Here is a 69635-nt window from a genome sequence, read left to right as displayed (position 1 = left end):
GCGTTTTGTCTTTAAAAAAAAGGATGCAAAATAATGGGGAGTCAATTGATTGCTTCGTGAGTGACCTTAAGCTCAAAGCTCAAACCAAGCAGAATGAAATGTTCATCAAAATGTTCACAAGTGGCCGTAAACATTGAGGACTCTCAGGAATTAACTTGCAGATTTTATCCCCATCTTATCCTGCACCACACAAAGCGTTCTCATTCATTGAGATCAGAAATACAGATAATAGGCGAGATTGAACTACTGTGTCGTGCTTGAGTGGGAGCCTGACCCGGCGGTTAGTTCGCAGGAGAGGCCAAAATCGGGAAAGGCGGAGGGCTGCGATCGATTTGCGATTTAACCGGCCCGTCCCCATTGGTGAGAACTGAATCCCGCCGTGTCGAGAAACCAATGATCACCAATTACAACCAACCCCCATACAATTAACGGGAATGAGCCCCTATCTAAAGGCCTCCAGTGATCTATCCACCTCTCCAGAAAGTGGTCATTCGGGCGCCGATTAATACAACTTTTTGAAAACTGGTGGAATGGCAGATCCGAGGAGTTGAGTAGTCATATTCACTCCCAGGCAGTTAACCCGGGGGGCACTGGGGTTGCTGCCCCCAGGGGGATGGCAGGTGGTGTGATTGGGGTTGGGGGGGATGGGGGAGGGGAGCAATGGGGGACTGGAAGGTGCCGGGGTGGAAGACAGCGCTGATTGTCTGTCTCTCACCCTCTCCGATTCCTTACAGATATTACACAAGATGGATGATATCCTGGACTCCACGGAAGTTGCCCTTGTGGTGCTGCTGGCAGCTCAGGCGGCCAGACGCCAGAGAAGGCAGCGGCAGCGGCCCATGTGCAGGGCCCCACACCACATTCTGAGGACAGGGCCACCCATCAGGCCAGGGAGGGACCCAGAGGGGAGGCTGGCGACTGCCCAAAGTGTACAGGCATCGCCGATTCTTCGAATAGATGACAGGCAGCATGTGCTGCAGGAGGCTCCACCTCAACAGGGGCACAGTGGGGCATCTGTGCCATGTCCTCGTGGAGAAGGAGGATACCTGCTCCCGGTGGCCGTCAAGATCACCACAGCCCTGAACTTTTATGCCTCAGGATAATTCCAAGGTTGCTTCCCATGGAGTGGCCTGCTTTGTGGTGGTCTGCTGTGCCCTCCACAACCTGGCACAGTAGTGGAGCAACGTGCTGGAGGAGGAGGGGTAGGAACATGCGGCCGCTTCTGAGGAGGAGGTCGAGAAGGCACCAGATCAGGAGGCGCTGGAGGACGAGAGCAGGGTGGACCAACAGGACCAGCCGGAGGATGGAGGACAGGCAGCAGTGGCGAGGGTCCGGCAAGCCCAGAGAGCCACGGAGGCCACCAACCTCGCCAGCTTCTCATAGGATGCGGCTTTGTCTGTAATCTCCCCACCCATTCTGCCCCTCCCCTTCCGCAACCACCCTGTTCCATCCTCTCAAGGTCTGAGCAACAACACTCCAGGGTGATGGGACTGTGTCACCGCTGTCAGCAGGTCACTGTCGAAGGTAGGGTGGGATGATGTTGACCTGCTGAAAGCTGAGAGCGCTTGTTCCTCAATCTATGCCATAGTCTGACTCCTGCATGTCTGCTGAGTGCTCGCTCACACCCATCATCTGCATGTGGTGTGCCTGGGGTTGGGGGGAGACATCCAGGATGACCATGTTCAGGGTTGGGGCAGGGGATTGGAGTTCGGCCCGCATTGCAAAATAACTTGCCAGTGGCATAATACTTCTCGGGTGCAAGTGTTTTAATGCTGTACATATATGTCCCCGACAGCCCCAAGCCCCGAATCCCCCTGTTTGTTCAACTGGGACCAGACTTTATTCCTTTTGGTTTTTGGCCCCACGATATCCTGTTACCATTTTGAGGGCAATGCTCGTGCTGGTAGTTCAATGATCTGTTTTGTTCTTGGCTCTGGGGCTGAGGGCTGGGCTTATGGAAGCTCAGTTTCTTGTTCTTGGCTCTTGCTCTTGTTCTCATTTTCTTCTTCTATGGGAGACCTTCTGCTGATAACATGGATTTGGTTGTGCCCAGTCTTCTCTATGGCTTTGTCCTTGTCTTTTTGCCATCTCTAAGGTATAGGATGGCTGCCTGTTCTGGTCTGGACCTGGAGAAGAGTTTAAATTGCATTGTAAGAGTTAGTCAATTTTCACTTAGCACTGGGGTTCTCAGGGTATTATTTTCTTTTACTGTCATTTTGTTTTGTCACTTTGGCAGTGATGTTGGGCTGTAATGTTGTCTGTGTCCTGTTTGGAGGGAACACGTTGGGAACTTTGTCCCTGATTCATCCTAACTCTATATTGACTGTTGTTCAGTGCTGTACATTGACACTTGTAGCTATCTTTTTGCTTTTACGTTTCATGCGAATGTCTGTAAAAAACTGAGAATCCCAATAAATAGATATTTATATTAAAGGTTGAAAAGTACCTGATCTAAAGATGAGGTGATTGTTCCTTGAGCTCACGTTGAGCTTCATTGGAACCATGAAGGTAACCGAGGACAGAAAGGTCACAGTGTGAGTGGGATAAACAATTAAAATGACAGTGACCGGCAGCTCGTGAGCTGAATGAAATGTTTTGCAAAGCTATGTAGCGCACAAAGACTCCATGAGACGAATATAGTGAAGTCGATGAGGCTTTATTAAGCGTGTCTGTTCCCCAGCAGCTCGATAGTAAACTGGCCTGCGGGGGAGGACACCGGCTTCTTATACTCCGCCTTCAGTGCGGAGCTTGAGGTCAACGGCCAACCAGGACCCGGGATCTGTCAGCCAATGACATTAGGGCTTCCAGTCCCACATGCCCCCCAATATATACTACCACAAGCTATCACTCAGTTTGCTTTTGGTTTGTGCAAGTTAGTGGAGGCCGAAAGATGAACAGTGAATAGAGTCAGCAGAATTGTAAAAGGTGCTGGTGAATCACTCTTTCACCTGGAAGAAATAGAATATACAGTGCAGAAGGAGACCATTCGGCTCATCGAGTCTGCACCGACCCACTTAAACCCTCACATCCACCTTATCCCCGTAACCCAATAACCCCTCCTAACCTTTTTGGTCACTAAGGGCAATTTAGCATGGCCACTGCACCGAACCTGCACGTCTTTGGACTGTGGGAGGAAACCGGAGCACCCGGGGGAAACCCACGCAGACACTGGGAGAACGTGCAGACTGCGCACAGACAGTGACCCAGCGGGGAATCGAACCTGGGACCCTGGCGCTGTGAAGCCACAGTGCTATCCACTTGTGTTACCGTGCTGCCCTGACAAATATTTGTAGCCCTTTTTGATGCATCCTCTATCACTCAATACATCACTGCAGGAGTCCCTCAGCGTAGTGTCCTTGGCCCAACCATCTTCAGTTGCTTCATCGATGACTTTCCTTCTATCATAAAGTCAGATGTGGGGATGTTTGCTGATATCAGCACAATATTCAGCATTCAGCACCATTCATAACTCCTCAGAGACTGAAGCAGTCCTATCGAAAAGCAACAAGACCTGGACAATATTTAGGCTTGGGGCTGACAATTCACAAGTAAAATTCGTGCCACACAAGTGCCAAGCAATGAACATCTCCAACAAATGAGGATTTTATCCTTGTCCTTTGACATTCAATGGTAGTACCATTTCTGAATCTCCCACTATTAACATTCTGGGGGTTAACATTGAACAGGAACTGAACCGGACGAGCCTTATAAATACTATGGCTGCAATACCAGGGCAGAGGCTAGAAATACAGTAGTGATTAACTCACCTGATGGCTCCCCATCGCCCAGTGTTCTTCAAACTTTTTTTCCGGGGACCCATTTTTACCAACCGGCCAACCTTTGGGACCCAACCCGGCCGACCTTCGCGACCCACGCCGGCCAACCTTCGCGGCCCATGCCGGCTGACCTGCGCGACCCACCATTTTCTCTTACCTTGTTTGCTGCTGACAAAAATGGAGGAAATGGTTTTGGTTCCCTTTGGCCCTCGTACACGCTCCTCCAATGGAACCTGTTGGATGAAGGTGAAGCCTTCCAGTGTCGGAAAGTATGGAGTCTCTATCTGTCCAAAGTTCTGCATTTTTTTCCAGTAAAAATTTATCAAATAAAACCCTCCCCAAACATAAAAAAAAATAAAAATTGAGTAAAATAAGTGAAAAAAATGAATAAAACCCCTCCGAACTTGTAAAAAAGAAAACGAATAAAATAAATGCAAACAATAAAAATTGAATGAATAAAATAAATGAATAAAAACCACTACAGAACTTGTAAAACAAAAAGCTGCAACCGTTTAAAAAAAATAGCGGCCCCACTGCGCATGCATGCCCGATCATCGTGCGCGCATGCGCAATGCGGCCAAATTTCTTTTTTATTATGTTCGCGGCCACATGCAGCCGGCGTTATGAAAAGCCGACTGCTGCGCAGCGATTGCCGCGCCGCGACCCTCCCGACACCCACCCACGACCCACCCGCGGGTCACGCCCTCGACTTTGAAGAACACTGCCATAGCCTGTCCACCATCCAAAAGTCATAAGTCAGCAGTGTGAAGGAATACTCTCCACTTGCCTGGATGAGTGCAGCTCCAGCAACACTTAAGAAGCTCAGGTCGGTGCTGGGTCCTCGCCAATTCTTTAATCGTAGAACTAGACACTTCCTCTGGCCAAAGCCTCAAAATCGGAGAATCCGGCCCCAGATTTATGGTGCAACATGCTGTCAGGATTCTTGTTTTTCCGGATGGTCAATGGAGCTTTCCATTGTGGGCAGCCCCACGCTGTTGGGAAACCCCCTGGACTGCCGGCAAAACGGTGAATCCCAAAGGCGGAGAATTCAGCCGCATGTTTCTGTTTTTTTTTTCAGAAATGCCACGTGTTGAAGGATGCATCATAGTCTATGCTACAGGATGTTTTTCTTGAGAATACAGCTAGGGATTAATTTTTAATCCCTACTTCAGAGTAGAATCACTCTTTTTAATCTTATAACTCATTATTTATAGTGGGATTTTCTTATAACTGTGTATTTATAATTGCATTCCTTCACAGCTATAACCACACTGAAGAGGATATTTTCCCACACAAGGCATTTTGGATACTGTCATCTCTGACAATGGAAATGTGTGTTTCCAATCCTTTGCAACATATTGATTTGTCCACATCACAAGTTCACCCTGTCTAATGGTGAAGCTGAGAGGGGGGTTCTTTGGTAGGTATCCTTTTGGCTTCTCTTTTGTAGGGTCTTGGAGCTGAGTCAGTTCCTGATTAGCTGCCCGAGTTATCACAATAACCGTGACAGGCCCGCCCAAAGAATTGGCACACTTGTCCCCTGGCTGTCTGTGAGACTGTTGTCCTTCGAGTGGACTGAAACAGTGGTATGCCCTGGTACATAAATTACCTGACAATTATCTTTCACTGCCGCAGACAGGGAATGTCTTCCCAAAGTGACTTACGTTCAATAGGTTTCACCTTGTGATTAATAAAACCGCTTTGTTCCCAGAACACCAAGTCCTGGTTGTAGTCTTGGTGCAATAGTCACTCACAATGCAAATTAACATGGAATTAATATGTTCTCCCTGACCTAAAGCATATCATACTGCTGCTGCTTCAGTGTACTGTACTGTCCCCTGACCAAGAGCTATGGCCAATAATCCCTCCAAAGGTCCTGCAGGGTACCTATGTAAGTTTTCTATGGATATGATCTCAGATTTATGGGCTTCACTTGTTTGCAATCGCCACTCAAATCATAATTCACATAAAGTTCGAGAGACTTAACCATACAGTAAGAAAAAACACTTTAAGTGATGAATTCAGAAGCTTTATTAATTGTTAAAATGGTAACAAGCCAGAAAGTAAAAAAGTAATTAACTGCAACTACCATTGGAGAAAGCTTAACTTTCACGATTGAAGAGACTTCTCATCACCGTTCTCAGACCAAGACGTAAAGTGACAACGTCGAAACAGCTCTCAGCGCATCATTCTCTTCCCACCTCTCTCCTTCTCTGCCTCTGCCTCTTTCCCACCCTCCCCCTCGCTACCCACATCTTTCTGTTTACATCTGACTCTTTGCCTTTCTCTGTCTGTCTGTTTGTTTGTTTGCCTTTGCCTCTGTCCTCTCATTCTCTCTGTCTCTCCTGACCCAAAATGGCTTCTCGAGACCTCGATGATGTGCCTTACAAATTGAAAGCCCACCTTAGCCAATTGTTAGAAAGTAGCCAATTGGCCTTTAATTTGTCAATAATGAAATGAGAATTAGCTCACTGTTTTTTGCCTAATTACACCCATTATCTCAGCTTTAACAAAATGTTTCTTCTCAAACTACCTTGACATAGGCTTGAGTGTTGACTAATAATTGGTCCACATAGCTGTGTCATTTGGAGTTAATATCCCTCAGACAAGCTCCTATTCAGTTCTCCTGGTCAACATTCATGTTATCTCTTTATTCTGTGGTCTGAGAAGCACACAATAATCTTATTCTCACAGCACTTTCAAAGTCTGTATTAACAATCAACTGTTAAGTGCTTATAATTACAAAAGTCATAAACATTTGTGTTCCAAATAACATTTCCTGTCTTTCGAACATATCAATTAATTACTTACTTATTCTTTAATTGTCTCACAAGAGTTGTCTGCTTAACGAATAAGGTTGGTTTCCAGTAACAATGGGTTTAGTTTTTAATAACATGGCTTCCATCAATTAGAACAGAAAATGCTTAAGAACATATTAATTCAAGCTACACAGTGCCAGTAAAACTAAAACTGATGATTTTCAAACTAACAACAGTCCCCAGGTTGAGCGTGAAATTTATATTGCCAATATATACTAATCCCTCACTATCTCATGGAATTATCTTGGGCATCAGAATTGACTTTCAGCCCAAACCAACTGTATGAATTTGTAGCCTCCTGGTGAGGACTTTCAAGGAAGAAAGGGTGAACAGAACAACAGCTGTGGTGATCATTTGTATGAACACAAAGATGGTGGAAATAATTCTGAACCAGGGATGTTTGTTTGCATTCACAATGGTTTTTACAATATACAGTCATGTCACATTAGATTTTCAAACTACCAACATGATGCACTATCAATTATGACGAGACGAGAGTAGAGAGTAATCGAGGCTTTATTAAGCAAAGATATGTTTTCTACTGCAGCTGCTGCCAAAATGGCTGCAGCTCGGTGAGCTCACGCATTTATACTCTGCCTACTGGGCGGAGCCAGCAGGCAGGGATCTACCCCCGTACCTGTAGTACAGGAGCCTTACCGTATTACCTCGCATATACGTATTATACAAACAGTGGTGACTACCACACAACACCAATCTCTATCCCCATCTTAGCTGAGACCTGTTGGGATATCCCTTGCTGCGTCATCATTGATGATCCAGTGCAGCAAATAATCTGTTGGTATTCTGTAAGTGGTCTCAAAGGCATTTGTTAAATTTCCTCCACCGTATCATCATCTTCCATAACAGGTAGATGTTCTGACTCCATGTCTGAGCATAAAAATGTAAAAAATGAATGTTGGGCCTTTCAGGAATGAGTCCCGCCCAACATGTCTGATATGAGTGGCTCTTTTTTCATCAGATGCAAAACTGGTCACAAATCTGCAATTTCAGTAGAAAGGGTATTGGACTATTTTCCTTGAAGGGGACAGGCTTGACAAGGCACCGTAACATCACAGTCATGACTTTTACTGTATCGCCTTTCAAGATTCGAGAAATTATAAGAATAAAACTGAACTGGAACTATGTTCATTGTAAAAACGGCAACAGCTACCTGAGGTGAAGTCTGGACATGGATATTGAGTGGAACCTGAAAATCTCTCTGTTCCAAGTCGATGGATGTCTATTAATCACCACACAATTTCTGCAATCTGGAAAAATCATCTGGGGAAGAAATAAATGGGCTTTTTGTCGCCTTGCACACCCTAGCATATAGAGGAGCTGAGAGCTGGTCCACGGTTGGTGTAAAAGGCCTAGCAAAGTTTAGAAGTCCTCAGCTGGCTTGCAAATTCTTCACTGTCTGAGGATACTGAATCATATCTATCTTTTACCTATGGGCACGGCTTAACCTGTGGCCATTTCCATTAATATGAAAGCCTAAAAAAATCAACATCCTCTCTGACAAACTGATTCCTTTTACTGTTGATTAAATACCCAGCAGCAGTGTGCCGGGACAGAAACAACATCAACAGCAGTGAAATAATCATAGAGCCCTTACAGTGCAGAAGGAGGCCATTCGACCCATCGAGTCTGCACCGACCCTTCGAATGAGCACTCTACCCATTTACACTCCCCCGTCCACCCCGCCCTATACCTGTCACCCCACCTAACCTGCACATCCCGAGACACTAAGGGGCAATTTAGCATGGTCAATCCACCGAACCGTTTCATCTTTGGACTGTGGGAGGAAACCGGAGGAAACCCACACAGACACGGGGAGAATGTGCAGACTCCACACAGTCAGCAAGGCCGGAATTGAACCTGGATCCCTGCCGCTGTGGGGTAGCAGTGCTAACCGCTGTGCCCCACATGCCACCCCTGTAGATCACTGTGAGAAAGGTAGAAATCATCGATGTAAGAGTTCACATGAGGCAGATATTTTAAAAGGTTAACAACACGAGCAGCGAAAAGTACTGAGCTGCATGAAAACCTGCGGTGGAGAGTCCAGGCAGATAGCAATCCATCAGGGGCTGTCATAGCCGTTTTCGGCCAATCAGCTTCAACCAGTCAGTGGGAACAAAAGGCATTTGCAAGAGCAATACATGACTCATACTTCCTTCTGATACCAGAAAAAGGTGCAGCAGAATTCTGCTATTGAGTTATATGAGGCTCTATATTTACTTTCCACATTGATAAGATGTCCTCATAAATAAGGACAGTATTTGCTAACAAGTTGTTGAAGGAGACTTTGTCTCCCCTACGCAGCCCCCCCCCCCCACCGCTCTACACAAGTGCGATCCAATTGTTCCTAAAGATACACCATCCTGGTCCATGGAAGCTTCCACAGGTCTGAGGAAATTCTTAGGAAATGTTTAAAATCAGGTTGGCCCATAATAAGAGGACAAACTAAAACCAAGTACCAGCCTCACCTCAAGGCTGGCTGTAATTCCAGTCAACAGGTTGTAGTTTAGACCCTGTAAATCCTCCCAAAGATAACTGATCAATTGGGCTCTTCAAATGTTGCCACCTAGGCTCTAAAAATGTCTGACCTAAAACAATGTAATCAGCTCTGCTATCAAACAGAACTGTAACATGTACAGCAGTGGGTAGAGTGGCCAAGGCATTGGGGATTGCAAAGAACCCTGGTTGGGTCTCAGGGGCGAGATTCTCCGACCCCCCGCCGGGCCGGAGAATCGCCAGGGGCTGGCGTGAATTCTGCCCCCGCCAGTTGCCGAATTCTCCGGCACCGGATATTCGGCGGGGGCAGGAATCGTGCCGCGCCGGTTGGCGGGCCCCCTCCCCCGCGATTCTCCGGCCCGGATGGGCCGAAGTCCCGCCGCTAAAATGCCTGTCCCGCCGGTGTAGATTAAACCACCTACCTTACCGGCGGGACAAGGCGGCGCGGGCGGGCTCCGGGGTCCTGGGGGGTGCGCGGGGCGATCTGGCCCCAGGGGGTGCCCCCACGATGGCCTGGCCCGCGATCGGGGCCCACCGATCCGCGGGCGGGCCTGTGCCGTGGGGGCACTCTTTCCCTTCTGCCTTGGCCACGGTCTCCACCGTGGCGGAGGCGGAAGCGACTCCCTCCACTGCGCATGCGCGGGAATGCCGTCAGCGGCCGCTAACGCTCCCGCGCATGCGCCACCTGGAGATGTCATTTCCACGCCAGTTGGCGGGGCACCAAAGGCCTTTTCCGACTGCTGGCGGGGTGGAAATTCGTCCGGCGCGGGCCTAGTCCCTTAAGGTTGGGGCTTGGCCCCCCAAGATGCGGAGCATTCCGCACCTTTGGGGCAGCGTGATGCCCGACTGATTTGGGCCATTTGGGCGCCTGTCGGCGGACATCGCGCCGATACCAGAGAATTTTGCCTCAGATCTTCAATCCTCTTTTCTCATAATTTTATTATTGTCACAAAGTAGGCTTACATTAACACTGCAATGAAGTTACTGTGCAAATCCCCAAGTTGCCACACTCCGGCGCCTTTTCAGGTGTACTGAGGGAGAATTCAGAATATCCAATTCACCTGACAAGCACATCTTTCGGGACTTGTGGGAGGAAACCGGAGCACCTGGAGGAAACTCACGCAGACACGGAGAGAACGTGCAGACTCCGTACAGATAGTGACCCAAGCCGGCAATCGAACCTGGGACCCTGGCGCTCTGAAGCAACAGTGCTAACCACTGTGCTACAGTGCCGCCCCTGAGAGCTGTACGCATCAGAAAGCTGACTGTCAGTCTTTCCCTGAGCTGTAATCACTCTAACAGAGGGACTCGGTTCTTCCGTAGGGACATCTACTTTCCCTGAGCTTTTAACACTCACCATCTATATTCAGACATTAGTTTTCTGTGCATCCAGTAATTTATTTAACAAATACAAAGTCCCTAAGCCAAGCAGTTTTTTCCACTCCTGCAATGTTGAGGCCACTGTTGAATCTGTGAATTGGATATTCTTCTACGATGTGGTGCATAGTTTGCTCTCTCCCACAAGCACATAGGGGGCTGGCGCTAATGCACCATCTGTGGAGGGTTGCCAAGCATGCGCCGTGGTCGGTGCTGAACCTGCTGAGGGTTAACCACTCTTGGATTGGGTTTGAGACCAGGTACTTGTTTGCCATGTCCAATGATTCTCATTCATTTGTGCAGGTGGCATTTGAATTGAAGTCCCGTGTGGGATGGTTTTTCCAGATCGGCCTTCTTGATGGGAGTCAGACCTTGGGTGGGCTGAGTTGATCAGCATTAAGTTGCAGATAGGGAGCATTGCAAACTTTTTCTATCATTTTGTGGGTTGTTGCAAGTCAGCGGATATGTGGAGGAGTGATGTTTGTCAGAACAGGGAGCCAAGTGAGTGGTATTGAGCAGTCTTCCAGTAATGATATGCATTGTAGCTTTCAGCCGGGTGACAAATCTGTGTGTGAATGATGCTCTTGACCAAACAGGGGCATGGTATTCAGTTACTGAGTATGAGAGAGTGAGTGCTGAGGTTCGGAGGGTGGTGGTAACAGCACCCCATGTTGAGCCGGTTAGTTTGCCAATCGAGCTGTTTCTGGACTTGACCTTGGCTGTAGTTGTTTTTAGATGTTTCTGAAAGATCAATGTCCTATCCACTCCTAGATATGTTGGAATTGGGGAGTGCTTTAACTTGTAGCCATTCATTTGGATGTTGAGCTCTTTATTGGTTTTGGCATTGTAAAGATCAATATGCTGGATATGGTTTTTGCAGGGATTGGCTTGAGTCACCATTTGTTGCAGTACTGTTCAAGTCGGCTGCTTGAGTTGCAAGGCAGATGTCGTTGGCATATACAAATTTTTGGCAGGTAGCTTTTGGAACATCATTTGTGTACACAATAAAGAGGCTTGGAGCCAGGATTGAGCCTTGGGGGAGTCCATTGTTTTGTCTTTTCCAGGTACTTTTTGCCTCTCTGAGGTGAACTCTGAACCTTTGTTTGTTCAACAGTGTTCCGGTGCTTTCAACCGGGGGAGGACCCATGACAGCTTCAAGTGGAGGCCACTGTGTCAAATGGTGTCGTAGGCGGCATGAGGTCGAGCAACACAGCACCTGTCTTCAAAATGTTCTGAAAGCCGTTTACATCTATCCAGTTATTTAGGTTATATTAGAATTTGATGGAGGACCCGGGTTTGAATCCCGGCCCTGGGTCACTGTCTGTGTGGAGTTTGCACATTCTCCCCGTATCTGCGCGGGTTTCACCCCCACAACCCAAAGATGTGCTGGTTCGGTGGATTGGCCACGCTAAATTTCCTCTTAATTGGAAAAAAAATAATAATTGGGTACTCTAAATTTAAAAACAAAAATCATTGGGCAATGACTGTGCTGCCAACTCTGTCCTGAACACAGAGCCAGAATCTGCAGAAACCAGTGAGTTTCCAAATCCCCCCAGCACTCACACAAACCCCATCTGGAGTTACAATCAGACCCATGTTAAGTTTATAATTCTTTTAAACAAATTTGTATGATTCACAAATATTTATTGTGGCTCTGTCCAAATCTGTCGTAATTTTGCTCTTTTTCACACTCAGTAAACACTCTAAGGATATGGAAATAAATGCTATTTATTTAGTTTACCAGTATGGTTAATATACCTGAATGAAGCACGGGGATTTAGAATTACAATAAGATTATTATTTTAAAATTAAACACACATGAATAAAATACTCATTTGAAAAAAAGTGAAAATAGTATAACTAAAATGTAGCCGACTAAGCCTATTTTTCGGTCAGGGAGCATCAATACACTTTTCAAAATGTGTTTAGCTTTAGTTGGGAATGTCATTGTCGGTCTTGATGGAAAGGCGTAATTCACAAAGAGCACTTAGATATTCTTCATTGCCAGGATCGAACTCCAAGGCCTTTTCAAAGTATTGAATAGCTTCACATCTCTCACCATCCAGCTGGTGCAGGAATCCAAAAACACCAAGGGCTTTGCTTTCTCTAGGATTCCTGCGAAGTCGTCGTGCTGCTATCATCTCCAAGTTTTCGCGACATCTTTTCTGTTCTATTGAATCATAATTGACTTTGATTCCTTCCAGAAAATGGTTGATGGCATTTGATTCTGAGTTCTTGTGATTCAGTTCAAATAACCCAGCCTGTAAACAGATTGCCTGTTTATTTTCTGGGCGTATACCTTCCAATGTCAGGAGATGGTTGTAGATCTCCTTCGCTTTGCGGTATTCTTCATTTAACACGCAGATTCCTGCAAAATCCAGATGTGGCTTAATAGATGTCAGCGGTCGCTTTTCAAAAGCCTTTTGAAAATGATACTTGCAGAGTTTGAACAATTGAGCTTTTTGTTGGAGAGCAGCATTGCGAGGACCTTTGCTGTCTGGAAAATTAATCAGGTGATACAATTTGGTTCTGTAACACTGACCTATTTGATGGTGTAAGAAGGTAGAGTGTGGGGTAATTTCTAATCCTTTCTTCAACAGCTCCACAGCTTTTTCCACATCTCCTTCTGTTCTGTAAAATTTTGCTGCATAACGAAGCACATATGGAAGATCAGGGGACTTCTGCAACGCTTCCTTAATTAATTCAAGCGCTTCCTCACTTTGATTGAATTGCTGTAATTTAAGAGCCAACAGCACCATGGCTACAGTGTGATCTGGATCAAGCTCCAGCACACGTCTAAACTGCTTCATTGATTCACTGGGCCCGTGACTCTCGGGGGTCCCAGAAAACCATTCCAAACGAAACAGAACAGTTGCATATCCATTATTCCAGTCTGTGTTATCCGGATCTTCCTCCAGAGCTTTCATAAAACATTCCATTGCATCTTCATAATATTGAGCAGTACAACTCAGCAGTGCCCAACCCTTCTCCCCGTACACTTCAGGTATCATTGCTGTGTACCGAGAGGCTTCAGGAAATTGTTTACAGATCCTCTCCAGCTTGTCGAGGTAGGACTGAGCCTCTGTCAGTTGTCCCATGTGATAATATACCCAGGCATAGTTTCCATAGGTGACGATGATTCTTTTATCAAATTCATCTTCATGATTCTCCCTCAGAATCTTTTCAGCTTCCTTTAAGTTTTGAATCGCCTCCTCACAGTTTCCTTGCAAACAGTTCACAAAAGCGAGTTGGTTGTAAGACCTGGCTTGATATTTCACACCAAGATCTATTGAATCTTGTAATCTTTGTTTCATATCATCCAGGTCAATGTTTTCTCTCTGTGGAGCCCACGTGAATTGACATTGAAGCCAATCAAGCTTCACTTTCAACAAATCATCCTGTGCGTTACTGTAAGAGAAAAAACATCATCAACATCCATCTCAGATCCACTAAAACACATTCCCCCCATTTGGTTTCTCAGGAGTGCTCCTGAGAGACTGTCTCAGTGAAAACTCTGATAACAAAGAGATGGGGCGGGATCCTCTGTCGGCCAACCGCAGAATCGGGAAAGGCGATTGGGTGGAGAATCGTTCGTTAGGCCATGCTCCGGTGCCTTGACTGCAGCGACAATGACTTCTATTCCGCATGTACAGGGCCTGACCCGTTATTATCTGGGGACTATGCAATGCCCCGCCTCCTCCGAGAGGAATTATAGATGGCGTGTTTCACCTATGGTCTGAAAAATCAGGAAACAGGAGCCGGAGCCGATAAAAGAAAGAGAGGATGTAGGACATGCAGAGGCATGACCACGGGCTGCCAGTCCTGCCACTGGCCGAGGAGGAGGTGGAAGGAGGCACTGCATCAGGCCACCTGTCTGCCGGCAGCACCTGTCATTGGAGGACCTGCCGGAACGGGATGCTGCCGAAGACTTCAGTGGAGCAGGGGGACAATGCGACATATCTACATATCTGCCAGATCATGACGCACCTGGAACCTCAGGGGTATGGGGGAGGAATCCACTCTCAGTGGCCCTCAAAGAGACGGTCACCCTGAACCCTTACACAATGGGTCCTTCCAGGCGCTGAGTGGGGAATATCAGAGCTCGGTGCACAGGTGCATCTGCGCCGTCACGGAGGTCCTATTTGTGCAGTCAGCACAATACATCAAATTCAGTGTGGGGTGGGACGGGGTGTTCATTACTCTGGCAAGGCCCTTCAGTCGGTGAGCCTGGAGGCAATTACAGAGTCTCTTGCGCGGCGGCCCAAGTGCACACATTGTGTGGCGTCCTGTGCCTGCCCGGGCCCCATGATGGCCAGGCAGTGGGGTTCGCTGCCATTGCCAAGATCTCCAGGTCTAGAGGGTGATTGACTGGATGCGTGTTGCCCTACAAACACCGGCCCATAACAAACCAAAAAGGGTTCCACTCGATGAACGTGCATCTGGTGTGTGACCATCAGCTGCATATTATGCACGTCTGCACGCGATACCCGGGCAGTTTGCACAATGCCTTCACCCTGCCACACTCAACGGTTCCTTTTCTTAAATAAATTTAGAGTACCCAATTCATTTATTCCAATTAAGGGGCAATTTAGTGTGACCAATCCACCTACCCTGCACACCTTTGGGTTGTGGGACGAAACCCATACAAACACGGGGAGAATGTGCAAACTCCACACGGACAGTGATCCAGAGCTGGGATTGAACCTGGGACATACATATCAAGGACACGTAGCACCTGTTCCTTGAACAAGTTCCACATTTCACTTGTGTCCTTCCCTGACAGCCTATGTTCCCAACGTATGCACTTCAATTCTTGTCTGACAACATGGTATTTACGCTTCCCCCAATTGTAAACATTGCCCTGTTGCACGTACCTATCCCTCTCCATTACTCTCCTATTTCCTATTTCCTATTTCCTATTGTGGGGCGAAACCCATACAAACATGGGGAGAATGTGCAAACTCCACACGGACAGTGATCCAGAGCTGGGATTGAACCTGGGACCTCAGTGCCATGAGGCAGCAGTGCTAACCACTGTGCCACCGTGCTGCCCTGACTCGATGGTTCCTGACCCCTTCGAGGTGCACCCCTGGCTGAGGGATTGGCTCCTGGGCGACAGGGGTCACCCGCTACGGTCATGGCTGATGACGCCTAACCCAAGGTTTCAGATCAATGCGGAGACCTGCTACAACAACGCCCATGCAGCGACCAGGAGCATAATCGAGCAGTGCTTCGGCATCTTGAAGATGCGGTTCAGGTGCCTGGACCATTTTGGAGGGGCCCTCCAGTATAGAGCTCGGAGGGTATCCCAAATCGTAGTGGCCTGCTGCTCCACAACATCGCGCAACAGAGTGAAAGCGTGCTGGAGGACGAGGATAAACATCAGGCCTTGCCCGATGTGGAGGATGCTGAGGAGGGCCAGGATGGGCAGGGCCTGGGGCCCAGGCAGGCACAGGAGGCCGCACAAAGTGTGCACCTGGGCCGCCGCGCAAGGGACGCTCTAATTGCCTCCAGGTTCACTGACTAGCGGGTCTGTCCAGGGGCATGGACACCCCATACCACCCACCACCCCCCTCCCCCCCCCCCCCAGCTTACCACCCTCTCCCATGAACCCTCTTCCTGCAACCCCGCTTCCCCCCTCCATTACCCTTGCTACGCCCTCCGTGGTTCCTATCTGCCTCACTGGGTGGCTGTAACAGCGGGTCTGGTCCATGGGATGGAAGATGATGACAACCCGCTCTGCGATGAGCCCTGGTACTCCACACCATTTGCCAACATCTGACTCCTGCCCAAGGTCGCACTTTCCACCGTCCACCAGGGTGGTCCCTGCATGTGAGCTGACCATTCCATTACACAGTCCCACCGAACCCTTATGGTGCTGGAGGTGGTGACGGTGGGGGGATGGTGTGGGCTGGAGAGGAATGGGAGTGGGGCACCAGAGCGGTGAACACTGGTTGAACTAGGATCCCTGGGCCAAGCCCACCCCCACCGTCTGCCCATCTCCTCACCGCCCACAGCATCCCCTCTGCAGCTAGAACAGCGTGTCCCTCACATTCTTATGACCGAGCAGCGAGGCAGGTTGACGCATCGTGAACAGATGTTTATTGTGAAACAGTGAACATATATGTCCAGGTTTGTGCCCGAGTCCCTAACGCTGTACTCCCATGCCAACCTAAGTGGTGTCCACCTTTCTGGCCTTACAAGCCCTAACGAGTGGATCACCTCCCTCTGGGACTGTGCCACATCAGCCAGTGACTGCCCCACCTCACTCTGGGTCAGTGCCACATCAGCCAGTGACTGCCCCACCTCCCTCTGGGTCAGTGCCACATCAGCCAGTGACTGCGCCACCTCCCTCTGGGTCAGTGCCACATCAGCCAGTGACTATGCCACCTCCCTCTGGGTCAGTGCCACATCAGCCAGTGACTATGCCACCTCCCTCTGTGCCTGGCGCAGGTGAGCCAGCGCCCGGGCAATGCCGCCAATGCCCTCAGCCATGACCTGCTGTGACTGGGCCACGCTCTGGTGCGGCACTGCAATGTCCAGGTGATCTGGTACATGGCAGCCCTGTCCTGGGCCTGGGCCAACGCCTGCATAGAGTGCCCCAGGCTTTGGACATCTTGACCCATGTCCGATGCCTTCGCCCCCAAAGCCTTCATTGTGTATACCACCTGTGTTGTGTTGGCCTGGGTGGCATGCATGGTCAACCCCACCTCCTGCCCCTGCGGGCGCTTGGACTCCTCCAGCTGCACCTGCAGACGGTGGATGTTTGCTGACACCCCCTCATGCTTTACTTGGCTCGGTGACTCCATGTCCATGATCAATGAGACTTGCCCTTTACGGAATGTTGAAACATGTTTGGACGGCTGCTGGACCTGGGGTCACGCCGTTCTCCAACCGTCCACCCTCTTGGGGTTCCTACCGCCACACGATGTACTGCAGCATGCGTTTAGTCCGCAACAGATAGTGCCCCAAGAGCCTCTTCACTAACATGCTCAAACAAGGTGAGTATCTCTGGGATAGTGGTGGGTGTTGAATATAGCTGTATTGAGAAGGCATGATTGGATCGCAGGTTGGGGTGCTGGTGGTGGTGGAGAGAGAGAGAGTGTGGGGGTGGTGTGTGGGTAGGGGTGTTGTATTCTTTGTTTTTGTTCTTTCAGGATGGTGAAGGTTGTAGTGTTAACAAAGAATGGCAAGCAGTGTTTAACAAACAAAGCTAATTTATTCTACTAAACTGAATTAGATACACACATATTACTAAGGAATTAGATAAGTGAAGATTACACTGCTCTTCCACAATACTAAATTGTTCCATCAGTTAAATGTTCTATCACATCTATTCTGTTTGGCTCCCTTCCACTCAATCCCAGAAATCAAGGAGGCACGTGGGCCAGGATTCTCCGAGCCCGCCCCGGCTCAGAGAATTCGAGTTGACACCGAGATGGCCTGCGATGCCGGTCCAACGGCGGGACGCGATTCTCCGGCGATCGGAAAATCGGCGGTAATCGCGCACGCTGGTCGAGGCCGTTGAAAGAGGCCCCCGCGGTGATTCTCCGTGGTCGACCGGCCGAGTTCCCACTGGGGTCGTTCACGTATGGTTCCACCCGAAAGGAGCTCGGCGTCGCGGCTGCGGTGGCCGTCCTGGTGGGGGACAGGGGGATCAGTCTCTGGGGCGGAGCCTCCACGACGGCCAGGCCTGAGATCGGAGGCCACCAATCGGCGGGCGCGTGCGATCTGGGGGGGGGGGGGGGGGCCTTCCTTCTTCCACGCCGACCCGCTGTGTGGCTCTGCCATGTTGTGCGGCGCCAGCGCGCAACTGCCGCCGATCCTCCGGTCGCCGGAGAATCGCGTCCCGGCATCGGAATGGCGTTGCAGGCCGTCTCTGCGTCAACTCCGATTCTCCAAGCCAGCGCGGGCTCGGAAAATCTCGGCCTACATGCTTCCTTGACTTCAGCGATTGAGTGGAAGGGAGCATGCGCGGACCCATGGCGAGCAGTGCTGGGCCGCCTACGACAGCTGGAGCAGCGCGGAGCACTCCAGCGCCATGCTAGTCCCCTGTGGGCAACAGAATCATTGGTCCAAGAGGCCTGTTGACGCCAATGTGAAACACTCCGGTGTTTGCGCCGGTGTCACCACTTAGCCGGGTTTTCAGAGAATCCCGACCGTGTTATTTATAAGGTTACTCTACAGCACGATCTAGTTACTAAAGTAGTAACATTATATTGACCCTTTGTGTGCTTTACAATGTCCACATATTGTGACATGTGGTTGTGGGGTGTGTGGTGGGGTTGGAGGGGTGGGGTTATCGGAGTATTGGGGTTATGGGGTGTGTGGGGGGGTTGGGGGTTGGGGGTGTGTGGGTATCAGGGTTATGGGGTGTGGGGGTTGGGGGTGTGTGGGTATTGGGGTTATGGGGTGTGTAGTGGGTTGGGGGGGTATTAGGGTATCGGGGTTATGGGGTGTGTTGGAGGGTTGGGGGTTGGGGTTTGGGTATGGGGGTTATGGTGTGTGTGGGGGGTTGGAGGGGTGTGGGTATCGGGGTTATGGGGTGTGGGGGGGGGGTTGGGGGTGTGTGGGTATTGGGGTTATGGGGTGTGTAGGGGGTTGGGGGGTATTAGGGTATCGGGGTTATGGGGTGTGTTGGAGGGTTGGGGGTTGGGGGGTGGGTATGGGGGTTATGGTGTGTGTGGGGGGTTGGAGGGGTGTGGGTATCGGGGTATCGGGGTGGAGTGGATATGTGGGGGGTATAAGGGTATCGGGGTGGAGTGGGTGTGTGGGGGGGGTTGAGGGTGTGGGTATTGGGGAGGAGTTGGTGTGTGGGGTGTATCGGGGTGGAGTGGGTGTGTGGGGTGGTTGGGGGGTATCGGGGTGAAGTGGATGTGTGGGGGGATTGGGGGTTATCGGGGTATCGGGGTGGTGTGGCTGTGTGGGGGGGTTGGTGGCATATCGGGGTGGAGTGGGTGTGTGTGGGGTATAGGGGTGGAGTGGGTGTGTGGGGGGGTTGGGGGGTGGTGTGGATATCGGGGTGGAGTGCATGTGTGGGGGGGTTGAGGGCGTGTGTGGGGGGGTTGAGGGCGTGTGTGGGTGGGTTGAGGGTGTGTGTGGGGGGGGTTGAGGGGGTGTGTGGGAGGTTGGGTGTGTGTAGGGGGTTGGGGAGTGTGTGGGGGGGTTGGGGGGTACCGGGGTGCAGTGGGTGGTTAGTTTTGGGGAGGGTGGTGGAGTTGGCTTAGTTTTGGGGAGGGTGGTGGAGGACTGCCATGGAGAACCACAACTCAATGTCGTCCCACTTGCCCGATGCCAATCTCCGCCTCAATTGCACAAAGACTAAAGTTGGGTACAACTGTGGCTTTATTACAGTCAGATGCGTGGCCTCCTGTTGCAGCTGGCGAAATGGTAGGGCACTGGAGGTCATGCATATTTATACAGTTCTCCGTGGGCGGAGCCAGCCGGCAGGAACTACCGGCGAACCTGTAGTGCAGGTCCTACCTTACATCCCCTAATACAGTGGTTCACCACATTCACCCCCTGTTAAAAATGAGTCCGGCGGGGGTGACGTGAAACTATATACAATTAGTGCAATTATGTACAGCGGTAGAGAAAGAAAAGTCCATGTTAACGGTGCGGAGACCGTCAGAGGTTCAGCCGGTCCGGTGCTTTGGTACTTCCTTGGGAGCGGCGTAATGGTGGCGGCGAAGTCGGTGGTGGAGGTGGCAGTAATTGCGGTGGTGGCGGTGCTGATGCTGGCCAGTCATCGGGGAACTCTGGGAGAATGACGAAGTCCTCTTCGTCCTCTTGTGCGGGAAAGGGGGGAGAGGTGTTCTGGTGGGGTCAATATTGGCGGCGTGATGGGAGGGGGGGGGGCGCATGGGTGGGGGTGTGTGTTGGCGTGGAACCTGATGGTGCCAGGTCCCTGAGTGAGACAGTATTTTGGCGGCCGTCTGGGAACTCAACGTAGGCACATTGAGGGTTGGCATGGAGCAGGTGAACCCTGTCCACCAAGGGGTCCGTCTTGTGGAGTCGGACGTGCCTACGGAAAAGGACTGGTCCTGGAGCAGCGAGCCAAGTCGGGAACGACACCCCGGATGTGGACTTCCTGGGGAAGGTAAAAACATGTTCATGGGGTGTGTTATTAGTGGCGGTGCACAATAGTGACCGGATGGAGTGTAGAGCGTCAGGGAGGACCTCCTGCCAGCGAGAGGCTGGGAGGTTCCTGGACTGTAGGGCCGGCTGGACGGCCCTCCAAACCGTCCCATTCTCACGTTCTACTTGCCCGTTTCCCCAAGTTTGTAGCTGGTTGTCCTGCTGGAGGCTGTACCCCTGCTGAGCAGGAACTGACGCAGCTCATCGCTCATGAATGAGGATCCCCTGTCACTGTGGATGTAGGCGGGGAAACCGAACAGAGCGAGGATGGTGCTGAGGGTCTTGATGACGGTGGCAGACGTCATATTGGGGTATGGGATGGCGAAGGGGAATCTGGAGTACTCATCAACCACACTGAGAATATATGTCTTATGGTCGGTGGAGGGGAGGGGCCCTTTGAAATCCACGCTGAGGCATTCAAAGGGGCGGGAAGCCTTCACCAGACGCGCACGGTCTGGCCGGTAGAAGTGCGGCTTGCACTCCGCACAGACCTGGCAGTCCTGATGACTGTCCTTACTTCCTCGACGGAGTAGGGCAGATTGCGAGCTTTGACCAGATGGTACAATCAAGTGACCCCCCGGGTGACAAAGGCTGACGTGTGGAGTTGGTCCACTTGTGCGCTGGCACATGTACCTCGGGAGAGGGCGTCTGGGGTCTTGTTAAGTTTACCGGGGCGATACAAGATCTCGTAATTATAGGTAGCGAGCTCGATTCTCCACCGCAAGATTTTATCATTTTTAATCTTGCCCCGCTGTGTATTATTGAACATGAAGGCTATCGACCGTTGGTCCGTAAGGAGAGTGAACCTCTTACCGGCCAGGTAATGCCTCCAATGCCGCACAGCTTCAACGATAGCTTGGGCCTCCTTTTCGACGGATGAGTGTCGAATTTCAGAGGCATGAAGGGTGCGGGAAAAGAATGCCACGGGTCTGCCTGCCTGGTTTAGAGTGGCGGCAAGGGCGACGTCTGAAGTGTCGCTTTCTACTTGGAAAGGCAGTGACTCGTCCACTGCGCGCATCCCGGCCTTGGCGATGTCTGCTCTGATGCGGGCGAAAGCGTGTTGTGCCTCGGCCGCGAGGGGGAATTGAGTGGACTGGATGAGTGGGTGGGCCTAGTCCGCATAGTTTGGGACCCACTGAGCGTAGTAGGAAAAGAATCCCAAGCAACGTTTGAGGGCCTTGGGGCAGTGGGGGAGGGGAAGTTCCATGAGGGGGCACATGCAGTCGGGGTCGGGCCTGAGAATTCCGTTTTGGACTATATTACCGAGAATGGCTAACCGGGTCGTGCTGAACACACACTTCTCTTTGTTGTAGGTCAGGTTGAGAAGAGTGGCAGTGCGGAGGAATTTATCGATGTTGGCATCGTGGTCCTGCTGGTCATGGCCGCAGATGGTGACATTATCTAAGTACGGAAAGGTGGCCTGCAAACCGTACTGGTTGACCATTCGGCCCATCTCTCTTTGGAAGTCCGAGACCCCATTTGTGACACCGAAAGGGACCCGAAGGAAGTGGTAGAGGCGACCGTCTGTCTCAAAGGCAGTGCATGTCCGGACCGACTTCCGGATGGGGAGCTGATGGTTGGTCGATTTCAGGTCAATTGTTGAGAAGATCCGATACTGCACAATCTGATTGACCATATCAGATATGCGTGGGAGGGGGTACGCGTCGAGCTGCGTGTACCGATTGATGGTCTGGCTGTAGTACATGACCATCCTGTGTTTCTCCCCAGTTTTAACCATTACAACTTGGGCTCTCCAGGCGCTGTTGCTGGCCTCCTTAAGCAGCCGCTGGACTTCAGACCTGATGAAGGTCTTGTCCTGGGTGTTGTACCGACTGCTCCTAGTGGCAACGGGCTTGCAATCTGCAGTTCGATTGGCAAAAAGGGAGGGGGGATCGACCTTGAGGGTCGCGAGGCCGCAAACGGTAAGGGGGGTAAGGGCCCGCCGAATTTGAGGGTGAGGCTCTGGAGGTTGCACTAGAAGTCCAGGCCCAACAGGAGTGCAGCGCAGAGATTAGGAAGGACATAGAGGTGGAAGTTACTAAATTCTACGCCCTGGGCCGTGAGGGTGTCTGTACAAAAGCCTCGGATCGGGACGGAGTGGGATCCGGAGGCTAGGGAGATCCTTTGGTTGGCAGGGAGGACCGCGAGGGAGCAGCGCCTTACCGTATCGAGGTGAACAAAGCTTTTGGTGCTCCCGGAGTCCAGCGGCACGAGGTCGCGTGGCCGTTGATTTTAACCGTCGTCGATGCGGTGGCCAGGTTGTGCGGGCGAGATTGGTCCAGCGTCATCGAAGCGAGCTGCGGGTAGCCATCGGATACTTCGGGTGGCGAGCGTGTACGGTTCCCATGGTGGGATGTCCGAAGACCCTGTGGGGGACAAGATGGTGGCACCATGGTGCGCACATTGCGGGGTCGGGACAAGATGGCGGCACCCATGGGGCGCACATTGCGGGGTCGGGACAAGATGGCGGCACCCATGGGGCGCACGTGGCCAAACGGGGACAAGATGGTGGCGCCCATTGGTCGCACATTGACCCGGGAGGATAAGATGGCGGCTCCCATTGTGCGTCTGGCGTGGGGGAGCGGGCGATAGCGGGCGCAATCGCAGCGACTGCGCGGGCCTGGCACACAGCCGCGAAGTGGGCCTTTTTACTGCAGGCTTTACTGACTTCAGAGCGGGCCGGGCAGTGTTGGCGGGGGTGTTTCTGCTGACCACAGAAGTAGCAACGGGGACCCACGTGGTGCGCGGATAGGCGTGCGGCGCAGGCGTATTGGGAAGGCAGGGCCCTGGCTGAGGAGGTCGTTGGCGGGGTCCAGGAGGGGTAGGAAGGAGAAGAAGGGTGGGCAGCGCGGCGGGAGAGGTCTGATTGTACGTTACGGGATTTGACCGTCATGGAGTGCGCCAAGGTTTTCGTCTCCACCAGTTCGAGCATGGCCCCTTCCAGTAATTGTTCTCGGATCCGGTCCGACACAATCCCCATCACGAAGGCATCGCGCATGAGGAGATTCGCGTGTTCGGCGGCCGTAACGGCCTGGCAGTCACAGTCCCGGACGAGTGGAATTAGGGCCCGCCAGAAGTCTTCGATGGACTCACCAGATAGTTGCGAGCGGGTGGCGAGTAAATGCCTGGCGAAGAGCGTGTTCGCCTTCAGCGCGTAGTGTTCCTTAAGGACTTTCATTGCTTTTGTGTAATTCGTGGCGTCTTGGACCAACGGAAACACTCTGGAGCTCAGTCTGGCGTACAGGACATTTATCTTTTGAGCCTCCATTGGCGCGGGGTCCGCCGCGTTGATGTTGGCCTCAAAACATGCTAGCCAGTGAGTAAAGTCTTTCCTGGCGTCGGGCGAGTGTGGGTCCAGCTGCAGGCGATCGGGCTTAAAATTCGGATATCCATTCTGTGGAAAATCTGACTGTAATAAATTGATGCACGATCAATTGCACAAAGACTAAGGTTGGGTACAACTGTGGCTTTATTACAGTCAGATGTGTGGCCTCCTGGTGCAGCTGGCGGAATGGCAGGGCACTGGAGGTCATGCATATTTATACAGTTCTCCGTGGGCGGAGCCAGCCGGCAGGAGATACCGGCGAATCTGTAGTGCAGGTCCTACCTTACATCTCCTATTACAGTGGTTCACCACAGGTTAGTTTTGTGGAGGGTTGGGGGATATCGGGGTATGGGGGTGAAATGGGTGTGTGGGGGCGTTGGAGGTGTGTGGGGGGGGGTTTGGGGGTGTGTGGGGGGGTGTTGGGTGTGTGTGGGGGGGTTGGGGGATATGGGGGTGGAGTGGGTGTGTGGTGGGTCTGGGGGGCGTGTGTGGGGGTTTGGGGCTCTGTGTGGGGAGTTGGGGGGTATCGGGGTGCAATGGATGGAGTGGGTGTGTGGGGGAGTTGGAGGTGTGTGTGGGGGAGTTGGAGGTGTGTGTGGAGGCTTGTGTGAAGTGGGTGTGTGGGGGGGGTTGGAGGGGAGGGGTGGTGTGGGTATTGGGGTGCAGTGGGTCATGTTGGGTTAGTTTTGGGGAGGGTTGGGCGGTATCGGGGTATGGGGGCGGAGTGGGTGTTGTGGGGGGTTGCGGTGTGTATGTCGGGTTGGGAGGGTGTGAGGGGTTGGGTGTGTGTGTGGGGGGGTTGGGGGGTATCGGGGTGCAGTGGGTGGTGTTGGGTTAGTTTTGGGGAGCGTTGGGGGGTATCGGGGTATGGGGTGGAGTGGGTGTGTGGGGGAGTTGGAGGTGTGTGTGGGGGGGTTGGGGGTTTGAGGGTGTGTGTGGGGGGTTGGGGGTGTGTGTGGAGGGTGGGGGTGTGTGTGGGGGGTTGGGGTGTGTATGGGGGGTTGGGGGGTGTGTGGGGGGTTGGGTGGGTTTGGAATGAGTTGGGGGATGTGTGGGGGGTTGGGGGGGGTGGGGGGGGTTGGGGGTGTGTGGGGGGTTTGGGGGTGTGTGGGGGTTTGGGGGGGTGTGGAGGGTTGGGGTGTGTGTGGGGGGTTGGGGTGTGTATGGAGGGTTGGGGGGGTGTGGGGGGTTGGGGGGGTTTGGTATGGGTTGGGGAATGTGTGGGGGGTTGGGGGTGTGTGTGGAGGGTTGGGGTGTGTGTGGGGGGTTGGGGTGTGTATGTGGGGTTGGGGGGTGTGTGGGGGGTTGGGGGGGTTTGGTATGGGTTGGGGGATGTGTGGTGGGTTGGGGGTGTGTGGGGGGGGTTGGGGGTGTGTGAGGGGGTTGGGGGTGTGTGGGGGTTTTGGGGGGGTGTGGAGGGTTGGGGTGTGTGTGGGGGGTTGGGGTGTGTATGGAGGGTTGGGGGGTGTGTGGGGGGTTGGGGGGGGTTTGGTATGGGTTGGGGTGTGTGGGGGGGGTTGGGGGTTTGTGGGGGCTGTGTGTGGAGGGTGGGGGTGTGTGTGGGGGGTTGGGGTGTGTATGGGGGGTTGAGGGGTGTGTGGGGGGTTGGGGGGGGTTTGGTATGGGTTGGGGGATGTGTGGGGGGTTGGGGGTGTGTGTGGTGGGTTGGGGTGTGTGTGGGGGGTTGGAGAGTATCGGGTGCAGTGGGTGGAGTGGGTGTGTGGGGGAGTTGGAGGTGTGTGGGGGGGTTGGGGGGTATCGGGTTATGGGGGTGGAGTGGGTGTGTGGGGGATTGTGGGTGTGTGGGGGTGTGTGGGGGTGTGTGGGGGTGGTTGGGGGATATCGGGGTGCAGGGGGTGGTGTTGGGTTAGTTTTGGGGAGGGTGGTGGAGGAGTGCCATGGAGAACCACAACTCAATGCCGTCCCACTTGCCTGATGCCAAACTCCGCCTCGACTCCTGCTTTCTCTCCGAGCCCAAAAACCAGGACCAGTGCCCACTGCTCCACTGCGGTGAGGGGCCGCATGTCCGGTTGTCCCCCTCCAGTATTTTCCCTCTCCCAGTGGTTTGGGCGGCCTACTCCGGGAGGGAACAACGTCCAGTATTAGACAGTCGGATGCATGCTGGACAAGTGGTGGGTGGTTGGTGGCCTTCGTCGCCTGAGCACCCAGCCATGACGGCTGGGATCCTGCTGGCATGTGGTGTAGGGTAGTGTTTGGTCGTGCTCCGGGTGGGGGGGGGAGAAGAGGGTTACAGGTGTGTGGGACAGGGGTTTATGCCAGGGTTTCAGTGCTGCCTACTCATGCTGGCTACCCTAAGGAGGTCATGCAGTTTTTTGCAGCAATGCTGTCTGGTCCTGGCGGTAGGGTCCACGGTGCTCACCCTGGTGTAAGACGGTGGGTGGCAACATCCTTCCCAGCCCAGGGTACTGGGTAGCCCACTACTCCTCCACTGTGTCTAGCAGGTGTCATGTGAGAGTACCTTTAAGAAATGGGTGTTTATTGAATAGTGGATGCACATTTAGGAAATGGGTGTTTATCAGTGATGTCAGAGAGTGGGTGGAGCTGGGCTGTCTGTCAGCTTTTAGTTTCGCTTGAGGAAAAGCTTGGGTGTGTCTGTGTTTTTGGTTTCGTTTTAGTGTTGGAGCTGAAGCCAGCCAAAGAAGGTGTAATTTTGATCTCTCTGCAATCTAAAGACCATCTCTAGATTATTTGGTGAATTCAGAGTGATAACTTCTCTCAGTAGAGAATTAAAACCTGATGTGCTTCTGTTAAAAGGTTTTGTTGTCTTATGGATGTTTATGGAAAGTTTAAGTATTACTTAGAATGTTGTATTCTTTGGGGGTTGTATTTGAATTGATGGTTGCGAAGATGTTCACTGTATGTTATAAAAAGGTTAACTGAGTTCATAAAATAAACATTGTTTTGCTTTAACAAATACTGTTAGATTTCTGCTGCACCATACCTGTAGAGTGGGCCGTGTGCTCCCCATACAACAATCTATTTAAAGTTGTGGGTGAGGTGAACTCCATGACACACTTTGGAGTTCTCTAAACACTGGCCCATAATACAGGGTCTCCAACTCTGCATCCACAAACTAGCGTACCGCTCTCCTTGCTGCCATCTTGTTGGCTGGAATGAGTGTGTATGGGAACCAGAGCGCTAATGTGCGGCTGCAGCTTGTTCGAGTCTTGATGTCAATCCTGACTCCGGCGTATCTGATATGGTTCCTCATTGGAATCAATCGCATTCCCTGTGGCGCTGGTGCTAGCCCATTTGTGGTCATTGAATTGCTCTGCGAGTGGCGCCAATTTTGCTGTCGTAGAAGTTGACCAATTCAGACCAGGCGTCGACACTTAGGGCTCGATTCTCCAATTTTGAGGCTATATCTGGAGCATTCGTCTAGTCTTTGGACCAAAAGGTGCACCTGCACATAAGTATGGAGAATTGCCGGGTCTGTGGCCATGCATGCGCACGACGGTGACCTGCGGCGGCTGTGCCGTACAACATGGCTGCATGTGGAACTGGCCTGCCAGATAGTGCCCCCTTGTAACACCTCTCGCCATCCCTGGACCATCCTCCCATCATTCCCCCCAGCCCCTGTCGAAGCCCCCCCACCCGGTCAGTAGAACGGCTCCACCCTACGACTGTGGCGGCACTGGGCACAGTCCGCAGCCGCCACGCGAGGTCCCCGAAAACTGTGAGCACACGCGCCCCACGCCGTCGGGAAGTTGGCCCATCAGGGGTGGAGCATCGGGGAAGGGCCTCAGGTGACAACCTGAGACCGTCTGAACGGCGTGCGGTGTACTTAGCGATGACGCTGTTTTTGAGGGGGCAGAGCATCGGAAAACGCCGCAACCCCTGATTTGGGAATAAAAACGGATTCTCCGGCCAATCGCCAAATGTGATTTCAGTGTTAGCAATCTGCGAATCCCTCCCTTAGTCTCTGAAATGAAGCATTCTGCCCATGAACTCTGAACAGAACCCTGGAAAGGAAATGTTATGACTACGCTGCTTACTCATGTGTCCTTGATGCTGGCTGTTGTTAACCACTGCACCACAACACCACAACCACCTCCACTCACAATGATACGAACAGGAGCAACATTGGGCTCTGATTGGTTGACTCCCCTTTAGAGTGGGAAAACAGTTTGTCAGACATTGAGTTGGTGGAGATTTTAGAGCTTCTGAATTGGGATGTGTGATGATAAGTAGATTGTCATCGGTATTATCATCTGTATGTAAATAATACATGGTAGCACAGTGATTCGCACAGTTGGTTCAGAGCTCCAGGGTCCCAGGTTTGATTCCCGACTTGGGTCACTGTCTGTGCGGAGTCTGCAAGTTCTCCCCGTGTCTGCGTGGGTTTCCTCCGGGTGCTCCAGTTTCCTCCCACAAGTCCCGAAAGACATGCTGTTGGGTAAATTGGACATATCCCGGTCTTTTTCCGGGATTTCCCCTTTTTAAAAAAAATCACATTTCATCGGCCTTTGGGGCCTGAGGGTCGGGCGCCGGGTGGGCCGGTTTGGAGTCGGTGAGGAGCCCCGCGGGTGTGTCTGGTGGCCGAAGTGAGCGGTGGGGGCATCACGCCCGAAGTGAGCGGCGGGGGCAGAGCTCGACACGAGGTAAGGGCCGAATGTAGAGAGGGAGCAGAGCACATTGGGTGGCTCCCGCTGAAAATGGATGTTTGAGGAGTTTGAAGCCCAGTCCTGGAGGAAGAGATTTTTTTTGGATTTTTGATTTTTGAAAATAAAATGATATATTTTTTATTTATTTATTTATTTTAGGACTGAAGAAAGAAGAGAAAGAATAATAAGTCATGAAAAGATGGCAAAAACAGCTGTGAAGAAGGGAGGAAACACGGGTTTGCCATCAAATGAGAGGACCAGTAAAAGCGCTCACAAGATGGCGGATGCCGGACCGTACAGTGGGGCTGCACTTCTTACGGTGGAAAAGGTGACCGAGGTGATGGCTGTGAAGCTGGAGAAGCAGTTTGCGATGCACATGGAGGCGTTGAGGAAGGAGATGACGGTTGCACTGAGATCATTGGTGGAGGAGGCAACCGCCCCGGTGAGGGTGGATGTGGCAAAGGCACCGGCCGAGGTGAGAGAACAAGGTGAAAAAATGAAGGAAGTGGAGGAGGCCGTGTCGCAGCACAGCGACCGGCTCATCTCGATGAGGGATGAGCTGCGGAGGGTGGTGGAGGTCAACAGAGGGCTCCGAGTAAAGCTCGAGGACTTGGAGAGCCACTCGAGGCAGCACAATCTGAGGATTGTGGGCTTGCCCGAAGGGGCAGAGGGCTCGAGGCCAACAGAGTACTTCGCGAAGATGTTGCGGAGTTGATGGGGGAGGGTGAAGACACCTCCCGGTATAAACTGAACTGGACCTAGCTCATCGGTCTTTAAGGCTGAAACACAAAGTAAATGAGCCGCCAAGGACAGTAATTATCTGTTTCCATAAATGCCACGTGAAGGAGAAGGTGTTAAGCTGGGCGAAGCAGAAGTGGGATGTGCAGTGGGCTGCTGCTAGAATCGGACTTACCAGGACTTGACGGTGGAGGTGGCGAAGAGACAAGCGACGTTCGGCCGAGTGAAGGCGACACTGTACAACAAGGGACTGCGATTTGGTATGGTATACCCGGCAAAGCTGAGGGTGACGCACAACATCAAAGATTTTTATTTTGAAACGGTGGAGGCAGCTGAGGCGTTCATGAAGGCAGAAGGCTTGGGACAGAAGTGAGGAGTGGAGCTGGAAGAGAGATCATGGGCTCTGATTGGGGAGCTGGGAAATGTATAAATGTTATAACTTTTGTTTCATTGACCTGTATTGTAACTTACTTGACTTCACATTGTTTTAGAGTTTAAGTTTTTGTTTGGTTTGATTGGCACTTTTGTTCCTTTTTTTGTTGTTTCAACAGTTAAATGTTATTTTATTGAATTGTATGGGTTAGATTGTTTTTCTTTTTCTTCTGGTACTGGGTGGGAGGGGACGTTATGCCTTGGCGGTGGTGGGGTGGGGGGTGGGGGGGGGGTGCAGGCACCCGCGCTAGCTAACTAAAATCAACTAGTGAATGGAGGTGAGGTGAAAGGGGGGCTGCGGACATTGGAGCCTGGTTAGCAGGTTTTGATGGGCCTACGGGGCGAGCAAGGGAGGGAGAGGATCGCTACTGGGTGAGATTTTTTCGAGGGGAAGTGCGGGGGTATTCTGTGAGTGGGGGAGGGGGTTCAATATTAATAATGGACAGGGGCGGGTCAGGCTCATGGGACAGGGCCCGGTGGTATGATGATGATGGATAAGGGGGGATGAGAGACCAGTTAGGATAGTCACGTGGAACGTGAGGGGGTTGGGAGGTCCAGTCAAGAGGGAGGATGTGTTGACTGACCACTGCACCGTGGTACAGTAAGCCATTCAAGAGGGGGGAGCAAAAAGACAAGTGGTAGTTGTAGGGGATTCTATAATTAGGGGGATTGATGGCATCCTTTGTAAGCCAGATCGTGAGTCCCGCATGGTATGTTGCCTGCCTGGTGCCAGGGTGAGGGACATCTCTGATCGGCTTGAAATGATTTTTGAGAGGGAGGGGGAGGATCCAGTTGTTGTGGTCCACGCTGGGACTAACAACATAGGTAAGACTAGGAAAGAGGACCTGTTTGGGGATTATCAAACACTAGGGACTAAATTAAAGAACAGGTCCTCCAGGGTTATAATCTCTGGATTACTACCCGAGCCACGTGCCAATTGGCATAGGGTTGAGAAAATTAGGGAAGTTAACACGTGGCTAAAGGAGTGGTGCGGGAAAGAGGGATTCCATTTCATGGGGCATTGGCATCAGTACTGGGGCAGGGGGGACCTGTACCGTTGGGACAGTCTTACCCTGAACCATTCTGGTACCAGTATTCTAGCGAATAGGATAAATAGGTTGGTCACAAGGACTTTAAACTAGCAAGTTGGGGGGAAGGGAAGTGTAAAGCTATGGACAGTATAATGGTTAATAGAGATCAAGGCAGCAGGTTACATGACAGGTTATTATGTAGAGATATGGGTTCAAAGACAAGGAAAATTAGGAGAAAGGGTAAGAGGAAAAATAATTTGCGAAAAGTTACTGATCGAGGTGTTAGGATTCATAACAAAGACATAAAAAACAGCAGAAGTGTACTTTACCTGAACGCTCGTAGTATACGGAATAAGGTAAATGAGTTGATGGCGCAATGACTATGATTTAGTGGCCATTACTGAAATATGGTTAAAAGATGGTCACAACTGGGAGTTAAATATCCAAGGGTATCAGACTATACGAAAGGATAGAATGGATGGTAAGGGCGGTGGTGTAGCTTTGTTGTTTAAGGATGGCATCCGGGCAATAGTAAGGGATGATATTGGTGCTATGGAGGACAAGGTTGAATCAATTTGGGTGGAAATCAGGAATAGTAAGGCATAAAAGTCACTGATAGGAGTAGTCTATAGGCCACCAAATAGTAACAGGATGGTAGAGCAGGCAATAAGCAAAGAAATAACGGATGCATGTAGAAATGGTACAGCGGTTATCATGGGAGATTTTAATCTGCATGTCGATTGGTTGAACCAGGTTGGTAAAGGCAGCCTTGAGGAGGAGTTTATAGAATGTGCCCGGGATAATTTCCTGGAACAGTATGTAATGGAACCTACAAGGGAACAAGCGGTCCTAGATCTGGTCCTGTGTAATGAGGCAGGATTGATTAATGGTCTCATAGTTCGGGATCCTCTTGGAAGGAGCGACCACAATATGGTGGAATTTAAAATACAGTTGGAGGATAACAAGGTAAAATCAAACACTAGTGTTTTGTGCTTAAACAAAGGCGATTACAATGGGATGAGAGAAGAACTAGCTAAGGTAGACTGGGAGGAAAGACTTCATGGTGAAGCAGTTGAGGAACAGTGGAGAACCTTCTGAGCGATCTTTCACAGTGTTCAGAAAAGGTTCATACCGACAAAAAAGAAAGACGGTAGAAAGGGGAAAAATCGACCGTGGATATCTAAGGAGGTGAGGAAGAGTATCAAATTGAAGGAAAAAACATACAAAGTGGCAAAAATTAGTGGGAGACTAGAGGACTGGGAAATCTTTAGGGGACAACAGAAAGCTACTAAAAAAGCCACAAAGAAGAGTAAGGTAGACCATGAAAGTAAACTGGCTCAGAACATAAAAGCAGATAGTAAAAACTTCTACAAATATATAAGACAAAAAAGAGTGGCTCAGGTAAATATTGGTCCTTTGGAAGATGAGAAGGGAGATTTAATAACAGGAGACGGGGAAATGGCTGAGGAGCTGAACAGGTTTTTGGGGTCAGTCTTCACAGTGGAGGACACAAATAACATGCCAGTGACTGATGGAAATAAAGATATGATAGGTGAGGACCTTGAGATGATTGTAATCACTAAGGAGCAGTATTGGGCAAGCTAATGGGGCTAAAGGTAGACAAGTCTCCTGGCCCTGATGGGATGCATCCCAGAGTGTTAAATGAGATGACTAGGGAAATTGTAAACGCACTAGTGATAATTTATCAAATTTCTCTAGACTCTGGGGTGGTCCCAGAGGATTGGAAAGTAGCAAATGTGACACCACTGTTTAAAAAAGGAGGTCGGCAGAAAGCGGGTAATTATAGGCCGGTTGTAGGGAAAATGCTGGAATCTATCATTAAGGAGGAAATAGCGGGGCACCTGGAGGGGAATTGTCCCATTGGGCAGACGCAGCATGGGTTCACAAAGGGTAGGTCGTGTCTGACTAATTTGGTAGAATTGTTTGAGGACATTAGCAGTGCAGTAGATAACGGGGAGCCAATGGATGTGGTATATCTGGATTTCCAGAAAGCTTTTGACAAGGTGCCACACAAAAGGTTGCTGCATAAACTAAAGATGCATGGCATTGATGGTAAAGTGGTAGCATGGGTAGAGGATTGGTTAACTAACAGAAAGCAGAGAGTGGGGATAAATGGGTGTTTCTCTGGTTGGCAACCTGTAACTCGCGGGGTCCCTCAAGGATCAGTGTTGGGCCCGCAGTTGTTCACAATTTACATAGACTATTTGGAGTTGGGGACCAAGTGCAATGTGTCAAAGTTTGCAGACGACACTAAGATGAGTGGTAAAGCAAAAAGTGCAGAGGATACTGGAAGTCTGCAGAAGGAATTGGATAGGTTAGGTGAATGGGCTAGGGTCTGGCAGATGGAATTCAATGTTGCCAAGTGTGAGGCTATCCATTTTGGGAGGAATAACAGCAGAATGGATTATTATTTAAACGGTAAGATGTTAAAACATGCTGCTGTGCAGAGGGACCTGGGTGTGCTGGTGCACGAGTCGCAAAAGGTTGGTGTGCAGGTGCAACAGGTGATTAAGAAGGCTAATCGAGTTTTGTCTTTCTTGCCAGAGGGATGGAGTTCAAGACTAGTGAGGTTATGCTGCAATTGTATAGAGTGTTGGTGAGGCCGCATCTGGAGTATTGTGTTCAGTTTTGGTCTCCTTACCTGAGAAAGGACATATTGGCACTGGAGGGAGTGCAGAGGAGATTCACTAGGTTGATCCCAGAGTTGAGGGGATTAGATTATGACGAGAGGTTGAGTAGACTGGGACTGTACTCATTGGAGTTTAGAAGGATGCGGGGGGATCTTATTGAGACATATAAAATTATGAAGGGAATAGATAGGATAGATGCGGGCAGGTTGTTTCCACTGGTCGGGGAAAGCAGAACTAGGGGGCATAGCCTCAAAATAAGGGGAGGTAGATTTAGGACGGAGTGTAGGACTTCTTCACCCAAAGGGTTGTGAATCTCTGGAATTCCTTGCCCAGTGAAGCAGTTGAGGCTCCTTCTTTAAACGTTTTTAAGAAAAAGGTAGATGCCTTTCTAAAGAATAAAGGGATCCGGGGCTATGGTGTATGGGCCGGAGAGTGGAGCTGAGTCCACAAAGATCAGCCATGATCTCATTAAATGGCGGAGCAGGCTCGAGGGGCCAGATGGCCTACTCCTGTTCCTAGTTCTTATGTTTCTTATGTTAAGCAGGGTTAACACATCCTCATCATGTGCCAGGCTCAGTCTGATACAGTTCAAGGTATTCCACCGGGCACACATGACGGTGGCCCGGATGAGTAAGGTTTTTTTGGGAGTGGACGGGTGTGCGAGGTGCGCAGGAAGCCCAGCAAATCACGTCCACATGTTTTGGGCATGCCCGAAGAGGGTTTTGGCAGGGTTTCGCCAAGGCAATGTCCATGGTACTCAAAACACAGGTGGTGCCGAGTCCGGAGGTGTCGATCTTTGGAGTGTTGGAAGAGCCGGGAGTTCAGGGGGCGAAAGAGGCCGACGTCTTGGCCTTTGCCTCCCGAGTAGCCCGGAGACGGATCTTATTAATGTGGAGGGACACGAAGCCCCCGAGTGGTGAGATCTGGGTTAGTGACATGGCTGGGTTTCTCAGTCTCGAGAAAATAAAGTTCGCCTTAAGAGGGTGAATGGTAGGGTTCCCCCGGAGGTGGCAGCCGTTCGACGACTTTCTCGGGGAAAATTAAAATGTCAACAGAAGCAGAATTCCAAAAGTGGGGGAGGGCTAGATTGTTGTTTTATTGTTGGGGGGTGTGAAGATTGGGATGGGGGAGGGTGGAAATGCTTATTGTACCATGTTTTTGTCGCTGTTATTGTTATTATTATAAAAACCAAATACCCTAATAAAAATATTTTTTTAAGAAGACAGGTGTTGGGGAGGGGAGGGTCTCGGAGATATATAAGGAGATGTTGGAGTGGGAGGGCACCCCAATCAGGGCGGTGAAGAGGAATTGGGAAGAGGAGCTGGGAGGAGAGCTGGATATCAGAATGTGGGGAAAGTCTTTGAAGAGAGTTAATTCATCCTTGTCGTGTGCCAGGCTTAGTTTGACACAGTTTAAGATGGTCCATAGGGCCCACATGGCAGTAGCTTGGATGAGCAGATTTTTTGAGGAAGTGGAGGATAGGTGCGGACCCTGTGGGGGCAGTCCGGCGAACCATGTGCATATGTTCTGGGCATGTCCCGAGTTGAGGGGATTCTGGCAGGGATTCGCTGACGATACGCCAGAGGACCTGGAGGGGAGGGTAACTCCGAGTCCAGAGTAGGCAATATTCAGAGTTTCGGAGGATCCGGGGGCCAAGGTGGGGAGGGAGGCCGATGTTCTGGCCTTCGCCTCCCCGGTGGTCCGAAGACGGATCTAGCTGGGATGGAGAGATGTGGAGCCCCCAAAGTCAGGTGTGTGGGTCAGTGATATGGCAGCGTTTCTCAGGCTGGAAAAGATCAGGGGCGGGATTCTCCGACCCCCCCCCCGCCGGCTGCCGAATTCTCCGGCGCCCGGGGTGGGAATCGCGGCGCGCCGGTCGGCAGCTGCTGGCAGCGGCTGCCCCGGCGATTCTCCAGCCCGCGATGGGCCGAGTGGCCGCCCGTTTACGGCCGGTCTCGCCGGCGTAAATCACAACAGGTCCTTACCGGCGGGACCTGGCTCCATGGGTGGCCTGCAGAGTACTCGGAGGGGCGCGGGGGATCTGGCCCTGGGGGGTGCCCCCGCAGTGGCCTGGCCTGCAATCGGGGCCCACTGATCCCCGGGCGGGCCTGTGCCCGTGGGGGCACTCTTTCCCTCCGCACCGGCCGCTGTCAACCTCCACCATGGCTGGTGTGGAGAATAACCCCCTGCGCTTGCGCTGGGATGAGGCCAGCACACGCTGGTGCTCCCGCACATGCGCCAACTCGCGCCGGCCGGCGGAGGCCTTTCGGCGCCGGTTGGCGTGGTGCCAAGCCCTTCTGCGCCGACTGGCGCGGCGCCAAACACTCCGCTGCCGGCCTGTCCCCTGAAGGTGCGAAGGATTCCGCACCTTTGGGGCGGCCCGACGCTGGAGTTGTTCACGCCACTCCTGGTGCTGGAGTCGCCCGCCCCGCCGGTTCGCGGAGAATCCCGCCCCAAGTTCACCTTGAGCCGGTCAATTCAGGGATACGGCCAGAGGAGGCAGCCGTTCATCGATTTTTTTTCAAGGAATATTGAACGTCAGCAGTAAGGGGGGAGGGGAAAAGGGGGGGGAGAAAATGGGAGACATGGTAGTGTAAGACAAGGGCAGGGAATACAGTACATGGATAATTAGAAAAAGTAGCGGGAGCAGTCGGGGAAGTTATTTTTTTGTATTATTTTGCGTGTGTCGGCCCACACGGGTATTTTAGGAATGTTAAACTATAAATTGTGAAAATTACAAATGCTTCAATAAAATATTTTCTCAACAAAATAGGTGTTGTTGGAGTGTGGGCAAGCGGAGGAGGGGAGGGGTTGGGTGAGGGGGAAGGAGTTTGGAGCAGGCTGGCCTTGCCAAATATAATGAATTTTTTCTGGGCAGCTAATCTGGTTAGGAAGTGGGTAGTGGGGGAGGGGCTGGCGGGGGGCGGATGGAGACGGCCTCTTATAGGGGAATGAGCTTAGGGGCACTGTTGATGGTGCCTCTGCCGGTCTCGCTGGCCAAGTACTCAACGAGCCCAGTGGTGGGGGCAGTGGCGGCAGTATCTGAGGTTGGAAGGTGCCTCGGTGTGGGCACCAGTTTGTGCCAATCACAGATTTACACCGGGAGGGCTGGGCTCAAGGTTTCAGGGGTGGCGGCAGGCAGGAATTGAGCAGTTCAGGACCTGTTTGTCGGGGGCAGCTTTGCGAGTTTAGAGGACCTGAAGGAGGAATATGAACTGCCCAGTGGGAATGGGCTTGCGTACTTACAGGTTCAGGACTTTGTGAGGAAACAGATGCCGTCCTTTCCGGTTTGCCATCCTTTGGATTACAGATTAGGGTGCTATCGAGGGAGGGAGTGGATGAGGGTAGGGTGTCTCAGATTTATAAGGAGCTAATGGACTGGGAGGGAGCCCTGATAGGAGAAGTCAAACAGAAATGGGAGGAGCAATTTGGGCGGCGGGTGGGAGGAGTCTGAGGTGTGGGAGGAAGCCCTGAGGAGGGTAAATGCTTCCTCGTCGTGTGCGAGACTCAGCCTTATCCAGTTCAAAGTACTTCACAGGACGCGCTTGACGGTGGCCAGAATGAATAGGCTTTTTGAGTGGGTAGAGGATAAGTGTGGGCGATGCACGGGAAGACCCGGAAACCATATTCACATGTTCTGGGCATGTCCGAAACTGAAGGCGTTCTGGCATGCGTTCCCCAACGCAAGGTCTGAGTGTTGAGGGTGAAGATGGTCCCGAGCCCAGAGGTCGTGATATCTGGGGGGCTCTGAAGATCCGGGAGTCTAGGGGGTGAGAGAGGCCAATGTCCTGGCCTTAGCCTCCCTGATAGCCCGGAGGCTGATTTTGCTTGGGTGGAGGGACCCGGAGTCACCAAAATTGAGGGCGTGGGAGAGCGACCTGGAGGAGTTCCTCAGGTTTGAAAAGATTAAGTTTGTCTTGAGAGGGTCTGTCGATGGGTTTGCCCAGAGGTGAAGCCGTTCTTCGACTTCAAGGGGGATTGAGGTGTCAGCAGAGGGGGCGGGGGATAAAAGGGTTAAATTGGGGATGGCAGGATGGGAGGGGGTAAAGGCAGGGGGGATTGGGTATTGATCAGTTATTTATTATGATGTTCATGTTTGTTCTTGCCCTTGTTTGTTGTTTATATAATTGCCTTAATAAAAATATTATTTAAATAAAACATCACTGCAGGGTGATGGGGCTCTGTCGGCACTGTCAGCGGCTTTACTGTCGAGGGCAGGGTGGGTGATGATAACCTGTTGAGTGCTGAGTGCTCCTCAATCTATGCCATAGTCTGACTCCTGCCTGTCTGCTGAGTGCTCGCTCACACCCATCACCTGCTTCGCCTTCCGTGCTCTACCGCTGCACCTCGGTGTGTCCCCAGGATGCACATCAGAGCTGGAGGTAGCCTGCTGCCTACCACATCCCATGGCTATCATGGCCGCAACCTATCAATGCATCAGCTCCTGGGAAAGCTGTTCCAGAGGTGCAGCATCTGACTGAGACCCAGCTGGGTCCTGAGATCCAGCAGACCTCTGACCGCTGTGTCGCCTGGGTTTTCTGGCCTCTATCTGAGGTACATCAGCAACTGTGAGGTGCTCACCAGAATGTGCCCCAGAAGCCTGTCCATTACTGTCCTCCACTGAGGTGTGCGTCTCTGCACTGGTGGACGGTGGGGATGACAGCTGTGCCGTAAATACGGTCGTCTCCTTGGAGTTCCCCTCCAAGGTATTCGCATGGGAGGCAGGAGGGTGGACCAACCCAGATAGGCCGGCACTGTCGGATGGAGATCCTGCGGGAGAAAGGTCAGCGGGAGGGATGGGTCATTCTGTATAGTCACGTGTGACTGGTCATCAAGGTGGGGCCCGGTGGAACGTCACCCCTGTGCCGTACGCCATCCTCTACGTCAGTGACAGATCTGTCCTTGGCCACCCCTGAGACCTGCAAGGCCTGTTCCTCACAGAGCATGAGGACTCTGATGTCCAGCACCCTGCCGTCTGTCTGGGCCCTCTCCTGTCCATTGTGGGCAAACTTCTCCTGCGGGGACAGAGAGATGGCACGTCTCAATCATAACGGGAGTGGATGGTTTTGGGGGGGGGGGATGGGGGGAATGGGGCAGTTAAGGATGGGGGGAATGGGAGTATGGGGAGTGGGGAGCAAGGGAGGGGTGTGACTGGCGTGGACGGCAGTGCTGGGCATATCTGGGCCAGGGCATGGTACAGTGCTGGGCGGGGGCAGGAGGGGATAGCGACAGGGGACCGGTGTCAACTCACCCGTGCGGCCCAATGGAGGTAGTTGATCTTCTGACAGCACTGGGTGCTGGTCCTCCTGATGACACCTCCCCCGAGCTGACGGCCGCTGCCACTTCCTCCCAGGCAGCACTGGCTGCCCTGTGGCTGACCCTCCAACTCTCGGGGGAACAGGGCATCCCATCTGATCTCGAATGCGTCCAACAATCTGGCCAGGTCAGCAGCCCCGAATCAGGGGGCTGGTTTCCTTGGTGGAGTGGCTGCGAGTTCAGTGGGATTTGCTCTGCCAGATTGGTTTAAGTGTTGCTCCCCTTTGTTAGCGGGGAGCTGGCAGGCACGGTTTTTGGCAAATCAGCTGGTGGGACCGTCATTCGCAGTATGAAGCCTGTGGGGCCTCGTTAAGTGGTCCAATTAACGTTTGGCACCGGCGATGGCCTCGCCAGGCAGAGTATCGGGTAGCTCGTTCCCGCTCCCTACCACACTTTGAAACTCTTCCATTAAATCGTGCCCTCAATCTCAATTTCAGAAAGTACTTTTCCTTCTCTTATGCACTTTAATCTGGAACTCCTCTGCTACATTCCACATTACATTCACTCCTGTCTATCCCAGTTGAGGCTGTGCTCTCACTTTGCGTTGTAGTTCTGATTACTTTAGTTTACTCTTGTGCAAATGCTGAAAATCACCATTTTACATCAGTAAACCCCTTGTAGAACTTCCCTGCTTGAAAGTCTACATGTAACTTGAGAGGTTTGCTGGATGCGATTATTAAAATTTCTATGTTTAACCAAGCCCGATTGGAAGTTAATTTTAAATATTACCCAATAAAAATTTGAAAACATCAACATATTACCTCATGTTTTGCGACATGGCTAGGGAAATTGTAAACGCACTAGTGATAATTTATCAAAATTCACTAGACTCTGGGGTGGTCCCCGATCGCGGGCCAGGCCACCGTGGGGGCACCCCCCGGGGTCAGATCGCCCCGCGCCCCCCCCAGGACTCCGCCCACGCCGCCCGGTCCCGCAGGTAAATACCAGCTTTGATTTACGCCGGCGGGACAGGCAATTTCTGGGCGGGACTTCGGCCCATCCGGGCCGGAGACTTCGGCGGGGGGGGGGGGGTCCCGCCAACCGGCGCGGCCCGATTCCCGCCCCCGCCCAATCTCCGGTACCGGAGACTTCGGCGGGGGCGGGGGCAGGATTCACGGCGGCCAACCGCCATTCTCCGACCCGGCGGGGGGTCGGAGAATGACGCCCCAGTTTCAATACCAAAGCAATTCCGATGAACTTTACCTCATAATGTTGATCGGGTGGAAAATGGGTTGAATTCCAGTTTCAGCTGCAACTCTGCTCGTTATGGTGAGTTTATCGAGAAGAATGTTTGGTGTGTTTTGTTTCTCAGCTCATTTTAAGGTCCTGTGATGAATGTATGAGATCATTCCCTGATCTCTAAACAGAACTAAACGAATGACTGAAATCGAAACCTAATTTTTTACCACAGAGGAAATGGAAACTGAAAAAGCATTGTTTACTTTCATGAAAGTTTGATGCCAATTTTGTTCGACACAGCTCTCCACGGAGCCAGTTAAAAAGAAAAGGACAGTTTATAGAAACACACCGCGGGGGCGGGAGACGGCCCGCCGTTGGCCTGTGGCGGAACCTTCTAGTCCCACCATTGTGATTTCCCACTGATTTGCGGTCGGCAAAACGGGGCATCGGTCGCCGTTTTGTGCCATTTGTTCCGGAGTAAAAAGCCACCGTTCCCACGCCTGCGTGGGGACATAGCCCCATAATCGGGGAATCCAGCCCAATGTGTCCCTTTCGGGATCAGGGTGTCCTGACTGAGACCCCCATTGCTGCATAAATTAATTTAAACCCACCGCCAGCTGCAAAGCACAGGCTCCTGGCTGTTGAGACTGTTGGCTGTTCACAGTTACTGCAAATGCTCTGAGAGCTTCACGTCATGTGGAAACCCACTCAGCCCATCCATCCCGACACCCTCACACCCCGGCAGTATCATCACCCTCAGTCCTTTCACCCCTCCGCTCTCCCTCAGTCCTTCCTCCCCTATCCTCCCCCTCAGTCCTTCTACCCCTTCCCTCCCCCTCAGTCCTTCCACCCCTTCCCTCCCCCTCAGTCCTTCCACCCCTTCCCTCCCCCTCAGTCCATCCACCCCTTCCCCCGCCCTCAGTCCTTCCTCCCCTTCCCTCCCCCTCAGTCCTTCCACCCTTTCCCTCCCCCTCAGTCCTTCCTCCCCTTCCCTCCCACTCAGTCTTTCCACCCCTTCCCTCTCCCTCAGTTCTGTCACCCCTTCCCTCCCCCTCAGTCCTTTGACCCCTTCCCTACCCCTCAGTCCTTCCACCCTCCCCTCTCCCTCAGTCCTTCCACCCCTTCCCACTCCTTCAGTCCTTCCACCCCTCCCCTCTCCCTCATTCCTTTCACCCCTTCCCTCCCCCTCAGTCCTTCCACCCCTCCCTCTGCCTCAGTCCTTTCACCCCTTCCCTCCCCCTCAGTCCTTCCACCCCTTCCCTCTCCCTCAGTCCTTCCACCCCTCCCTCTGCCTCAGTCCTTTCACCCCTTCCCTCCCCCTCAGTCCTTCCACCACTTCCCTCCCCCTCAGTCCTTCCACCCTTTCCCTCCCCCTCAGTCCTTCCTCCCCTTCCCTCCCCCTCAGTCCTCCCACCCCTCCACTCTCCCTCAGTCCTTCCACCCCTCTTCTTTCCCTCAGTCCTTCCAGCCCTCCCCTCTCCTTCAGTCCTTCCAGCCCTTCCCTCTCCCTCAGTCCTTCCGCCCCTTCCCTCCCCCTCAGTCCTTTCACCCCTCCACTCTCCCTCAGTCCTTCCACCCCTTTTCTCTCCCTCAGTCCTTCCAGCCCTCCCTCTCCTTCAGTCCTTCCAGCCCTTCCCTCTCCCTCAGTCCTTCCACCCCTTCCCTCCCCCTCAGTCCTTTCCCCCCCACCACTCTCCCTCAGTCCTTCCACCCCTCCCTCTCCTTCAGTCCTTCCAGCCCTTCCCTCTCCCTCAGTCCTTCCACCCCTTCCCACCCCTTCAGTCCTTTCACCCCTTCCCGCTCCTTCTGTCCTTTCACCCCTTCCCTTTCCTTCAGTCTTTCTACCCCTCTCCTCTCCCTCAGTCCTTCTATCCATTCCCTCTCCTCAGTACTTCCACCCCTTCCCTCATTATCAGCCCTTCATTCTATCTCCCCCATTTCCTTCTACTCCTTCCCATTACCACAGCAGCCCCCGTCCCCCCCTCCGAGGTTCATACCAGCATCACCACAGAGTGTTGGTCCTGGGTTGGCAGTATCAGTGGGTCTTGTCCACGGGACAGAGGAGGATGATGACGACTCGCTGTGAGATGCTCTGCTGCTCCTCATTGTCTGAAAAACCTGACTCCTGTCTTTAAGATAACATACCACTGTCCGCCCGGGTGATCCCTGCATGTGTGCTGGAAAATCCTTCTCATGGGCCCAAATATGTTGGGGCCGGTGGTGTGTTGCGGGAGGTTCTGAATGGTTAGGGTTCATTCACTGGGGATGCTGTCACACAAGGCTGACACCCCTCCTATGTATTCTAGTTGTGTTTTTGCATCTCCAAAAGTGACCGCTGTTTCCTGGGATTGGGCAGCCCTCTGACTGTCCGTTCCCTCGCGGGTCCATGCCTTCACCTCATGTGCTGCAGCAGGTGTGTGCTGCTCACCAGAGCGTGACCCAAGAGCCTGATCATTAACATTACTAACCGAGGTGATAGCCCCTGCAATGGTGGATGGTGCAGATGAAAGCAGTGGCGTGATGTCAGTGTCTTCCCTGGAGTGTTCTGAGGGTCTAGATGGGGGGCAGTGACCCCGGACAGCCCGGCCCCGGCTGATAGTGATCCTGTAAGACAAAAGACATGGGGTGAGATCCTGGGAAGGAATCCGTGGGAATGGGGTGATCCGCTTGATCTATGGACAACTGCGTTGCATTGGGCTCTCACTTGTTTGGTGCATGCCAAACGCATCGCAGGCACTACCTCTCCATGACCTCCTCTGCAAATTGCAGGGCCCTTTCTTCTGAGGGGCTGTGGACCCGAATATCGGGAATGCCCTTTCCATCTTCCAGTGCTCCCAGCAATTGCTGGGCTCCTTATCTTTGGGCACACAGAAAGGACATAGTGAGATGCGGAGAGGCAGGTTTTATAGGGAGGGTCTGGAGGGGGGGCTGTAGCTGGTGGCAGGTGTGTGCAAGGCTCCTGGCCAAAGAGGGGAATACATGTGTTGGGATTTAGTGGAGGGTGAGCTGTAGGGAAGATTAAGACAGGGGTGGGTGGTGTTGGTCTCTTGGGATTGGGGGCTAGTGTGAGGGGTGAGGGACAGGCATGATGGTCCAAAGGTGGTGGTTCATCCGAGCTGCCCGAAGGAGGTTGTTCATCTTTCAGCATTGCGTGCCTGTCCTCCTGGTGAGTCTGGCAGCACTGACAGCCTCTGCCACCTCATCCCAGGCATTGTTGAGAATGGTGGGCTTGAGACTCCGCCCCAGGAGTTTTCCTCCTCTCCTCAATGGCATCCAGCATTTTGTCGATCTCTGCCTCCTGGAATCCTGGACCAGGTCACTGTGCAGCCATCATCCAGTTCCATTTCTCTCAAGCTTGAGGTAGTCTGCTCCATTCTCTCTGCAATCTGGCTCCGTGTGCTTGGAAAGGTTATATATCGCATTGCACACTCTCTGCTGCAACTCAGTGATTAGTTTTCTCACCAATAGCTTCAGGGTCACTTGACAAATTGGCAATGGCTTCCTGATGTGCTGTAGTTTTGATGACTTTAATATCCCACCCACTCCCAAACCTGTAAAGTGTGAACATCAGTATCACCTAACACTGATGTGACTGCGAATGTACCTATGATGCAATGTCACATGATTAGGTAACTGTGATCTGCAGGGAAAGAGGACAACTTTGTGGAGAATTACTGAACTGCGCAGAGACCTGGAAAGAAACAAAAATGTAATTTAACAACCAGTCTTTCGTAACTTTCTCAGGGCAACAGCAAATCCTAAAAAATTTAGACCCTGAACAGAAGACAAAAAATGACGGCAGCAGACAATGAGCAAGGCCAAGAAAACCTCCAAGTAAAGTCTGAAGAGTTGCCAGACGACACATCCTTGGAAAAAGAAAATAAGAAAATTGAGTGAAGACTCACCTGAGAATTCGGAGCATCGTGGTGTGGCAGTTGCAAGTTCAGATGCAGCCTGGGCAGCAGTGAGCACAGATCACAGTCTACATAGCAAACTACTGGAGCAGAAACAGATCCAGAGCTTAGGACAAGCAGAGTCGACACCAGCACGCCCAGAATTTTACAGAAGTGCTAAAGGCTCTCAACTGACTTGACACTGGGACAATTGGAGAAAGAGATACAGATACAGAACAGCTTCAGGGTTGCATAAGAAGGAACAAATGTGGTGTATCTTTAGACTAATAGTATAATTGAAATAGGTTTTCAGAAGTATGTGGAATTGATGCAAGATAAACAGAAGTTTATTGAATAGGTCCTTATTATAAAAGGTTTGGCACTGGGCTCCTTAAAAGCCTGCAAAGTCGCCAATGATGTCACAGAAGTCATGTGACTCAGATCTCAAAGAAACATTGCACTTAATTACAGTAACGCACATATATATCCCTCCCCCTTTAGTCCAACGTAACTAATTTAAATAAAACATTTTATTGAGCTATCAAATATAAACAATTATATACATACAGCCAAAAATATACACACAGCATAACTTTCACAAACAACCAAATACTAAACTATCCCTCTCTACCCAAGCCCTCCTCCCCCTCGCCTTCTAATGAGTCCAGGTCCTGAGAGAAAGAAATTAATGGCTGCCATCTCTGGGAGAACCTCCACACCGAGCCTCTGATGGGAGACTTGACTTTCTCCAGATGTAAGACTGATATCAAGTCTTCGATCCAGGTTGATGCCTTGGGTGAAGAGGGGGATCTCCAGTTGAGCAATGGCTATTAAGGAGGCGAAGGCAAGAACATCTACCTGACTCACCAGTAGAAAGACGGGGGGACTGGATTCTCCGCCGGCGGGATGCTCCCTTTTGCCGGCAGCCTGGGGGTTTCCCGACGGTGTGGGGCTGCCCAGCAATGGGAAACCCCATTGACCAGCCGGCGAAACGGAGCATCCTGCCGGCGTGCTGAAACAGAAATGACTCCAGTCCCGGGAGTCCGGAACCCCAAATATTGTAACCAGCGGCCACGGTTTTAAGGATATCAACAAAATCTTGGATACTGTATCAAAAAATGAGGCCCAGAATCCAGTTAGCTTAGGACAAGACCAAAACGCATGCCGGTTAGCCGGTGTAAGTGAACAGCGGTCACACATGTTCTCCATGTCTTGAAAGAATACACTCATCCTTGCCTTTGCCCAATGCGTTCTATGTAGCGCTTTGAACTGAACTAAACTGAGTCTGGCACAGGATGAAGTGGAATTCACCCTGTGGAGGGTTTCTCTCCTCAGTAAGCACAGAGACTAGTTTCTCCACCCATTCTCATGTACTCTATTTAAATGGGCAGGATACAAAGGCTGTACAGATTTGAAATTGACCCTCTCCCCTGCTGTGCCAAGGCCACTACCTTTTCCAGCAGGGTAGAAGGGGGGGGGGGGGGGGGCGGGGGAAGGATGAAAAAACGTACATGAGAAATCCTGGGTGGGATACTCCGTCGGCTGGTGCTGGAATTGGGAAACAGGATTGGATGGAGATTTAGTTTTGACGCCAAAGTCTTGGCGGGCGCCGGTTTGACGCCAAATCGCAATTCTCCGGTGCTTGGCAGGCGTGTCAATGCGTTCCAGAACACACGTACAGTAAACGCCTTTGGCATATCATTAACAGTCCTGACCCGGTATTCTCCAGGACATCTGCGATTCTCAGGCTCCACTGGGGCGAATTCCCGATGGCGAGGTTCACTTGTGCTTTTACAAATCGTGAAAACGACGCCGTCGCTGCTGAGGGAGAGAGAGGGGGTACAGAAAGTGTCCAACATCGCCATAGCTTACTGACAGTTGTGCCGTTGGCCAGGGGAAGCTGCTGCCAGGGCCAAGGGGAGTAACGGGAGGTGGCTAGGAGGTGGGCTGTGGGGTTGCACGGAGCACCATTGCCGCGGCCTGCAAGGCAGCCGTGCAGCTGTGCACAACGCTGACTGTCCACTGTAAACTGAGGACCACAGCTCGTATGGTTATCCCCCCAGGGCACCCCCCCAGGTGCCCTCTGGCCCCAACTGACCCATCAGTGGGATGGGTGCGTACCAGTGCCATCTTGTTGGCTCGGATGAGTGTTTGTGAGGAGTGTAATGTCTAATGCGGCTGCAACTTGTCAGCCTCCCAAGCGTCAGTCACAAACCCAGCGAATCCCGCACTGTTTCTCATTCGAATCGATTGCGTTTCACGTGGCTCCAGTGCTGACCTGTCCACAGTTGCTGAATCAGTCCACGTGCATCACCAGTTTTGCTGTTGTGGAATTCCACGAATCTTGCCCTGGTGTCGACACTTAATCTCAGCAACAGAGAATCTGGCTGCCCTGAATTTGAAAAAAACAGGAAAGGTTGTAACTGTCTGAAAGTTTTTCTAGTCTGGCAAAGCTACCATCCAGAAATAAATCCCCAAAGTGCACCAGACCTCCCGTTCTCCAGGACCTGAACAATGGATCCAAGCCCGAAGGCACGAAGAGGTCGTTGTCACATGCCGGGGAAAGTTAGGATACTTTGAGAAGATTGAAGTGCTGCTGAAACTGCTTCCGAATTCTGAGGGATAAAGTCAGCACAGGGTTCAAGGAAAGACCTACTGGAAGGGCAGCGGGGTGGTAATTATGGCATGTAGGGAGGAGGCTGTGGCACAAGACTGTGCCTCTAACCTACTACAGTTTGATTTGGGTCAGACAGCCATTGTAGGATTTTCTTCGTGTTGGCAGCCCAGTAATAAAACAGGAGGTTCAGGAGAGCCAAGCCTCCCGATTCTCTGTCTCTCTGAAGCTGAGCACTGCAGAATCTGGGACGTTTATCTGCCCAGACAAATGCTGATCCTAATTTGTTGACCGTAATAAAAAATGCTTTGGGGAAAGAAAAATGGGGATACTTTGAAATAAGAACAAAATCTAAGTCGCACATTCATCTTAACAGTTTGGATCCTGCCTACTAGTTCACTGGGAAACTCTTACTTTTACTGATGTTTAATTTATAGCCTGAGAATGTGACAGGTCTCATGAGGGCCTCTGGCCCTACCATTAAAGCCTGAGTCAAAAGCCTCGTCTGGTTCTTCACCCGTAAGTGAGTCTTCTGTCAGAACAAAACACACAGGTCCAGACCCTTCAAGTGTGCAAAAAATCCTTGCCCGCTTCACTGGTCCATTCAAAGCCCTCATGTTCCAGGTTATAAGACAGAGAGGAGAACCTTTACCACCTCTCCCCCACCATGGTCAGCCATTATACCTGTAGTTCAGCAGGCAAGAAAATTTGTAACGCCATGGCGAGGGGATCCCACCAGGACAGCGGTCTGTACCAGTATTAAGGCTGGACAAGTACAAATTTGTGGACAATGTCAGACTACTAACTATGCCCTCCTCCCTCCCCCCACCCATCCTGAACCCCACAATCTCCAACAAACACATCCAATTTATATAAAATCTAAACTTTCTAACCCTTAAGTCTACGCTCCACCTCGTTGAGTAATTGTGAGTCGGAGCTGCAGCATACCCAAGCTTATGACTTCCCTTCTCTAGACCCATCTCTAGCTATACCTGAGATGCCCCTTTATTCCCCCGCCCCGCCAGCCATTTAACGTTGTGGTGTCCCTTGGCCCATCACAGGATCTGAGTTTTTACTTTGAAGTTATGGAACCTCAAGATCATCGCTTGAGGGGATTCTTCCGCACTTCTGCAGCGTACGATGAGCCCGATCCAGCTCCCGGGGTGTGTGGAGCGGTGGAATTAAGGAACTTCCCGTCCACCATTTTAAAAAGCATGAATTCTGTGGGAATGTTGCCCTTCGTTCCCTCCGGCAGGCCCGTACAGTGGATGTTTTGCCTTCGAGACCTGTTCTCAACGTCAATTAATTTATTCTTTAGAAATTGATTCACGTCCAGCACTGTGATCCGCTCACTGTGGTCGGTGAAGGCCAACTTCATATTCTGGACCGTGTCACCTCCATCCATCCCCTCCAAATTGCTCAAGATTTGAGTTAGGGACTCATCCACTGATCTTTTTATTTCTCCGGTCAGGTCCCTGTGATGACACGTGAACTATCATCTATGTATGTAATATAATAACCCAACCGTATGTAAACATTAGTGCCTTTATGTATAGATTAGTATTCCAACTGTCGTGATATTCAAACACACACATCATGATAGACAGACCAACAGACAAATCAGCACACATAACACGACAGCCAATCACAGACAAGGACAGAGACAGTATAAGAGAAGAAACACGACATCTGGTGGCCAGTAGATCTGGAGACCAGGACAAGGACAGGACCTGATTAACAACACACTCAGAGAGTCACCACGTGCTGAGTACCAGGACAGATCTGTAAATAACAAGTTGAAATAAAACAGCGTTGTACCAAATACAACCGTGTTGGTTCATCTGTACCTCAGAACACCCAACACCACATGGTACCTAGTGAGTGGATCGATACCCGCCGCCATACCTCAGCGTACAGAGACAACCAGCAATACCCAGGCAAGATGTACGAGCTCCCGGTTCCGCAGCCGCTCCAGTGCCACGGCGATCTCCGCGAAAACTGGCAGCGATTCCGGCAAGCGTTTGAATTCTTCCAGGTGGCAGCCGAACTTAAAGACCTGGCCGATGATGAAAAAATAGAGTTTCTCCTCACCATCGCCGGTGCAAGAGCAGAAGAAATCTTTAAAAAATTCAAGTTCGCCAAGGGGCAAAACAGGTACGATTTCCAGGCGGTCCTGGACAAATTCGCCAAATACTGTGAGGGAAACACACTCCAATCGGCAAGGAAAGGTAAGAAAAGCGCCAGTACTCACCTCGAGGCCGAGGGTCCGGACCAGAGAGAGATTTGGGTCGAGGGCGGCGGCTATCTTGCTAAAGGTATTACACTAGCGCAGTTGCGCGAGAAGTGCGCAGAACCGGAAGGTTCGTTTGCGCATGCGCGTGACGCCGCGCATGCGCAATCAAGAAAACGGCCATCGGTAAAGGAACAGCGATCTGCGCATGCGCAATCGCGTCCTACGTGCTACGTCACGCGCGTCGTGACGTCAGAGGCCCCAGACCGCACCAATTTAAAGGGGAAACGTCCCAACTCCAATTTAAAGGGGAAACGTCCCAAATCAAAGAAAAAATCTGTTAAAGCTGTAAAACAACCTTCCTTCACCTGGAATGACAGCACAATGCCTCAGATTGAACCAGGAAATGAATTTAACCTCCGAAGAACCCTGCAACAAGCAGTTACCTATGCACAAACCGATGATTCCGACCTCGAATTCTTCGATACCGATCTTTACATTTTTTCCAGACCTCGCGAGCCCAATGACAGCTCCGTGGTCCGAGACGACTACGACCCGGACGAACCTTTCGTGTTGAACATTGGTGACCCCCACATTGAATCCGACGCAGATGCGGATTCATTCTTCGGATTTGAGGATCTTCAACCCAGCAGATACGACGTCCCAACTCATCAGTGCAGGATGATGCTGCAGCCTGAAATTAAGAGACAGAGAGCGGTACAAGCCCACAGAGAACGGGCTGCTGCCACACAGAGCATGGTCGACGTCCCGCTCAGCATCCCCGACTCTATGAAAGAAAATATGCAAGACTCCACACCCCAGTCCTTGCATGCACAAGAAGTGACTCCAGTATCACAAGACTCCACAGCAAGCTCGTGGACAGACTCCACAATGGCAGAAACGCATGACTCGGATGCACAGTCCTTGCAGGAACAAGACCATGAGGGTCTAGCAACCTCCTCTGACCAACTAGTGGCAGACGATGCAAGTCTGCCATGCTCACGTAAACAGCAAGAAGGCTATAACAGTCTACCATGCTCCACTGCACAGCAGGACGACCATGACGGTCTATCATGTTACAATGAAGGGCACAGCGCTGATGACTGTTCAAGCCCAAATGAAGACAAGCCAAAGGAATCGCCTCTTCCAAGCCCGAAGAAAAAAGGATCATGCGCTGACCTTCAGGATCATTATAGCCGAAGAGATATTAATAATGCTGCACAGTCACAGAAGGATGCTGAGGATTTGCTAAATAAATTACTTGTATGTCTAACTTGCAAGGAGCAGACTGAGAATTGCCATTGTTTTAGTACGGATAAAAAAATGGACAAGACATTGATCCTCATTTAATGGAAATAACACAACCTGAATCATATCTACAGCAGGGACAACTGTCTCCCTTCAACACAAAACCACAAAGTCCCAACTTCAGAGACCAGCTGTTAGTCAGTAATGGCTCTTCAAACCCTGATGGGAATATTAATTGCATTGAACCTATGCACACTCCACTTGATAAATGAGCAGAACATTGGAGCAAGAATCCTGAGGACACGGACATCGAGTAGCCAGACAAAGCACTTAAAACCCGCAGCAGTTTCAAGTGAACCAATTGTGCTTTCCAGTGATGGTGAAGATGCAGATAAGGTCGACCCGATTATCCATTGTACCACATTAACTCCAGAGATTAAGCATTTATGTCTGGGGAGTAGAATGTGGGCAATTGAGAACAGTAAAAGAGAGACTGTAACTATGCCAGTCCCAGCAAAATCAGAATCAGAGACTATGAAGGCATGTACATTAGAAAAAGATACATATGAAGTAACTGAGAAGAAAATTGAAACGGACTGTTCTTTGGAAACTAATACAATGACGAAAGAAACATTGGATCCAACATTTGATGCCCTACATATGGGAGAAATTGAGGGAAATGAACAAGGTTCTGCAATGTCTGGGGGAAGATTTAAAATTCCAAAGAAGAAAAGCCCAAATGAAGGACAACGGCAAGACAATGACAGTCCACTGACATGGTTTGCACAACCAGATGAAAACTCTGACAATTTACCCAACCCTAGTGAACAGCAAGCAGCTACTGAGGATCTACCCACGGTATGTGAAACGAGTGACGACAGCATCCCACTTCCCATGCAAAAGATGCAAAGTGACAGACCTCAGCTAGTGCGTACAGAGGCACTCAACGATCACGGTGAGACCACTGGTAACTATGGTGACACCACACTACTTCCACCCTCAATTGCTCGAACCTCTCCACTAGTCAATGCATTCCTGCATGTTCCGACTCCAGGGGCGAAATTCTCCGTTATTGGCAGAAAGTCCGCCGATCGGCGAAAAAACGGCGCAAATCCGACTTACGTCACGTCGGAAAAATGGGTCGATAGTCTCCGGCCCGAAATGGGCTAGCAGCGACGTAACGGGATCCGCGCTTGCGCAGTGGTTCACGCCGTGCAGCGTCATACGCGCCGCACGGCGTGACAGCTCATAAGGCCGCGCTGCTCCCCCCCACCCGACCGGAACACCCGACCGCAACACCCGACTGGATGGCTGGCCATCGCTCAGCCCCGAGGTTCGAGTCACGCGATGTGGAGGCACTCCTGGACGCGGTGGAGCAGAGGAGGGACGCCCTGTATCCCGGGCACGGCCGCAGAGTTGCCCCACGCCACAGCCGGCGTCTGTGGAGGGAAGTGGCAGAGGCCGTCACCGCTGTGGCCCTGACACCACGGACAGGCACCCAGTGCCACAAGAAGGTGAACGACCTCGTCAGAGCAGGCAGGGTGAGCCTCCCCATATCCCCCCCTCCCCATATCCCCCCTCCCCATATCCCCCCTGCCCCATATCCGCCCCTCCCCCATATCCCCCATATCCCCCCTCCCCCATATCCCCCATATCCGCCCCTCCCCCATATCCCCCATATCCCCCCTCCCCCATATCTCCCATATCCCCCCTCCCCCATATCCCCACTCCCCCATATCCCCCCCTCCCCCATATCCCCCCTCCCCCATATCCCCCATATCCCCCCTCCCCCATATCCCCCCAGCCCCATATCCCCCATATCCCCCCTCCCCCATATCCCCATATCCCCCCTCCCCCATATCCCCCATATCCCCCCTCCCCCATATCCCCCATATCCCCCCTCCCCCATATCCCCCATATTCCCCCCTCCCCCAGATCCCCCCTCCCCCATATCCCCAAGGGAATATAGCCCTAACCTTAACCTCTGCAATGCACGCGCAACCGATGGCGTGCATTCATATACCTGCCTAACAGTGTTGCCTTTTACCCCTGCCACCCCCCCCCCACCCACAGGAGAAGCGCGCACACAACAATAGGGAGCATGTGAGGACTGGAGGAGGCCCCGCTGAGGAGAGGCCACTGACCGTACATGAGGAAAGGGCCCTGGAACTGGCTGGTGGACCTGAGGACCGGGAGGTTGCTGATGCAGAGGTCGGGGGCGTAGTAGCAAGTGAGCCACCGACAGCTCGTCCACATATCCCCCCTCCCCTATATCCCCCTCCCCCGTATCACCTGATCACTGCCTGATGTCTAACCATGCATGCTTCATTGTGTATCGCAGGACCAAACGTCCAGGCACCCATCCCCGCAGATGCAGACCGCCCGCAGGATGCCCCTCGGAGACCACAGGAGACGGAGAGACCCGGACCCTCCAGCATGCGACGCCCGCAGGAAGCCCCTCGGAGACCACAGGAGACGGAGAGACCCGGACCCTCCAGCATGCGACGCCCGCAGGATGCCCCTCGGAGACCACAGGAGACGGAGAGACCCGGACCCTCCAGCATGCGACGCCCGCAGGATGCCCCTCGGAGACCACGGGAGACGGAGAGACCCGGACCCTCCAGCATGCGACGCCCGCAGGATGCCCATCGGAGACCACAGGAGACGGAGAGACCTGGAGAAACAGGGAGATGACACCGCCGTCACGTGCGGGAGCGACCACCCAGCGATGAGGGGGGCAGCCACAGGCCCCCGTCACATCCGAGCCAGGACACCACTACCCAGGACACCACTACCCAGGACACCACTACCCAGGAGACCACTACCCAGGACACCCCTACCCGGGAAAGCACTACCCAGGACACCCCTGCCCGGGACAGCACTACCCAGGAAGACAAAATACCGGACAGTGAGTCAGAGTGGATGGGTGGAGACGAACCCCCACCCCAAAGTGCCATGGACTCAGAGTGGGACGAAGAGCACGACACAACGCCACTGCTGTCACCAACACCCTCCACCATCGCAGAAACACTCACCACGGTTGGGCACTTTAGTGATGAGGCGTCTGGTACACTCACTGGTGCGCACAACACAGCCGTCCCGGTACAGCAGGTGGAGGTAGGAGCAGCAGAGGAGCCGGGCGGTCGGAGGGCAGCCCAGCCCAAGCGAACATCTGCCGCCCAGATGGATCCCGGGTTCCTGCAGTTACCACACCCACACATAGATCCGATGCAACCACCGACCCGGAGACGAGCGAAGAGGGTGACGGGCGGCTTGCGGCGGCTGCGGTCGCAGGTGGAGAAGTCCACCCACGTCCAGGAGCTGGGAGTGGTGCCGGTCATGCGTGCCACCCAGGCTGACACCGCACGGGTGGCGTCCGCGGTGGAGGCAATGGGTGCGACGGTGTCAGACATGGGGAACGGTTTGCGAGGCCTGGGGCCTTCCGTGCAGGCGGCGTCTGTGGCCCAGGAAATGGCTGCCCTCTCACAGGAGGCCATGAGCCAGTGCCAGCGCCAGATGGCAGAGGCGCTCAACGCCATAGCCCAGTCTCTGCAGGCCATGGCCCAGTCTCAGCAGGCCATGGCCCAGTCTCAGCAGGCCATGGCCCAGTCTCAGCAGGCCATGGCCCAGTCTCTGCAGTCCATCGCTGAGGGCATCGGCGCCAGTGGCCATGTGCGAGCCGGCGTCGCACTGTCACAGACAGGGTTTGCCAACCCCCTGGGCTCCATGGCTGCAAACCTGCAGACCCCTGTCGATACCAGCACGGGCCTCCAGGACTGGCAGCACCAGATGTCGGGGGGGCGTCGGATGGCCAGTCCGTTCGCATCCCCCACCCATGTAGAGGCCTGGGGGCCATCGGGCACCCCGAGGGAGGAGGAGGTGGTGTGGTCCGTCCCGGCTCCCGGTACACCGCAACACCTCGGACTCCCCCCCTTCCGTCCCAGGTGCATCGGGTGGGCAACAGGCAGGACAGGCTGGCAGCTCGCCATCCCAGTTGCCCGGGCCGCAGCCTGGCCCATCTAGGCCAGGACGCCCCAGGAAACGGCCGCCAAAGGGATCCAGTGTCAGAGGGCAGGAATCACAGGAGTCCACCTCCAGTTCTGCTGTACCGTCTGGGGAACCACGTAGACGTAGTCAAAGGGCCCGTAAGGCCAAACAATTAGGCACTGAGTAAGTTGGCACGGGTGCAGGGCACAGATGAGTTTTACGGGCTAGGGCACGTGCATGAACTCCTTTGGTTATTAAAGTCAATGTTACACCTACCGAAGCTGCCTTTGTGCTCTGTCCAAAGTGTGCGGGGGTGTCATGTACGTTGAGCGCAAGTGTGTGTGTGAGGGGTGGTCTTACCTCAGCCCCAGGTGAGTCTGCCCCCTTCCCCCTGGGCCGCCATCAACATCCCCTGGGCAGAGGACGGGACCATGCGCTGCAGTGTTACAGCCGCATGCAGGGATGGTCCGGGTGGATGGTGGTACTGTGGCCATGGGTCAGACATAGTCCAGCGATGTAGAGCCAGGAGCTCATCGCAGGGCGGGTTGTCATCATCCTCCATGGCCTGCGATAGACACGCGTCCACCCGCAACTGTGTGAGCCCGGCCCGTTGTGCCGCAGGTGGATCGGCAATGGGGGGGGCGGGGGGGGGGGGGTGGTGGTGTGCATGCGGTTGGGGTGGGTGGGGTTGGGGAGGGGGGTGATGGTGCTGGGTGGGTGGATGGGTGGGGGGTGTGGGTGGTCGGCTGTTGCCATGGTGTGCGGTCTGTGGCCATACTACCCGATTCCCACGCCCATCTAGTCAGTGAAGCGGGCGTCTATCAGTCTGTCCCGTGCCCGCTGGGCCAGCCGGTAATGGTGGACAGCCACCCGCCTGTGTCTACCCCGTCTGCCCTGACCATTGCCCCCATCTCCCTCATCTGGGGAGGACTGCGCCTCTTCCTGCTGCTCCTCCACTCCGCCCTCCTCTGCCTGCGGCACATCGCCCCTCTGCAGGGCTGTGTTGTGCAGGACGCAGCACACCACAATGATGCGGCCGGCCCTATCTGACCGATACTGGAGGGCGCCCCCAGAGAGGTCCAGGCACCTGAAACGCATCTTCAGCACGCCAAAGCACCTCTCGATCACTCCCCTTGTCGCTACATGGGCATCATTGTAGCGGTTCTCCGCCTCATTGCGTGGCCTCCGTATAGGCGTCATCAGCCACGATCGCAATGGGTAGCCCCTGTCGCCCAGCAACCAGCCCCTCAGCCGGGGATGGCGTCCCTCGTACATGCCGGGGATGGATGACCGCGACAACACGAATGAGTCGTGTACACTGCCTGGGTGACGGGCGCAGACGTGCAGGATCATCATGCGGTGGTCGCAGACCACCTGTACGTTCATCGAATAGGTCCCCTTCCTATTAGTGAACACGGCCCTGTTATCTGCAGGTGGCCGCACGGCGACGTGCATCCCATCGATCGCGCCCTGGACCATGGGGAACCCGGCCACGGCAGAGAAGCCCACGGCCCGGGCATCTTGGCTGGCCCGGTCCACGGGGAAGCGGATGTAGCGATGCGCCATAGCATATAGGGCATCTGTCACTGCCCGAATGCACCGATGCACCGATGTCTGCTATATGCCGGACAGGTCCCCACTTGGTGCCTGGAATGACCCCGTTGCATAAAAGTTCAGGGCAACCGTAACCTTGACGGACACGGGAAGAGGGTGTCCCCCGCCAGTGCCACGCGGTGACAGGTGTGCCAGCAGGTGGCAGATGTGTGCCACGGTTTCCCGGCTCATCCGGAGTCTCCTCCTGCATTCCCGGTCCGTGAGGTCCTGGTATGACTGCCGGGGCTGGGACACACGGGGCGCCCTCGGGTGCCTCCGTTGCCGTGGGGCCGCGACGTCCTCCTCCCCCTCCTCGTCCTGTCGGTCAGGTGTCCCTCCAGCCTGGGCGGCTGCCGCCTGCCCCTCTGCGGCAGCCTGCGCCGCCTCTCTGGCACGCTCCTCCTCCTCCTCATCCAGGGCAACATAGACATGAGCGGCTGCCACCACGGCGGCCAACATCGCTGGATGATCTGAAAACATGACGGCCTGGTGGGGGGGAGGGGAACGATGACATGTCATCATTGCCCATATCCCCTCCTCCCCCCAGCCAGGTGGCATGGACCGCATGGGTCCAACTGTTGGAGGCTGGCACCTGGCCAGGTGGACCAACGCACTTGCCCTCCCATCCCCCTCCTCGGCACGGACCCCCCCCCAACCTCCACCCCGGCACGGACCCCACCCAACCTCCACCCCAGCACGGACCCCCCCCAACCCCCAACCTCCACCCCAGCACGGACCCCCCCCCCAACCTCCACCCCGGCACAGACCCCCCCCCCAACCCCCGACCTCCACACCAGCACGGACCCCCCCCCAACCTCCACCCCGGCACGGACCCCCCCCCCCAACCCCCAACCTCCACCCCAGCACGGACCCCCCCCAACCTCCACCCCGGCACGGACCCCCCCCCCAACCCCCAACCTCCACCCCAGCACGGACCCTCCCCTTCAACCCCCAACCTCCACCCCAGCACGGACCCCCCCCCAACCTCCACCCTGGCACGGACCCCCCCCAACCTCCACCCCAGCACGGACCCCCCCAACCCCCAGCCTCCACCCCAGCACGGACCCCCCCCCCAACCTCCACCCCGGCACGGACCCCCCCCCAACCTCCACCCCAGCACGGACCCCCCCCCCCAACCTCCACCCCGGCGCGGACCCCCTCCCGGCACTCCCCCGGAGCCCAGCCTACTCTAATCACCCCCCCCCCCCCCCCCCCCCGCCGCACACACACACACACAACCCGAGACACACCTCTCCTCACACAATCAGACTGCGGCCACGCCATTGCCTGCCCAGAGCCAACCCCCCAGGCCGTCACTCACCTCCACGCTGGTCGGCGTGAGCCTGGAGCACCGGGTCATGCCGATGAAAAGGAGGTTTGATTCACGTCGACGTGAACGGTCATCACGTCGACGGGACTTCGGCCCATCCGGAAGGGAGAATATCGGCAGGCCGAAAATCGGCTGCCTTGCGCAGACCCGTGACATTCTCCGCGGCAGCAGCGCCATTAACGCCCCACCGACTTTTCTCCCTTCGGAGACTTCGGCGGGGGCGGGGGCGGGATTCACGGCGGCCAACGGCCATTCTCCGACCCTCTGGGGGTCGGAGAATGACGCCCCAGAAGTGAAGCTTCAAGAAATCTCAGCTGACTCCAGTGAACCTGCTAAGACTCCGGACGGGGAGCATCAACAAAAAACAGACCAGACTCCAGATGGGGAGCAACCAAACGCCGACTCTGATTCACGTAAGCCAGACTTTACTCCAGACAGGCAGTGTCGCAACCTCAGTGATGGCCGCTCAGGGTGACAACAGATGCCACAACGACAGGAGATGGATCACGTGACAATCACACTGGGTCAGCAATAACAAGCGGCAGCGATAGTCCAAGAGGAATACACCAATTTTCACCACAGCTATATCCACACATTTGTTCCACACCGACAGTGCGGCCAATGACAGCTCATGCTGGACAAACCCAGTATTCAGGCCTGCAGCAGCCAGCAGTCTATGCAGCATATTCTCAAACAGGCCAGCACTGCAGATTGCCCACTAATGGAATCAAGACCGAAGGAGGACTACCGCCAGCGCAATCTGCACTACAGACTGGATGCCTTAGTTACTGCCCAGGATTTGCTGCACCACAGCCTGGCCAGATAGCATTTTCCTATCAGATGCAAGGTTCTAGTTTCACACCATCACCAGACATTGATGCGAGCAGCAATTCTGTCTCCAAAGCGACATGCTTCAACGCTTCTCAGCAGACTCACCCTTCCAGCACAGCATGTGGCCAGAACCAGCATGCACAGTCTCATCCGACTTCAACATCTGGCACATGCATCACCTTGAATTATATTGTTGATGGTATCTCTTCAATGTCAACGACCCGTCAGCTACAAGATGCCATCCGACGGCACCACCACAAACATAAAAAGAAAAAGACTCCACCTCGTTCCTGGTACGCATGACGGATGGATCGGTGCGTAGGCGCAATCGGCGAGCCTTTCGCCTACTTCCACGCTCGCAACGGAACCACACACAGACGCTGCGTCCTCTAATGGTTCCTGATAGTGACTTCGTGGAGCTGCCATATACCATGCCACTTCTGTCGCCACCCGTGGCCAGGCCCGCACCTCAGCCGGTGGTTCTCGACCCACCCTTGAGGCGGTCAACCCGAATTCGTCGCACACCTACTAGACTGGACTTACAAGACTGTTCACACGTTAAAGTTTAGAAACTATTGTATTGTAACATGTTACTGTTTTATCATTCCAGATCTCGTTTGACTGGACCACACTTCAAAGTTTTTTCTTCTTGTTTTGTTATGGTACAACCTCGTTAGCATGACACACCCGACATCGCCCCATGTATATAGTTACGCCACATGTACCTGCTGTAAATATCACGCACACACACTTTTAGCTGCACTCAGGACACATTCATATTTATAACCACGTAGGCACATAATCTTGTAAAAAAGGGGGATTGTCATGATATTCAAACACACACATCATGATAGACAGACCAACAGACAAATCAGCACACATAACACGACAGCCAATCACAGACAAGGACAGAGACAGTATAAGAGAAGAAACATGACACTTGGTGGCCAGTAGATCTGGAGACCAGGACAAGGACAGGACCTGATTAACAACACACACAGAGAGTCACCACGTGCTGAGTACCAGGACAGATCTGTAAATAACAAGTTGAAATAAAACAGCGTTGTACCAAATACAACCGTGTTGGTTCATCTGTACCTCAGAACACCCAACACCACACTAAAATCTGACCAGAGGCGGCGTGACAGCACGAGAACCTTACTGGAAGACTGCCACATGGTGAGGCAGGACGCATTCTAGCTTCCGACCACAGGTGGCGTGATGACAGGAGAACGTTACTGGAAGACGGCCAGATGGTGAGACAAGACGCATTCTAGCTTCCGACCACAGGTGGTGTGGCGACAGGAGTAGGTCGCGGGAGCCACCCATCTGTGAGGGACAGATGCTGGACAGCAGGCACAGAGTGCAGTCGCATATCGAGCAGCTCCTGAGTCTATCGTGATTAATAATAGATAATCATAGTTTGTATTTAGCCGTCAATCCAATTGTAATCTTTGTAGACATCATAGAAACTCTTTAGTGTTTTAGTTAGTTAATAAACAGTTTTGTTCATTTACAAAGCAGTATGTTCTCTGATCACTTCAACAACAAAGACCTTGCCATCCATGCATACAGAGAACATTACAGTCCCGATGGTGTTTTTTCAATTCAGCCACCACAATGTGGCCGATGCCCTCAACTGATGGCCATGCAGTCACCTGGGGAGGGGGGGGGGGGGGGGGAGGAGGAACATGCTGCCCCCATTTTGTCTCCTGCCGACTCCAAAGAAGCCTCCAAGCCTGAGGGGGCCATTTGGCTCCCCCCTCTCTTGTTCCTGCTGTTTTTTTGGCCATCCAACGTAACGAATAACTAGGATATTAACAAAGTCATTTACATCTATATACAAGTTCAGGTATCATAATTACATTGTAATAACAGTCAGTAAGTAGATGACCAGGTGGTCGTCTATTTATTGCTGTTTGCCTGCGCACTTCCAGGACTTTGTCATTCTCAGCCTGAGATGTATTTTCAAATTATCTGGACTCAATGGGCTGAATGGCCCCCTTCTGCACTTTAAATTCTAAGATTCTATGACTCCTTACCTGAGATAGCGCAGCAAATTAAGTACTGGATTAATAGACACATTGTTATCAAAGGATAAACATCTTGTAAGGATTCTTGCTGTTGATTCCCTTTTAATTTATTTTACTTTGTGGTTATCATTTTGATCGATGGTTATTTAATGGACAGATACCTGTAAGTCGAACAGAGGACGTGAGGAACTCAAATGTTTCAAAATAGTACAGTGTACTAGTGGAGGTTTAGCTTTTGACCAGCAGAACTCAGACCTGGCATCTGAGTGATCGGAGAGATTCAATTCGATTGGTTGGCTGGTGTCCAATGAATTGGCCAATGGCCATATTCTGCTTGGTGTCAGGCAGTGATTGGGTCCTACCCGTTGATGTGTTGGGTATGCCGGGTCTGCGAGGACTGTGTTTACTGCAGCAGGGAGAGAGACAGGCTTCCAACACTTGAAGAAATGCAACTCGCTTTTATTGAACTCTTAACTATCACACATACTTTAACTGTGGGTTGATACTATGCTGACTTGACTGGAGACCTGAGGCTAACCTGACCAGACTATCTTACTACCACATGGTGTATGTTCTAGTTGCTGCTCATGGGCTCTGACTGTCTCAGAGACTGGATCCCAAGAGAGCGGGAAAACTAGTGCCCTCTGGCTTTATAGTGGCCGTTTCCTGTCTGGTGATTGGCTGCTGTGTTCTGTGTGTTCACTGGTCATCCTGTGTGTCAATCACTGCCTGTCTGTGCACCATCATATACCTGTGTGTATATTATGACATCCCCCTTTTTTTTAACTTATTTAAAAAAATGTGTGTAGGCCAATAAATAGAGTGTGTGTGTGTACAGGAGCCTGACTATATACAAAGTATGTTAACGTATTCACATGGGAAGGTGTCTAGTGCAGATAACAAATTAGGAAGAAACAATATGTACAGATGTGTAAACGGATCAGGTAATGCAACATTCAGTCTACAAATTCAGTCTCTGTGGCGGGCGACGAATTCTGGTTGACCGCCTCAAGGGTGGGTCAGGGGCTCCCTGCACTTGAACAGGCGGAACTGCCTCCAATGTAGAGGTCGGTAAAAGAACTGGCAGATCGGTGGCCTCGTGGAAGGGCGCGTCCTGAGGAACCAGCATGCGAGGTGGGACATCGCGTTCAAGTGGCGGGCGTGGAAGTGGCCGCAGTGCCCGCCTATTACGCCAAAGAAAGGAGCCATTGTGCATGTGAACGAGGAATGATCTCAGGGCCACTTGCTTAACCACCACAGCCATGGCAGTCCAGCCACCGTCAGGTAGCTGAACACCAACTCGGTCAGCAGGAGCCAGAGCAGGGAGATCTGTGGCGTGGGCGTCATACGCTGACTTACATTGAGCCTGAGACTGTTGCACCTCTGCAGGACCAGAAAATTGTCAAGGTCCAGGATGTGGATATCCGGCACTGTCGTCCGTAGTGTGCGGTTCATTAGCAGCTGTGCTGGGGACAGGCCAGCGGACAGAGGAGTCGCCCTGTAGGCTAAAAGCGGCAGGTTAAAATCCGAACCCGTGTCAGGAGCTTTGCACAACAGTCTTTTAACAATGTGGACCCCCTTTTCAGCCTTCCCATTCGACTGGGGGTAGTGGGGGCTTGAAGTGACGTGCGTAAAATTGTACCGCCGGGCAAAATCCGTCCACTCCTGGCTGAAGAAACAAGGGCCATTATCAGTCATCACTGTACGTGGAATGCCATGATGGGAAAAAGTCTCTTTGCATGCCTTGATGACAGTTGCTGATGTGAGGGCAGTCAGTCTGACCATCTCGGGGTAGTTGGAAAAGTAGTCCACGAGGAGGACATAGTCTCGGCCCTTTGCATGAAAGGGGTCAATACCAACTTTGGACCATGGGGAGCACACCAGTTCATGCGGCTGTAGAGTCTCTTTGGGCTGAGCCGGCTGGAATCTTTGACACGTTGCGCAATTGAGGACCATGTTGGCGATATCCTGACTGATGCCTGGCCAATATACTGCCTCTCGGGCTCGACGGCGACACTTTTCGACCCCCAGGTGACCCTCGTGGATTTGGCCGAGGACCAGCTCTCGAATGCTCTGTGGGATTACTATCCTGTCTAGCTTCATTAATATGCCGTCCACTACCGCTAGATTGTCCTTAATATTATTAAACTGGGGCCACTGCCCCTTTTGCCAACCATCCGTGAGATGTCAAAATACCCGCTGGAGTAAAGGATCTCTGGCTGTCTCCTGACGAACTTGCACGACCCTTTGATCAGTGGCCGGAAAGTTGAATGCACAAAACTTCACCTGAGCGTCTATCTGACAGACAAAGTCCGACTGCTCACATGGCGTGGTGATGGATCTAGAGAGTGCATCGGCCACAATGAGCTCTTTGCCTGGGGTGTAGACCAGGTCGAAATCGTAGCGGCGGATTTGAGGAGGATACGTTCTAGCCATGGCATCATATCATTGAGGTATTTTTGGTTGATGTGAACCAATGGCCTGTGGTCTGTCTCGACCGTGAATTTGGGGAGTCCGTACACGTAATCATGGAATTTGTCAATCCCTGTGAGGAGGCCCAGGCATTCTTTTTCAATCTGAGCGTATCGTTGCTCAATAGGTGTCATGGCTCTTGAGGCATATGCGACTGGGGTCCAGGAGGAGGATTCGTCTTGCTGGAGGAGTACTGCCCCAATGCCAGCCTGGCTCACGTCGGGGGAGATCTTCGCCTCCTTAGCGGAGTCAAAAATCACCAGTACCGGGGCCTTGGTGAGTTTCGCCCTGAGCTCCTGCCACTCTTGCTCATGAGCGGGGAGCCACTGGAAGTCCGTAGTTTTTTTGACAAGATTGCGGAGAGCTGTGGTGTGTGATGCAAGGTTGGGGATTAACATCCCAAGGAAATTGATCATCCCTAGGAAGTGGAGGACCGCCTTCTTGTCCTCCGGGGTCTTCATGGCGTTGATCGCGGTCACCTTATCTGCGTCTGGCTGCACACCGAACTGCAAAATATGGTCGCCAAGGAACTTTATTTCGGCTTGACCGAACGAGCATTTGGCTCCATTGATTCGGAGGCCATGCTCGTGGATCCTGTGGAACACTCGCTTGAGGCGATCGATGTGCTCCTCAGGAGTTGTGGACCAGATAATAATATCATCAACGTACACTCGCACCCCCTCGATGCCCTCCATCATTTGCTCCATTATGCGGGTGGAACACCTCCGAGGCGGAAATGATGCCAAAGGGCATCCGGTTGTAACAGTAGCAACCGAACGGGGTGTTAAATGTACACAACTTTCGACTGGACACGTCCAGCTATATTCGCCAAATCCCCTTACCCAGCTTCGTGAAAAACTTGGCGTGAGCCATTTCCCTGGTGAGCTCTTCGCTTATGTATAGGGTAGTGTTCCCTCATGATGATACGGTTCAAATCTTTGGGGCCGATACAAATGCGAAGTTCCCCTGACGGTTTTTTGAAACAGACCATAGAGCTAACCCAGTCCATGGGTTCAGTGACCTTAGAAATGACGCCTTGGTCTTGGAGGTCATGCAGTTGCTGCTTGAGGTGGTCCTTAAGGGGTGCCGGCACCCGACGCGGTGCATGAACCACAGGTGTGGCATCCGGCTTCAGCAGTACCTTGTATCGGTAAGGTAGTGTACCCATACCTTCGAAGACGCTGTGGTATTGTGCTATGATGTCATCTAATTGGGCTTGGAAGTTGACATCTGGCGAGGCCGTTGCCTCTGCGGACGACATGGTGTGAACCCGCTGCACAAGATTCAGGATTTTGCAGGCCCGAGCACCGAGCAGGGAAGCTCTGTTGGTTCCTACAATTTCAAAACGCAGAACGATGGGATACCGCAAGCTGGCATGAGCCACTGGCAGCAATGGCATTGCCATCGTTGTCGAGGAGCTGGCAGGCCGGTGGAAGAAGGCTTGGCTTGACGTGGATGGTGTCAAGGTCAGACTTTGAAATGAGGTTCGCTGAAGCGCCGGTGTCCAGCCTGAAGCGTATGCGAGCCTTGTTGACCGTAAGGGTGGTACACCACTCGTCGTCCGGATCAATGCTCATCACTGGGAGTTGTTTCACCTTCTTCGCTGAAAGCATCGTATGCTTGGTGATGATGCCCACCCGGAATGGGGATGTGAGGCCCTCGGTGTCGGAATCTGGAACCATGTCGGAGTCGGAGTCTGCAACGGGTTGCTGCACTGACTGGACGTTCCTGCGCTGCGGCTGGGATCGTTGTGTGGTGGGCAGTTGAGCAGATCTGCACAGGGCTGCGTAGTGGCAAAGCTTGTCACACTGGAGACAGCGTCGAGATTTCGCGGGACATTGCCGCTTTAAATGGGCGGGGCCACGGTTGTTGCACGTCATGGCGCCGACGTCAGGACGCTCCGTGCGCCCCCGTGCATGCACGGTGCGGTCGAACGATGTGCACACCTGCGCAGTTCAGTCGTCGGCCTCGCTGTCCCCTTGGTCGTGGCGCGCATGCGCAGGAGCCCGGGAAAAGCGCGCGAAATGGCCGCCCTGATCCAGACTCAGGCCCTGGAGCTGTTTTACAGCCTGCACCCGCTCCCCATCATGGGGGCCTTGCCACGCCATCTCTGCTGCCTTGATATGGGAGTACCGGTTGTTAGCGTGCTCGTGGAGGACGCAGGTTTCGATGGTAAGGATGAGCTGCTTAACTTTAAGGAGCTGCTGGCGAAGGGGATCGGAGTGGACCCCGAAAACGATCTGGTCGCGGATCATGGAGTCAGAAGCGGAGCCGTAGTTGCAGGACTGCGCGAGGAAATGGAGATGGGTTAAGAAGGACTGAAAAGGTTCATCCTTACCCTGAAGCCTCTGCTGGAACACATAACGTTCAAAGCTCTCGTTGACTTCGATGTCACAGTGGCTGTCAAACCTCAGCAAGACTGTTTTAAACTTTGTCTTGTCCTGGCCTTTAGCAAAGGTGAGGGAGTTGAAGATGTGGAAAGCGTGGTCCCCGGCTGTACAGAGGAAGAGAGCGATCTTCCTGGCGGTTTCCAGGTCGATGGCTTCAAGATACAGCTGGAACTTCTGCTTGAAAATCTTCCAGTTAGCACCAAGGTTGCCGGCGATGCGGAGCTGCGGGGGAGGGCGGACGCTGTCCAGGTCACCGGATGGCTGATCGCTGGTCAAAGGCAGACTATCTCAAGGTAGGTCCGTCAAACTCGAGCCGGACTCACTGGTACCATGATGTGTTGGGTATGTCGGGTCTGCGAGGACTGCGTTTACTGCAGCTGTGAGAGAGACAGGCTTCCAACACTTAAAGAAATGCAACTCGATTTTATTGAACTCTTGAACTATCATACATACTTTAACTGTGGGTTGACACTATGTTGACTTGACTGGAGACCTGAGGCTAACCTGACCAGACTATCTTACTATCACATGGTGTATGTTCTAGTTGCTGCTCACGGGCTCTGACTGTCTCAGAGGCTGGATCCCAAGAGAGCGGGAAAACTAGTGCCCTCTGGTTTTATAGTGGTTGTGTCCTGTCTGGTGATTGGCGGCTGTGTTCTGTGTGTTCACAGGTCATCCTGTGTGTCAATCACTGCCTGTCTGTGCACCATCATATACCTGCGTGAATATTATGACACCCGCTTGGGATGTTTTTAGAGAACCCAGAAAGGACGGTTGGATCCTGGATGCTGAGAGGAGAAGCTGTGAGCTGCTGTCTGTCTGTCTCTCTCTCTTTCTCCAAAAATGCTGCTTATCTGCTGTTTTCTGAACCTGCAGAGATGTTCTCGAGACCTGGATGAATTGACATTGAAAACTATCACAGTCATGAACAAAAACCTCAAACTGAAGGCCTAGACTGAAGAAAGGTGTACTGGAAGACTTCCATCTGAAACAGAGACTTTTATCCTTTATATTTTTCTTCATGCCCCTCGTTCCCCTCTGTGTTTGTCTGCCTTTTGTGTGTGTAGAGGGTGGGGGTGAGTTAAAGAGGTGGGGTTAGGAATTAGATAATAGTTAACCAGTTGTATTTTCTTCCTATTTACTCACAGTTACAGTTGTTCGTAAAAATTAATTGTGTTTCAATTTACAAACCTGGTGACTGTAGTTATTGGGCAGAGCAGAGGCTTTGGGTATTTTCTAAGAATTATTTCTTAATTTCAGTTGTGTTTTGACTCCGGGATAAGTGGGGGGGAGGGGGGGCTGGAAATGACCGAGCACTGGACCTTGAGGTCATAACAATATGATACTCCATGGATGGAGGAATGAAAAAGCTTTATCAGTTCTGGAAAGGTGAGCTTCTTTATGAAGGTGGTGTCATTTTCTTGCAATGAGAGTGGTTGTCCCCATACCAGGAAGAGAATCAGTGCTTGAAGAATTGCACAGTGCCCATTTGGGCGTGTCCAAATGAAAACGCTAGCGAGAAGCTATGTTTTGTGGCTTGGCATCGATGCGGATATAGAAAGGGTGGTGAAACAATGTGACCAATGCCAGCTACACCAGAAGTTGCCGGCCACCGTTTCTTTGCACCCCTGGGAATGACCAGGCAGACTATCTTGATCCGTTTATGGACATTATATACTTTTTGAGAGTGGATGTCCATTCGAAATGGGTGGAGGTATTTGAAATGAACTCAACAACTTCATATGCCGTATATGAGAAGTTACACCAATGTTTCTTCACCCACGGTGCACCAGACGTACTTGCCTCAGACAATGGAATGGAATTTACAAGTGCAGTGATGCGACCATCAATTCACTCAAGGATTCGCGTCGGAGTAAAACAGTGGCTTTAATTAACTCTCAACTTTGCCTGCCTGCGACTGGCACATACTGAGGACAGTCCCACAGGCCAGCTACTCTTATACTCCTTCAAAGGGGCGGAGCCATGGGCTGGACTCCCGGAGCGGCTCTTCCTGAGCTTCATTCCTGCGGACTGGTGTGCAGGGTGGAAGGGAGCGCGGGAGCCAAATGGGCGCAGGGGTGCAGGGCATGGGAGAAAGAGCGGGGTACACCGCGGGAGGTACTGTGGACGTGGTGGTGGTGGAGCCTGCGGGCACAAGGTCTCAGGGGGAGACGGTATCCTGTCGACCATCGGGTTGCTCAACATATGAGTAATGCGGGTTTGAGTGCAGGAGCGGGACCCTCTCTACCAGGAGATCGGTCTTATGGGTCCGAACGTGTTTCTGGAGGAGAACTGGACCCGGTGTCATCAGCCAGGGTGGGAGCGAGGCCCCTGAGGTAGTCCCCCTAGGGAAAATAAACAAGCGGTCATGAGGAGTCTGGTTTGTGGCCGTGCAAAGAGATTCCTGGACCGTAGGGTCAGTTGGACGGTCTTCCAGACCATCACGTTCTCCCTCTCCACCTGCCCGTTTCCCAGGTGGTTATAAATGGTAGTCCTGCTCAAGGCGATGCCTTTACTGAGCAGGTACTGACACAATTCGTCGCTCATGAACGACGAGCCCCTGTCGCTGTGGACGTAGTTGGGGAAACCAAACAGGGTGAAGACACTGTGCAGGGCTCTGATAACAGTGGGGGTGGACATGTCGGGGCACGGGATGGGAAACGGGAAACGGGAGAACTCATCAATAATATTGAGAAAGTAGGTATTGCGATTATTCGAGGGGAGGGGCCCTTTCAAATCGACACTGAGGCGATCAAAGGGCCGGGACGCCTTCACCAGGTGGGCCTTATCTGGTCGATAGAAGTGCGGTTTACACTCCACACAGATTTGGCAGTCCCTGGTTACAGCTTTGACCTCCTCGGTGGAGTAGGGCAGGTTGCGGGCCTTGATATAATGGGCGAGCCGGGTAACCACCGGGTGGCAGAGGTTGTCGTGGATAGCCCGTAGTCGGTCCTCTTGCACACTGGCGCATGTGCCATGGGACAGGGCATCTGGGGACTCGTTGAGCTTCCCAGGATGATATACTATATCGTAATTATAGGTGGAGAGTTCGATTCTCCACCTCAAGATCTTATCGTTTTTGATTTTGCCCCGCTGCGTATTGTCGAACATGAAGGCTACCGATCGTTGGTCGGTGAAGAGGGTAAACCTTCTACCAGCGAGGTAGTGCCTCCAGTGCCGCACGGCTTCCACAATGGCTTGAGCCTCTTTTTCGACCGAGGAGCTTCGAAGTTCAGAGGCGATGAGGTTGCGTGAAAAAAACGCAACCGGTCTGCCTGCTTGATTGAGAATGACGGCGAGAGCGACCTCTGATACGTAGCTCTCCACCGGAAAGGGGACGGACTCGTCCACCGCGCGCATTGCGGCTTTGGCGATGTTCGCCTTGATGCAGTTGACGGCCTGGCTGCCAGAGTGAAAAGGGTGGCCTTAAATAGTGGGCGGGCTTTGTCCGCATACTGGGGGACCCAGTGGGCGTAGTCAAGAAAAAATCCAAGGCACCTCTTGAGGGCCTTGGGACAGTGAGGGAGAGGGAGTTGCAGTAGGGGGCGCAGACGGTCAGGGTCGGGCCCTAGGACTCCGTTTTCCATGACGTAGCCGTGGATGGTTAGCCTGGTGGTGCGGAAAACGCATTTCTCCTTAAAATCATAGAATTTACAGTGCAGAAGGAGGCCATTTGGCCCATCGAGTCTGCTCCGGCTCTTGGAAAGAGCACCCTACCCAAGGTCAACACCGCCACCCTATCCCCATAACCCAGTAACTCCACCCAACACTAAGGGCAATTTTGGACACTAAGGGCAATTTATCATGGCCGATCCACCTAACCTGCACATCTTTGGACTGTGGGAGGATGTGCAGACTCCGCACAGACAGTGACCCAAGCCGGAATCGAACCTGGAACCCTGGAGCTGTGAAGCAATTGTGCTATCCACAATGCTACCGTGCTGCCCCATTATAGGTGAGATTAAGATTTTGGGCGGTTTGGAGAAATCGGTGGAGGTTGGCGTCGTGGTCCTGCTGATCATGGCCGCAGATGATGACGTTTTCCAAGTACGGAAACGTGGCCCGCAGCCCGTACTGTTCCACCATTCGGTCCATTGCTCGTTGGAACACCAAAATCCCGTTCGTGACGCCAAAAGGGACCTGGAGGAAATTAAAAAGGCGGCCGTCTGCCAAAACGCCGTGTAGTGGTGATCCTCCGGATGGATTGGGAGCTGGTGGTATGCAGACTTCAGATCCACCGTGGAGAACACGCGGTAGTGAGCGATCTGATTGACCATGTCTGCAATCCGGGGAAGGGATAACGCATCAAGTTAATGGTCTGACTGGAATCAACCACCGTCCGGAGCTTCTCCCCGGTCTTGACGACCACCACCTTAGCTCTCCAGGGGTTATTGCTGGCCTCCATGACTCCTTCCCGCAAGAGACGCAGGACCTCAGACCTAATAAATATTCTGTCCTGCATGCTATATCGCCTGCTGCAAGTGGCTACTAGCTTGCAATCAGCGGTGAGATTAGCGAAGAGGGAAGGAGGATCGACTTTCAGAGTGGCTAGGCTGCACACAGTGAGTGGGGGCAGTGGTCCGCCAAAGCTAAGCATCAGGCTCTTGAGATTACATTGAAAATCGAGCCCTAAAAGGAGGGAGTCGCAGAGGTCTGGGAGCACGTACAGCTGGAAATTAGTGCACTCAGCGCCCTGTACCGCTAAGGTTACTGTAGTGCACCCTCGAATTTGTACCGAGTGCGACCCGGAGGCGAGGGAAATTGTTTGTTGCACCGGGAATATCGGGAGCGAGCAGCGGCTTACCAGGTCCGGGTGGATGAAACTCTCGGTGCTCCCGGAGTCGAACAGGCAGGGTGTCTCGTACCCGTTAACCCGGACGGCCATCATTGAGCTCTTGAGGTGCTTGGTCGCGACTGGTCCAAGGTGACTGCGCTGAGATGAGTGTAACCAGCGGCGTGGTCGGCTGTGCTGGGGCGGCCCCCCCGGTGACTGTCCAAGCGGGCCGTAAGCATCGAACGGCGTAGCAGATGGCGTCCAAGATGGCGGCCCCCATGGATCGCACGTGGCCGGCCGCTTGGGGAAAGATGGCCAAA

At 52.6% G+C, this 69635-nt stretch overlaps 1 protein-coding gene across 1 annotated transcript; it reads right to left on the bottom strand.

The window, feature by feature from the left end:
- Positions 1–8931: 8931 nt before the first annotated feature.
- LOC140393046 (interferon-induced protein with tetratricopeptide repeats 1-like) lies at positions 8932–40070 on the bottom strand. Its single transcript, XM_072478998.1, has 2 exons — positions 39945–40070; positions 8932–13894 (listed from the first exon to the last, which is right to left on the bottom strand). Exons 1-2 carry the CDS (start codon positions 39947–39949, stop codon positions 12418–12420), a joined length of 1482 nt encoding a protein of 493 aa, XP_072335099.1. The 5' UTR covers positions 39950–40070; the 3' UTR covers positions 8932–12417.
- Positions 40071–69635: the final 29565 nt, after the last annotated feature.

Source organism: Scyliorhinus torazame, chromosome 16 (assembly GCF_047496885.1).
Source record: "Scyliorhinus torazame isolate Kashiwa2021f chromosome 16, sScyTor2.1, whole genome shotgun sequence".
Lineage (NCBI taxonomy): Eukaryota > Metazoa > Chordata > Chondrichthyes > Carcharhiniformes > Scyliorhinidae > Scyliorhinus > Scyliorhinus torazame.
The sequence above is the reverse complement of the archived record's forward strand: the minus strand, read 5'-3'. Positions and strand labels throughout refer to the sequence as shown.